General features: G+C 47.5%; 1 protein-coding gene across 6 annotated transcripts; it reads left to right on the top strand.

Moving 5' to 3' along the window:
* The first annotated feature begins 24,567 nt into the window (after window positions 1–24,567).
* Window positions 24,568–55,581, top strand: INCENP (inner centromere protein). 6 transcript variants are annotated; one of them, XM_046644873.1, is made up of 19 exons: window positions 24,568–24,694; window positions 28,083–28,229; window positions 28,655–28,768; window positions 29,638–30,443; window positions 36,118–36,169; window positions 37,036–37,093; window positions 37,183–37,300; window positions 38,329–38,380; window positions 38,805–38,922; window positions 38,995–39,129; window positions 39,652–39,663; window positions 47,990–48,099; window positions 48,175–48,295; window positions 48,699–48,821; window positions 49,743–49,981; window positions 51,605–51,683; window positions 51,845–51,952; window positions 53,376–53,526; window positions 55,054–55,581. In XM_046644873.1, the coding sequence occupies exons 2-19, from the start codon at window positions 28,090–28,092 to the stop codon at window positions 55,266–55,268; spliced, it is 2,751 nt and encodes a 916-aa protein (XP_046500829.1). In that variant the 5' UTR covers window positions 24,568–24,694; window positions 28,083–28,089; the 3' UTR covers window positions 55,269–55,581. The 6 variants fall into 6 exon arrangements, with proteins under 6 accessions (XP_046500829.1, XP_046500830.1, XP_046500833.1 ...); XM_046644874.1 differs by having other exon boundaries at window positions 24,586–24,694; window positions 28,079–28,229; window positions 29,641–30,443; XM_046644877.1 differs by having other exon boundaries at window positions 24,586–24,694; window positions 28,079–28,229; window positions 37,213–37,300.
* Window positions 55,582–70,869: the final 15,288 nt, after the last annotated feature.

Below are 70,869 nucleotides of genomic sequence, written 5' to 3'. Positions count from 1 at the left end.
TCAAATCCCTGCTGCTCCTCAGGCACCTGCTGTGGGTCCAGAGCAAGCTGGCTCGTCTCTTTGAGACCCCGTGCCCACATTTGTACAATGGGGATCCTAGTACCCACCACACAGGTTGTCGTAAAGATTAAGTGAGTAATGCCTAAAAAGTGCTTAGCCCTGTGCCGGGCGCAGGCAGTACTCAAAAGACGTTAGTTACTAATATAAAACGAATAGAAATGACCTCAAAAAGAATTTATGGTGCCGATTAACTGAAAAGGTATAAAGAAATGAGACAATGTGGCAAAATAGTGAAGACAGAAATCTGATGGTAAAACCAGTCAGACAGCCTTCAAACTATTTCAACAGTAGTAGAAAAGGACCTAAAATTATACTTTTGGAATCTTTGAGTATGTGAATCCTTTATTCTAAGGGGCCCTCAATTAATAATCTTGTACATGGCGCTCGCCCAGCAGTTAAGTTCACGCGTTCCGCTTCAGCGGCCCAGGGTTCGCGGGTTTGGATCCCGAGCACGGATCTAGCACACTGCTCATCAAGCCATGCTGTGGCAGCATCTCACATACAAATAGAGGAAGATTGCCACAGATGTTAGCTCAGGGATGATCTTCCCCAAGCAAAAAGAGGAAGATTGGTAACAGATGTTGGCCGGGGGCCAATCTTCCTCCCCACCCAAAACAATAAAAAATAATCTTGTACATAACTGTTTTCTCTTCTTCACTGACCATTGGAAGAATGAGACAAAAAACTGGCCAGTTCAACTCACATGTAGGTGTGTTGAAAGTCAAATATATGTGTTGGACCAAATTAAAACTACTTTGAGGATGAAGAGCGAAAAGAGTTCTAGTCTTTCATTTTGAATAACATTTCATCTATGTATAATTATATTTAAGATTGTATATTTGATCACTGCAATTAAGTGGTTTAGACCCCTCACACCCATTCTCTACGGAACGCTCCCCCTTTGAACACTTACTGCTGATCATTCCAGTTGGTTCTGCCTGAACGACTTAACCAGGACGTCACCCAAATAGAAGGTGCAAACAAAAGAACACGGAATAGTGTCCACCTTTGCTGGTAATCAAAGAAATATATTAAACATGAGCTACTATTTTTATTTATTCGATTAATAAAGATTTTGAAATATAACAGTGGCTAACACAGGCAAGGGCTTGGCAAAATGAACTCTTTCGTAGTTTTCCAGGGGACAACAACAGCAAAAACAAAAAGCTTATTGTCAGCTCAACAAGAGAATATTTAACTAAAATGTGCCACCCACAAGAAGGAATTTCAGAGCCAGTAAAAGTGAGGCTCATGAGGTGGTGACGTGGTAAAATGCACACACGCACAAAAGTAACAAAAGAATACAAGGTTACTAGGATACCATGATTACAGCTGTGCCTAAAAAAATACAAAAGAAGAAGAATAGGAAGAAATATAGCATTGGTGCGATCAGGTGGTAAGATTATGGCAATAACTTTCATTTCTGTATTTCCCAAACTTTCTATAATGAGGATAAATTATTTTAATATTTTCTTTTACTTTCTATTTTATTTTAAAAGTTATTTTAATTACGTAAAAATATGGTGGTCAAACATCACAGCTCTTAAGGTGACAAGAGCCTAAGTTGCAGGGACAATAGAACCATCCATAACAGTCTCCTGAAGGATTCTAGAACATTCCTAATAGCCTCAGAGCCTACCCTAGTGAAAAAAGCTTTGCCAATAATCTATACTTATCTTTGGGGAAAACTGAGCTTAATATAATAGCAGAGACTTTATCATCCTAAACAATTTTTCTTCTTATTTCAACTTTTCCCCCTGTTTCAGCCCACCGAGAATGTTTTCTTTCAGCTTTTCTGAGGAAATGAGATCTTTCAAGAGAGAGATGAGATCTGAACTTCAAGTTCAGGAGAGATGTCATGGTAAGAACCCGTCTACCTTCCAAGCAGTTATGTTTTCCTATAGGTGGACGTCCCCCTGAGCTTGTAGTTTTCTCAGAAGCACCCAACGCCTGGGGATAGAAAGTCCCTACTATCCAGGAAGAGTCCTAGATCGATTCTTACCTGTTAGAAGGAGAGAGCAGAGTACAGTAAGAGATAGCAAAATGCGACATTACTGATAGAACAGAACATGGCGCAGTCTTATGACCAAAAGCAATTGTAGGAATTATACCCTGACCTGTGCATACCTACTAAATCCCACAAAAGGATGAAGACTTTTTAAATATATCTTTTCTCAGACAATATAGTTTGAGAGACAAAGTGAAGGGCACAATTGCCGTGAGGAACACGTGGCTTGTCAAAACTGGAACACTGTTTTAGAAGAAGTTCCAGAAAAGATATGTGCACCGCTATGTTCCTCGGAGCATTATTCACAATAGCCAAGACTTGGAAGCAACCCACGTGCCCATCAATGGATGAATGGATAAAGAAGATGTAGTGTGTATATATACACACACACATATATACGCATACAATGGAATACTAGTCAGCCATAGAAAAGAAGAAATCTTGCCATTTGTGACAACATGGATGGACCTTGAGGGTATTACGCTAAGCAAAATAAATCAGACAGAGAAAGACAAATACCATATGATTTCACTCAAATGTGGAAGATAAACAAACAAACACATAGGGGCCGGCTCGGTGGCCAAGTGGTTAAGTTCGCGCACTCCGCTGCGGCGGCCCAGGGTTCGGATCCTGGGCGCGGACATGGCTCCGCTCGTCAGGCCACTTTGAGGCGGTGTCCCACACCCCACAACTAGAAGGACCTGAAACTGAGATATACAACTGTGTACAGGGGAGGTTTGGGGAGATAAAGCAGAAAAAAAAAAAAAAGATTGGCAACAGTTGTTAGCCCAGGTGCCAATCTTTAAAAAACAAAACAAAACAAAACAAAACAAAAAAACACATAGCTACAGAGAACAGATTGGTGGTTACCAGAGGAAAAGGGGGATGGGGGAAGGGCGAAAGGGGTAAAGGGTGATGCACAGTGCAATCTATACAGAAGTTGAAATATAATGATGTATACCTGAAATTTATAGTGTTCTAAAGCAATGTGACCTCAATACAAATTAAATAAATAAATAAATAAATAAATAAAAGAAGTTCCAGCATTATCTGAGTGAGTATTGCTAATAATTGTATGGTGTTCTTTAAAACTGTGGACTGGGATTAGGCTCTTTGCCAAAAAAGCCATTGAGCAAATAAAAGCAGGAATTCTGGTTTCTCGATTTCTCTTTGGGATTGTTACCCTCCTCCTTCACCGCCTGCTCTGCATTTGCAGAATGTGAGTGTGAAGGGTCCACACAGCGGCAGTCTACACCATGGTTCTAGGATTTAACCCACATCTTACTGGTCTAGCATATTTGCATCCACAGAAGGAACCCTTTTCTTTTTTTCTCCACTTTTTGTTTTACGTTTAGTGCATTTTAGATACTAGAGAGTGAGTGTTTTATCATATAGAAGTAGAAGTCACAATCTGCTCCCAGGCAGTCCTCTGGAGGTTCAGCTTTAGAAGACAGACCTTCCACTCTCTTTGTTTTCTCCTACCAGTTTGGCCTCTTGAAGGGAGCCATTCATAGGCAGAAGAACTCTTCTGTAGAGGAACTTCTGTCACACTGGCTAGTTCCTTAAAGCAGTGGTTCCCAGGGCTGACGGGTAGGCTGGGTTTGGTGGGTGACAGGATTTTACTGATTTGTGTCATATGAGGAAAACAAGAAAAATGCAAGAGTTTTTCAGAAAGGAATTTATTTATCTCACTGTGTTGTATGCTGAGATTGTGTACCCTCTACTTTTTGAGTTAAAATCTCTTTTATGATAGTAGGATCATAATAAGTGATAGATTTAAAATAAAAAAAACTCAATAAAAATAACCCGTTGTAGATGCCCAAACATTTTCTGCTGATTTTATTGCTTTGTGAAGTCCAAAAGTCCAGCGAACCACCATTTTAATGGATTTAGTTGGAGATAATGGATTTAATGAGATTTAATTGAGCCTCATTCTGATGAGGAAGGTTTTGAATAGTCCATCTCTGCACATTTTCAAAAAGCCAACCTACTTGGAGGCAACCAAGATGTCCTTCAGTAGGTGAATGGGTAAACTGAGGTACACCCGGACAACAGAATATTATTCAGCACTAAAAATAAATGAGCTATCAAGCCACTTGAGGACTTGGAGGAACCTTAAATGCATATTACTAAGTGAAAGAAGCCAATGTGAAAAGGCTGCATGCTGTAGGATTCCAACTATATGACATTCTGGAAAAGGCAACACTATGGAGACAATAAAAAGATGAGTGGTTGCCAGAGGTTGGGAGGAGGCAGGGAAGGAGGAATAGGCGGAGCCCAGAGGATTCTTAGGGCAGTGAAACTGCTACTGTGTACGATACCATCATAGCAGATACATGCCATTATAAATTTATCTAAATCCACAGGAAGTACAACGCCAAGGGTGCACCCTCGTGTAAGCTCTAGACTCAGGGTGGTGATGATGTGACAGGGTAGGTTCATCAGTTGTAACAAATATACCACTCGGGTGGGGGATGTTGAGAACAGGCAAGGCTATGCATGTGTGGGAGTAGGAGGTACATGGGAAATCTCCGTACCTTCTACTCACTTTTGCTGTGCATCTGGAAAAATGCTCTAAAAAATAAAATCTATAAAAAAAAAAGTCAACCTGCCAAGCAAAATATAATGCTTAGTTAGAACCAACATGGAGGAGCAGAGATCACTGGCCAGATAAACAAGGCCAGAACGTCAGACTCTCAGGGCTAAAGGAACCTCAGAGATCACCTCTCGTTACAGAGCTGAGAGATTGACTTTGCTGGTTTCTAACCCTGGACCTGCCACTCACTTGCCATGTGACCTTGAGCTAGCCACTCGTACTCTGGTCTGTTTCTTCAACTGCAAAGAGCCCTTCCAGGTCTGAAAATCTGTGACTTAATAAATTAATGATCTTCAAGTTTGACATATTAGGAAAAAAGTGATGCTTCCTCAAGGATAAGGGGTCAAGTCCGGGGAAACCAGACTGATGCAGAAAGTCACAAAACACTCAGTTTTTCTTATTGCCCTAAATGGCCGTGACTTATAAGTCTTTATTTTAGAGTAACTTGGTATTGAGGGAAAAACTAAAAAGAGATTTCTTATCCCACCTCCTCCTCTATTTTTTTTTCCCCAAACTGACATCTAAGGTGAGGCATCCTGTTCAAAGGGCAGTGAATCCAAACGCAAACAATTACTGCCTCCTAGTGGACACACAGCATGGGGCTCGTCTCTAAATTCCATAAAATAAAATATAATTTGATTTCTGAGCTGCTTCAAGAATTTGTCGTTAGAGCTGGAGCGACCTTAAGAAGCGACTTGTTTCACTTCCTTCATTTTGCAGATGGGGATGTTGATACTCAGAGTTACCCACTGGGGCCCAGGGGTTTCGACCCCAGTCCAGGGCTCATCCCACTACATTGCACTACAACTTTGTCAGGCTGCACAGACTCCACCTACTTCTGTAAACTTCCTGAGTGCTGGGGAACTACCATCAGCTGTGGCAGGGAAAGAAGGATACCACCTCCTGTCAGTTTGCCTCCCACTGGAACTTCAGCTGTGGGAGGACCCCTCAGACACAGCCACGTGACCTAATAACACAAGCACACAGGGAGAACGCCATGGAACATGAAGGCAGAGATTGGGGTATGCCAAGCTTGCCAGCAAACCATCAGAAGCTAGGGGAGCAGCATAGAACAGACTCTCCCTCACAGCCCTTTGGAGGGACCAACCGTGCCGACACCTTGATCTCGGACTTCTGGCCTCAAGAACGGTGAGACAATAAATTTCCGTCATTTAAGCCACTCAGTTTATGGTACTCCGATTTTGCAGGACCAAATTAAGTTGCCTTTTCTCGAAGGCAGCTGATGACTGTGAAATTTCAAAATGTGAAAAGAACACGTGAACTTAGTCTCTCAGAATCATTAGATGGAAGCAACAGAGTCCAACTACTCATTCTGAGTGGGAACTCCTTATTCAGCGTCTCCTTCAGCTGCGGACAGAAAAGAGTGCTGTACCCTTAGGGCACAAAGAAGGCAGGACAGCCCAGAGCCAGACAAGATATTCTGTAATAGAGATGCAGACTTAGAATACAGCAAAGGATTAATGTGCTTGACTACCTTCAGTACTTGGAGCTACAGAAAGTGCTTCCTACAAATCTTGAAATGAGGAAAATGGGGTTGCCATCTGTGAGCTCAATTCTAAGATCATGCGTAAGGGATCAGAGCCGAGATATGCAAAGTCACCCAAGCAAGGCAAAAGAAAGTCACAGCAACACATGCTTCCTATCCAAGGGTTGTATGGGGAGAATGAGTTTTAGTCACCAAATTTCAAGTATTTCCTGTTGCAAAGGAAAGGTTCTCTCTTAGGTGGAGATGGATGCAGGAGGTATGACAGACCTTATGTATATCTGATCCCACTGGCCAGGCTCCCTGTTCGTTATACGCTGGACGCATCAGGCCGTCACAGCTTGCTGCTATTAACCATTCATCTAAGTCCATGCTGATTCCATTAGCTGGACAACCTTCAGATGACATGTGGCTTCCATCGTGCCTTAGAGAGAGACCGTACTTGGTGACATCCAGGCTGATTCTGGCTACCCGAGACAGTGACTACTCATACTAAATCCTCAGTAAAAGAGCTTCCGATTATGATTTCCCTCGGTGCCCTGCTTATGAAGGAGACTGCACAGATAACACTTACACAGGAATTTTAGTTTGGTGAGTTTTATTCCCTGGTTGATAAACCAGGCCTTTTAAAAATAACCTTCCTTCTGCACATTTTTATTTAATATAGATGAGTCTTTCAGCCATTCTTATCACGGGGCATCAACAAAAAAGATTGATTCTTTGAGACTTCAACACGTAGCCCCCAAATGAAACACAGAGCGTGGAGGACTTCCACTACCAGCTATGATGTAGTAACTAGTACAGAATAAGCTCTCTTCTTGTAAACGACAGTAAAACTGGACCAAAAAAAAGGAGACAACTCTTTTTAGGCAGTAGACCCCAGGAAGACCGTAATTGGACCACAGGCTGTAATCCCTGAGGGAAGGGAACCTCTGGGGGTTGAGCCCCTCGAGGCTTAGTCTCTATCTCCTTTTGGTGCAGCGAGCTGGAGCCCCGTGAGATGAGGAGGTGGATATCAGACTTATGGGAAACCGAAGTGACTGGAGTCTCCGGGTCAGGGGCAGAAATCCGTGGGTCCTCTACCAAGTAGGGATAATGTGGAGCAAGTAGAACTTTCATTAACTGCTTGTGGAAGTGTGAAATGGTACAACCACTTTGGAAAACTGTCCAACATTATCTTATAAAGTTAATACACTGGCTATATGCCTCCGCAATTCCACTCCTAGCTATCTTCCCAAGAGAAATGAAAACATATATCCACAAAAAACTTGTCTATAAGTGTTCATAGCAGCGCTATTCAAAATAGCCTCAAACTGGAAACAACCCAGATGGTGAATGAATTAACAAATTGTGGTATATTTATACCATTTAATGCTATTCAGCAATAAAAAAGGAACCAACTACTGAGATGATTCCATTTGTATGGAATGTGGGAGGTTTGACCGCAAAGCTGCAAGAGGAAAATTCCTGAGCTGAATAGAAATGTGCTGTATCTTGATCATAGGTGCACACATTTGCCCAAACTCACTGAACTGTACATTTAAAATATAGTCTTATAGGGGCTGGCTCTGTGGCACAGTGGTGAAGCTTGCGCACTCCACTTTGGTGGCCGGAGGGTTGCAGGTTCGGATCCTGGGCAAGGACCTACACACTGCTTATCAAGCCATGCTGTGGCAGGTGTCACACATATAAAGTAGAAGAAGATGGGCACAGATGTTAGCTCAGGGCCAATCTTCCTCAACAAAAGGAGGATTAGCAGCAGATGTCAGCTCAGGGCTAATCTTCCCCCCCCCCCCCCCCCCCCCCCTAAAAAAGAAAAAAATATACAGTCGTATATAATTATATCTCAATAATGTTGAGAAAAAACAAAGAGGGTCAGCCCTGGCATATGGCTAATGAGAGGTACTCCACATGAGGTCCTGCTAACTTCAGCGCTCCCCTTATTGATTTCTTCACAGGAAGATTCCGAAACCCTCTCAGGAGGCAGAGTCTGCAGCTAGAATCTGCCTCCCCCACTTACTAGCGTCATTGCCTCGAGGAAACGACTTAACCTTTCTGAGATGCTTTTCCTCATCCCTAAAAAGAGATAATGCTTTTTTTCAAGAGCTATTGAAAGGATTAAAAGATCCATGACAGCATTATTCACAACAGCAACAATTGGGGGAAAAAATCCATATCCCAAATGCTCATCAACAGTAGAATGAATAAAACTGCAAAATATTCATAAATTGGACTGTTATACAGAAGCAATAAGAATGAAGGAATGACAGCCACGCACAACAGCAAGGATGACTCTCGCAAACCTAACATTGAGCAGAAGATGCCAGACACAAGCAGACTGGATAATGCTAATAATGTATTTTAAAAAAATTTAAGGCAAACTAAAGTATAATATTGAGGGAGGCATGCTTGAGTGGTAAAACTATATAAGCAATAAAATGATGGCCATGCTTGTTTTAAGGGCGTTGCTTTGGAGGAGGCGGTGATTGGAGAGAGGAGGAGGGGCTTCTGGAGGCTGGCGAAGCTTGCTTTCTTTGGGAGGTGTTTCTTAAAGAATGATTTTGATAAACTAATAAGCTGTATATCTTTTTGTGCACTTTTACAGAAGTGTGCTATATTTCACAATAAAAATGTTTGGAAAAGAAAAAGCAAACGATAACCTCATCCAGGATAAACTGAGGTGGCCGAGAAGCCAGGACAGGATTTGTGCCCTGGCCCATCCATCACCCGCAGCCTACACCCCCAGCCCCGGGAGCCTGGCCTCCGCTGAGCAACAGACCCGCCGGCGAGGCCACACACTCCAGAAGCGACAACTCCAGCCCCCAAGACCCAGGGCAGTGGGTACAAAACCCTGCGGCACAATCCGCCTAGAACACGCACCGCACAGCACAGAATCCACCCGCAAAAGCGATCAGCAGCCTCTAACCGTCTGCGCCTGCGCAGAAGCGCCCACGAGAGACTCGATTGCTCATGCGCTCTGTGCCCCGCGTGTCTAACGCCGGTAGGGAGCAGCTAGAGCAAGGGAGGAGCTGCACAGCTACCTTGGGGGCGGCGGAGGAGCTGACAGCTGCCCTGTGGGCGAGCGCCTTGGCTCGGGGCCTGCAGTCACGTGTTTCTTGGGCTGAGTTGCAGATTTCTGAAGGAGCACCCATGTTTAGTTCCAGAATGTTGTTCCAGCGCAGAACTCAGCAAACTTCTATAAAGCCTAGACAGTGCATAGTTTAGACTTTGAGGGCCAAGAGGCAAAATTGAGGATCTTACGTAGGTACTTACATAACAAGAGAGGAAACAAATATCTTCAATTTTTAACTGAAGAAATTCAAAATACAATAGTAATAATTGAGTACAGTTTTTTTTTAAGTTGAGGCTTACTAATAGCAATGGAATTCTATTTTAGGGGTGAAGGTGGAGTGTGGAGGATAACATTTCTCTCATGGTGGCTCAGAGTTGGTGTTCTCTATCATCTAAAATTGATTGCAAGTTTCATCTGTTGATGCAGACCTACAATGAGATTTTTACCCACTTCATTTTTGAAATGTTTTTTCACACAGGTGAGTACTGCCAAATATTGATATCAGCCCTGAGCATATGATCTCAATTGATCGTATGCATCACCAGAAGGCATTTATAGAATTCTGTTAGATTCCCTCTTGATATTTGCCCTTTAGCAAGTCATTACGTTGTAGATTAATCGCTTCTGATGGAAGATTAGGTGGAAGCTCCTGGATCATGCAGTTAAATGGATTTTGAAATAATGGAAATTTCCTTTGCATTTGCATCAAGGTCTGAAAACCCACGCTAGAACTGTAATTTGAGCTTGAAAAATCCATCTGCAGCACATTTGTGTGGGAATGGAGGCCTCGAATCTTATTTGAACTTTTGACAGCACTCGAAGCATATAAAGCAACTCGGCTTTAGTTGTGGCTCAGATGCTGTTAATTGTTATCAAAATGACTTCACTGCATTCTAAGTTTTGCATGTTAATGCTGTTTTGCCTTGTAATGTTAAGTTGAAATCATTAAGTATCCTTATCAAGTCTATAGCAAAAGCTGAGTTTCAAAGCCGTGCAATGTTCTATGATATGAGTTAAGGGCAGTTCTTCTCGTTCAGAAAAACTTCAGGTTTAGCCCTAAGCTTACAAAATCGCAATAAATCTTTACCGCTGATAATCCATTGAACTGTCGTATAGTAGAGCTAGTCAAGATATTCAGCTTCTATTTTTTTTTCTTTTTGTGCCTTGAGGAAGATTAGACCTGAGCTAACCTCTGCTGCCAATCCTCTTCTTTTTGCTGAGGAAGACTGGCCCTGACCTAACATCTATGTCCATCTTCCTCTATTTTATATGTGGGATACCTGCCACAGCATGGCTTGATAAGTGGTGCATAGGTCTACACCCTGGGTCTGAACCAATGAACCCTGTGCCGCCGAAGCAGAACATGTGAACTTAACTATTATTCTGCTGGGCCAGCCCCTTAGCTTCTATTTTTGACAAAAATCCATGGATCTGAAGATGGTTAAGGTTATGAGGGTGAACGAAGTTTGCTGTTGACACTATAGGTCAATAACACATGATAGATTAAATTTTTTTTAATTTAGTTTTTTTTTGTTTGGTGAGGAAGATGGGCCTTGAGCTAACATCTATTGCCTATCTTCCTCTTTTTCCTGAGGAAGATTGTCCCTGAACTAACATGTGTGCCAGCCTTCCTCTATTTTGTATGTGGGACACTGCCACAGCATGGCTTGATGAGTAGTGTGTAGGTCCGCGCCTGGGATCCGAACCTACGAACCCTGGACCGCCGAAGCAGAGTGTGCAAACTTAATCGCTACACCATCTGGCAGCCCCGAGATTAAAATATCTTTAGGAAAATAAGTATAGTTTTTTAATGCCATACATTTTCACAAGGTTTGTAAATTTGTCCAATAAACCCATTTTCTGCCCTACATGTGTTTTTGCCCCAGTCAATTGTAACACATCTTAGCAGATTCCACTTCAGCTTGCGCTGCATTGGTGTTTCCTCAACTTCTTTGAAAACATTCTTACCTATAGTTGTTCCATGCAGACTATTCATAGAGGCTAACTCCTCAGTCACATCAGCCTCAGCCTTGACTCCTCAAATAAACAACAGCTAGCAGTATTTGTCAAATCTGTCAATTCATCAAGAGCCAATGAAAACCACTCAAAATCGTTTGACTTATTTTTTAATTGACTACTATATAAGTTTCCTGTGGCTGCTATAGCAAATTACACAAAGTTCGTGGCTTAAAATGGCAGAAATGTGTTTCCTCATCGTTCTGGAGGCCAGAAATCAGAAAGCAAGGCATCAGCAGGGCCAGACTCCTCCTGGAGGCCCTGGGGGAGAATCTGGTCTTTGCCTCGTCCAGCATCTGGTGGTCACTGTCTTCCTTGGCTTGCGGCCATGTCGCTCCAACCTCTGCCTCCATCTTCACATCCTCCTCTCTTCTTTCTGTATGTGTCTCCTCTGTCTTTCTTTTATAAGACACATGTCATTGGATTTAGGACCCACTCAGGTAATCCAGGATGATCACATCTCAAGATTCTTGAATTAATTATATCTGCAAAGACCCTTCTTCCAATATTTTCACATTCATGGATTCCAAGGATTTGATGTGGATGGATTTGACACGGATCTATCTTTTTGAGGGCCATTCTTTGGCCTCCCAAAACTACTAATATTGTGTCCAATATCCTCAACTCTTTAAGCAACTGTTCTTGCCAACAGGCTAATAGTTTTAAACAAGTTTATTTTCTCTGGGCTTATTTTTTTTTTGGCTGCTACAATCAAGCAATTTCACTAACTCATTCATAGCAAACAGTTTTCCTTGCTTGGTTAACAAATGAGACACTGGCTGCAGACTAATTTTCACTTTTTATTTTTGTGAAGAAATTCTGCTGTGATGAGATATAATGTCTTAAATGTTCTAACTTTTCTGATCGTGGCTGGTCTTTGGGAATATTTATTCTGATCATTGGGAATATTATGATGAATGCTTAGTCTGAAATAATGCCAATGGGTCTTGCATTCTTTTAGCCCAGCTTAGTGTCATTGCATAATAAACACAATGCTTTGCCATCTAATTGCATAACAAAATAATCCACGCTCCACTCTGCCTTAAAAGCACAACATTCTAAATCCACTTTTCTTGTTTTGGAATGAGGGGCATGCATTGGCAATTTTTTTTTAAATGTGGTACGGTTACATGCATGACACTCTAAATGATATTGAGTTATAACTTTATCACTGTGACTTGCAGTGTGCCAAGCAACAGTGGAAAGTGACGGGTGTCACAAATGGTCTCTACTGCAGATACCCCAAAGCAGCCCTAGACAGTCCTGTCTAACATTGGCTGTGTTCCAAGAACACTTTCTTTATGGATGCCGAGCTTACAATTTCCTATAGTTTTCTTGCGTCACAAAATATTTTTCTTTTGATTTTTTTCAACAATTGAAAAATGAGAAAACCATTCTGAGCTCATGGGCCATACAAAAGCATGCGGTGGGTCAGTTTCAGCCTGTGAGCTGTAGTTTGCTGATCCCTGGTCAAAATCTACACTACGAAAAGAAATATTCAGGTATGCAACTAGACCCAAAAAGGCCCAGAGAGAGGAAGGCATTTCCGTTTTCTGTCCCAGCATCATGCTCATCCAGAATGACTGACTTTGTGACTTGCTTGTGGTGGCGGGGAGAAACCTATTGCAAGGATGTGGATGTACTTCTAAACCTCCGTAACCCAACTTTATTACTGTACAACAGTTCAACATTGCAAGGAAAGTATTCCAAGGATGTAGCTGTGCCCTTAAGCCCTTGTAACCCAACTTTATCATTGTACAACAGTCCAACATCAAGGCAAAGAGTAATAGACACAATTGAGAGTGGGTGGAGACAGTCAGAGAACTTTTCTTTTACTGTTCAAAGACAAACTGTAGCATTTGACCCTGGATTGCATGAGAGAAGCAAGCGAAAGAAGAGAGTTTAGCCCAGTTTAATGCAGTTGGATGGCAAACTTACCGATAGTTGCTGTAGATTATATCTTAAGAGTTTTGTGGTGCTTTCGTTGTGCATCAAAAAAGGTGATTCAGGAGTGAGTGTGTTTTTTAAAATATTCAATTTATTAAAGTTAGATGTTAAAACCCTGATTCTTCCTGAAGCTTTTAAAGTTCATTTTACATGTATAAGCTAGCAAATTTTAATAATTACCTTTAAGATCTCATTTACAAACTTAGTTAAACTTTAAATGTTTTAGGTTGTATTTAAAATTTTACACATTTAATTTTCTTTTGGTGAGGAAGATTGGGCCTGAGCTAACATCCATACATCCATTGCCAATCTTCCTATTTTTGCTTGAGGGAGATTGTTACTGGGCTAACATCTGTGCCAATCTTCCTCTACTTTGTATGTGGGATGCCACCACAGGATGGCTTGATGAGAAGTGTGTAGGTCCGTGCCTGGGATCCAAACCACTAAAGCCTAGGCTGCCGAAGTGGAGTGCACAAACTTAACCACTATGCCACTGGGCTGGCCCCACACATTTAATTTTTTTTCGGGACTCCAGTAGTCTGATTTAACAAACCATCCTAGGCGTTAGGTTGAACCATATGAAATTGCGTTTTCTTAGGTAAAAAAATAGTCGAATACTGGCAATTTTATGTGATTCAATCCAGTACTTACATCATTCTACATATAATAAGTGAAATTTATAAATATGGTGTGAAAGTAAAAATTGGACAAAGTTGCACAGGCAAGGAAGACTTTATTTAAGGCTACAGCAAGGAGGGAAAGAATACACTGCAGCCTGAGCTCCGCTATGCTAAACGCAAGGGGGCGGAGTTTCAGTGCTGGGGTGGGCTAGTGGGAAAGTACTGGAGGACTGGAGGTTGATCAGCTGGAGGGTGACCAGCGGGATGTGGGTATCACATTGAGTTATTCTTGAGTTTGCAGAGGTTTATCTCTTGTGGCTAGGCCACCTGTGTTTGCTAATTGGCACCCACTGAAGTTAGACACCTGCCCTTCCACAGAGCCTGGGAGACAGGGGTGCTTTCTTTCTTGATGCTTACGTTTCAAAGAGATGGCTCCCAGGTCCTTGAGAAAGACATTCCTGGGTTGTAAAACTGGCAAGAGGCTTTTAAAAAATTTACATATAGTTCAAAGAGGCAGAGAAAGAATTTACAACTCCAAGTTTTCTAAAGAAAATGTTCTAAGAAAAGGGAGGTCAGGACATAAACTCAGGAAGAAACCTAAATTTTAGTCAAACTGAGGGAAATATTAAGCGCATCTTGGTCAATGATGAATCTTAAACTCTCTTAATCCAATTCTGTATATAAATTATGTAGGATTCCAGCATAAAAATACAAGTCTAAATTAATTAGTCAATTATGCATTTTATAATTTATATATATTTATGAAAGGATTTATAAGTTATAATTTTATAATACATATAATAAATAAATATAAAATAATTATAATTTTGTAACTTTATAAATTTATAATTTTTAAAAGGATCACAAGGCTAAACTGTTACTGATACAGGCCAATTTCTCTTAAACATTTCAAATTCTCCCACTAATTTATGCACAGCTTATTCTTAAAAAACAGCACTAATAATACTTAGGGATGCTGGCAGGATTCCTGCCTGTGACATTGATGAGCTACTCCAGGTCCATAGGCTGTGCCAAGGACTCTCTAACTTAAAAACGAGACCAGCCACGTAGCCCACATTCCTGAGAATCTGGTTACACGTTACCCAATTATTATTTCTGGTCCTGGAAGTCTGAAATCCTCTGGCCAAGCACCACGGTTAAACCAAGGCCAGATGGAAGTGGACACAATTCTAATGTTACCATCTTGCTTCACCCAACATGCTAGCCCAGGGCTGCTCTTTGCTCAGAACTCAGAGAAAACAGTTTTGATTTAGGCAGTCTTTCAGAGCTCAAGTTGTATCTTTTTTTTTTTTGTTTTTTGAGGAAGATTAGCCCTGAGCTAACTGCTGCCAATCCTCCTCTTTTTGCTGGGGAAGACTGGTCCTGAGCTAACATCTGTGCCCATCTTCCTCTACTTTTTATGTGGGGCACCTGCCACAGCATGGCTTGACAAGTGGTGCCATGTCTGCACCCTGGATCCAAACCGGCAAACCCCGGGCCACCAAAGCGGAACATGCGCACTTAACCGCTGCACCACCAGGCCAGCCCCCAAGTTGTACCTTTGACTATAGCATTGACCCAAGAGGCCTTCAATGTAGGGAGGAAGCTGCATGTAGCGCAGTGGTCTTCAAATTGGGGAACACCTCCCCCATTGAGGGTAACAACAAAAAAAGACATTCTGAGAATTTTAAGGGAGTCAATTTAATATTCTCTTAGATTTGTCCTGAATATACATTTCTTAAATTTGATCTGCTTGAGTATGTACCTGCCATCAGCTAGTTCTCCACTCCTTCCAACCCCCACCCCTTTCACAATGTCCTTCTCTCTTCTACCCAAGAAGGGCAGACTTTCATCCTTTTGGAAACTTACTAAAGTTGACAGTCAAAGAAACAGTTGAAGTATTGATGCTGGTATTGATAAAGTGAATGACTAAAGATTGGGTAACACACCTTCTTACTATTTGGTTAATTTCCAATTGTTTGCTTTTATGAAAGAATAATTCAGAAACGTTTAATTATTTTGCTCACAAATTATTTACTCACATGTGAGGGGATGAGTTGGTAGACTGAGTGAAACAGGAAAAGGAAAAACAGGATTGATAAAAAGAGGGGGCAGAGGGAAGAGGAAAAATGCTTGAGACAACCTGGAAACAGTGAATCTTGTTTGCAAAATTTTGGGGTAAATGATTAGCTGGTAGATAGCAGAGAGGTCAGTTCTTGGATGCACTGACTGGAGGTATCAAAGAAAACACTTTCAGTTATTTTTGTATTCTCTACAGAGTTCTTGAGAATTCAGTTGTGGACCATAATACCAGGCTCTGGGTAATGCCTGCCAATGTTTTTCCATTAGCAGCTCCACCTTAGTAAGGCTGGTTCTGCACCATTTCTCTCCTTAGAACTTCTCACAAATATTCATAAAGTTTATGGCATTATCAGCTGATCAGTTATTAAAAATAATTCTGGGGGCTGGCACGTTGGCGTAGTGGTTAAGTTTGTGTGCTCTGCTTTGGCGGCCTGGGGTTCATGGGTTCAGATCCCGGGCATGGACCTACATACCATTCATCAAGCCATGCTGTGGTGGTGTCCCACACACAAACTAGAGGAAGATTTGCAACAGATATTAGCTCAGGGCCAATCTTCCTCACACACACACAAAATTTTGGTTTGTATATCACCATGACATTTTTGGTTTATATCTCAAAAGGAGTTCAAAGGATTGAGTGATAATGCTATAACCAAATCTCCATTTCCATTTATGTGATTAAGTTATCAAGAGTTTATATGCATTAAAAAAAAAAACAGAAAAAATAGGAATATATTTTATACTGAAGCCTGTTTCATTATAGCAGTAAGCAATATTAATAGATACATTAATATACCATTAATCCAAATACAGATACATATATGTTTTTAAAAAGCCACATCCAGGGGCTGGCCTGGTGGCACGCAGGTTAAGTTCACACGTTCCGATTCCCGGCAGCCCAGGGTTCGCCGGTTCGGATCCCAGGTGGGGACATGGCACTGCTTGGCATGCCATGCTGTGGTAGGCGTCCCACATATAAAGTAGAGGAAGATGGGCATGTTGTTAGCTCAGGGCCAGTTTTCCTCAGTAAAAAAGAGGAGGACTGGCAGTAGTTAGCTCAGGGCTAATCTTCCTCAAAACAAACAAAAAAGTCCCCATCCAGATAATCAATTCACTTCCAATTTTTTTTACATTTTAAAATATATTTTATATTTTTAACATTTAAAAATATTTATTATTTATCAAAATATGTAACTATGTTTATGTCATTTTGATCAATTACATAAAAATAATAATTGGAATGATGACTCAGTCCAGAAGAAAAAAGTTTTTTTGAGGAAGATTAGCCCTGAGCTAACATCTGCTGCCAATCCTCCTCTTTTTGCTGAGGAAGACTGGCCCTGAGCTAACATTCGTGCCCATCTTCCTCTACTTTATATGTGGGATGCCTACCACAGCATGGCTTGACAAGCAGTGCATAGGTCCACACCTGGCATCCGAACCAGCAAACTTCGGGCAACTGAAGCAGAATGTGCGAACTTAACCACTGCACCACTGGGCTGGCCCCCAGAAGAAAAATTTTAACACATAGAGCTTTATGGTCACAAGAAAAATAAGTTCAATTTTTATATATATGTTTTTTTGTCTCAGAGAATTATGCTAGGTTAATCAATTACAGTTAGACAAAATTATGTGGCAAAGTGCCATATATATGAGTTCAAGAAGAAAAAGGAATAATGTAAGTTTATTTTTATTGTTAAAGAAGAACTCATTCATGCATTTTTAAAACGGATCATGATGGATTTTGCTGGAGACATGATGTCAGCAACATGGATGACTAGGAGGTCCCAACCCTTGTCCCTCCACAAAAATAACAATTTAAAAACTACCCATTGACAAAAATAGCTCTGGGAAAGCTCCAGCGTACAACACAGAAGCTTCAGCAACACAGTAGAGCACAAAAACTGAGGATGGCTGCACAGGAAAGTGTAGAAAGCATCTTATCTGCAACCCCATCCCCCCACCTGGCACAGCTGAGTGCCAAGAGAGATACCCTAGGCCACCATGGGGGAAAAGGAGAGCAAGAGGGCTCCAGGAGCCTTTTCCAGGGAGGACCCCAGCAGCCCTCACCACCCTTGCAGACACCCTTAGCCTTTGCTGCCAAAGGACCCTGCAGTCTTTGCTGATGCTGACCTCAGCTGATAGACCTTTCCAGAAGCCACGCCACTGCATTCCCTCAGAGCCATAGCTGCCACTGTGCTACCCTAGAGCTGGATCTGCCACACTCCATCCAGCTAGCACCCTCACATCCACCTGTAGGTGAAGGTTTTTCTCCACCATAGCCAGTGCAAAGAAGTCTAGAAGAGGTGATTTCTCCTTTAAATGCACAGAGATCAATGCAAGGCTACAAGAAGCATGAAAAATCAAGGAAACATGACAGCACCAAAGGAACACAATAAATTTCCAATAACCAGCCCTAAAGAAATGGAGATCTATGAATTGCCTGACAAAGAATTCAAAATAATTGTTTTAAAGAACCTCAGTGAGCTATAAGAGAATACTGATAGACAACTCAACAAAATCAGGAAAAAAACACATGAACAAAATGAGAAGTTCAGAAGAAAGAAATCATAAAAATGAACCAAACAGAAATTCTGGAGCTGAAGAAAAAAATAAGTGAAATTAAAAATTCAATAAAGAGCTTCAAAAATAGACTCAATCAAGTAGAAGAAAGAATCCGTGAAATCAAAGACAAGTCATTTGAAATTAACCAGTCAGAGGAGGAAAAAAGAAAAAAGAAAGAAAAGAATGAAGAAAATGTATGCTATTTATGGAACACCATAAAGAGAATCAATATATGCATTATAGCAGTCTCAGAAAGAGAGGAGAGAAAGGAGCAGAAAGCTTATTTAAAGAAATAATTCCTGAAAGCTTCCCAAATCTTGGGAAGGGAATGGATATCCAGATTCATGAAGCTCAAAGAATCCCAGATAGGATCAGCTCAAAGAAGACTACACTAAGATACATTATAATCACACTGTCAAAAATCAAGGACAAGAAAAGAATTTTGAAAGCAGCAAGAGAAAATTGAGTCATCCCACACAAGGGAATCCCCATAAAGCTATCAGTAGATTTCTCAGCAGAAACTTTGCAGGCCAGGAGAGAGTGGGATAATATATTCAAAGTACTGAAAGAAAAAATGAAAGCCATATATGAAAAGTCTATACCTAACATCATAATCAATGAAAAAAAACTGAAAGCTTTCCCTCTGAGATTCAGTATAAGGCAAGGGTGTCCACTCTTGCCACTTCTTTTCAACGTAATACTGGAGGTCCTATCCAGAGCAATTAGGCAAAAAAAAAAATACAAGGCATCCAAATCAGAAAGGAAGAAGTAAAACTGTCTCTGTTTGCAAGTGACATGATCATATATGTAGAAAACCCTAGAGACTCAACAACAAGAAACTGTTAGAAGTAATAAACAAATTCAGTCAAGTTGCAGGATGCAAAATCAACATACAAATATCAGTCACGTTTTTATACATAAACAATGAACTATCTGAAACGGAAATTGAGAAAACATTATTATTTACAATAGCAACAAAAAGAATAAAATACTTAGGAATAAACTTAACCAAAGAAGTGAAAGACTCGTACACTGGAAATTATAAAACATCGATGACAGGAAATAAAGAATACACAAATAAATGGAAAGACATCCTGTGCTCATGGATTGGAAACTTAATATTGTTAAAATGTCCATACTACCCAAAGTGATCCACAGAGTCAATGCAATCTCTACTAAATCCCAATGGCATTCTCCCCAGAAATAGAAAAAGCAATCCTAAAATTCATATGGAACCACAAAAGACCAAATAGCCAAAAGCAATCTTGAGCAAGAAGAACAAAGCTGGAGGCCTCACCCTTCCTGATTTCAAAATATATTACAGAGCCATAGTAATAAAAAAGTATGGTACTGGCATAAAAACAGACACACAGACCAATGGAACAGAATAGAGAGTCTGGAAATAAAACCACACCTATATGGTCAACCAGTCTTTGACAAGGGCACCAAAAATACACAATGGAGAAAGGCTAATCTCTTCAATAAATGGTCTTGGGAAAACTGGTCAGCCACATGCAAAAGAATGAAACTGGGCCTCTATCTTATGCTACACATAAAAATTAACTCAAAATGGATTAAAGACTTAAATATAAGACTGAAGGTGTAAAACTCCTAGAAGAAAACATAGGAGAAAAGCTGCTTGATGTAGGTCTTGGCAATGATTTCTTGGACATGATACTAAGAGCCCAGAGAACAAAAGAAAAAATAGACAAATGGGACTACCCCAAACTTTAAAAGTTCTACACAGCAAAAGAAACAATCAACAAAATGAAAAGGCAACCTATAGAATGGAAGAAAAGATTTGCAAACCATATACATGATAAAGGGTTATTACCCAAAATGTATAAAGAACTCCTACAACTCAAAAACACCAACAAAATAACCTGATTAAAAAATGGGCAAAGGACTTGAATAGATATTTCTCCAAAGAAGATAACAAATGGCCAACAAGCATATGAGAATATGCTCAACATCGCTCGTTATCAGGAAAATGCAAATCCAAACCATGAGACCTCACGTCACACCTTTAGAACGGCTATCATAAAAAAACACAAAGGATAACAAGTGCTGGTGAGGATGCGAAGAAAAGGGAACCCTGGTGCACTGTTGGTGGGAGTGTAAATTGGTACACTCACTATTGAAAACAGTATGGAGATTCCTCAAAAAATTAAAAATAGGTCTACCTATGACCCAGCCATCCCACTTGTGGGCCTATAGCCAAAGGAAATAAAGTTATTATTTCAGAGATATCTGCACTCCCATGTCCATACTAGCATTATTCATAATAGCCAAGATATGGAAACAACTTAGATGTCTGTTGATGGATGAATGGATAAAGAAAATGTGGTATGCATACAGAATGGAATGTTATTTAGCCTTATAAAGAAAGAAATCCAGACATTGGTGACAACTGAATGAACTTGGAGGACACTATACTAAGTGACACAGAAAGACAAACATTGCATGATCCCACTTGTACACGGAACCTAAAATAGTCAAACTCACAGAAGGAGAGAGTAGAACGGTGGTTTCCAGGAGCTGTGGAGAGGGAAGGGTGAGATGTTGGTCAAGGCGTGCAAAGTTTCCATTATTGAAAATGAGTAAGTTCTGGAGATCTAATGTACAGCCATGTAAATATAGTTAGCAATACTGTATTATATATTTGAAATTTGCTAAGAGGGTAGATCTTAAGTGTCCTCACTATAAAGAAAGAGAGAAAAAAAGAAAATAGTAACTATGTGAGGTGATGCTTATGTTAATTAGCTTGGTTGTGGCAATTATTTAACAATGTGTAAGTATACCAAAACCAATGTGTAAGTATATCATGTCATGCACCTTAAAAATACATTTTTTTTTTTTTGCTGAGGAAGATTCGCCCTGAGCCAACATCTGTGCCAATCTTCCTCTATTTTGTATGTGGGATGCCACTACAGCATGGCCGCTGATGAGTGGTGTAGGTCCCTGCCTGGGAACTGAACCTGGGCTGCCGAAGTGGAGTGTGCTGACGTTAACCCCTAGGCCACAGGGCTAGCCCCCAAAATACAATTTTTATTTCTCAATTATACCTTAATAAAGATGGGAATATAAGATATATGAAAAAAATGGATCATGATGGGTACTAAATTGCTATGGCATTTTCATTTCCTTGGATACATTTAAGAGAGTGATGCAAGACTTTTATCTTAGAATGTCACGATTTACAACACACTGAAAATTACACCCTTTGCAACCATTTAAATGAGGAAAAGAATTTAAAGGTCAATTCAAAAAACATGTACCTAGGTTTTAAAATTTTCTTGCTGGATGCTAGAGCAAAACTATTGGAAGACTATCGCAGACCTCTGGATTTCCTCTCTCTTTGCTCTAGAGACCTAGAGCTGCCAGTTTCTCTTCTTGGGCAGATGTTAAGAGGGTTTCCTAATCTCACAGGGAATCCACATTTCAGACCCCGCTTTTGTCTCCAAAGGACCTGGCACTGGGGGACTGCAGTGCTCATCAGGGAGAGGGCTTCCTCAGTGCTTTCCAGAACATTCCATCATAGGCTTCGTCACGCTAATCTCTACCTATGACTTCTTCTGCTCCATTTTACTGTCAGAAATCCATCTCTAATATCCCAGCATTCTAATAATATAAATATAGTCCACCAGACTGTAAGCTCCATGAGGGCAGGGTCACATCTGCTAGGCTCACCCATGTGTCCTCAGCACAGTGTCTGGAACACACGGACATGCAAAAAGTTATTGAAGTTGAATTAAGTGGGGCAGCTGATCTTGCAGGGGACGTTGTTTTGGACATGAGGGTTGGAGACATGGGCTGAAAATTTGAATAAAACCCAAGAGAAGTCTAATTAATTCATTTTTTTGTGGGATAGCCTTTCTGTTGTTCGAAGGCAGTTAAATCAATCTCTTTTCTCACATCTTCCCTTAAATAATTCTTTGTAAGGAGGAGGCAGGCTCTTCCTGAGCCATGAGATTTGATTCTAGTTCTTTAGCTAAGATATCTTGGCAGGTTACTTGTCCTCTCTTTTCATCAGTTAAAATAGAGACAAACCTTGATAGCTTGCTGCGAGGAGATAATGCATGGGAAAGTGCTCAGAACAAGGACTGTCACAGAGGGGGCCTTCAGGAAGTGGTGGCTTGGAGATAAGGTTCAGCTGCTACTAACCTGGTTGTTCCTTCCCAGGTTTCACTCCACTAAGTCAGTGTTCCAGGGTAGACACAGGCCCAGAGCTGGGCAGAGTAGAGAAAGATTTCTTTCCTCAGTTCATGTGCTTTCCTTCTGTGTTTGAGCTGCTAACTTTGCTTTAACATGATTTGGGGGCTGAAACTGTGGCAGTGCGGGACATCTCTGAAGGAGACTAAAGTAAGACAGACGTGAAGGCAGAAAAACCATCTGGGTGGGGAGAGTAGCTATTGTTCTCTTGAGAAAGGAGACAGTGGAACTAGACCAGAACTGAGTACATTTCATCAAGAGGGGTAGGAGAAGGTTCAGAATAAAGCAATGTCAGAGAAATGTAGGAACTACAAAGATGATCCAGCTTAAGTAGTTTTTTGTGTGTGTGTGTGTGAGGAAGATTGGCCCTGAGCTAACATCTGTTGCCAGTCTTCCTCTTTTTGCTTGAGGAAGACTGTCCACTGAGCTAATATCTCTGCCAATCCTCCTCTGTTTTATCTGGGATGCCGCCAGTGTGGCCTGTGAGCTGTGCTGGGCCTTGCCCAGGATCAGAACCTGCGAAGCAGGGTTAAAACATAACACGTAACATACAATTTACCATCTTAACCATTTTTAAGTACATTGCAGTATGTAACCAGTAAGCACGCTCTTGTGCAATGGATCTCTAGAACTTTTTCCTCTTGCAAAACTGAAACTCTACCTGTTGAACAACTCTCCTTTTCCCTCCTCTCCCCATCCCCTGGCAACCACCACTCTACTTCTTGTCTCTAACAGGTTGACTGCTGTTAGATACCTCATATAAGCAGAACTATGCAGCATCCCTCTTTTTGTGTCTGGTTTATTTCACTTAGCATGACATCCTCAAGGTTCATACATATTGTAGCAGATAGGATTTTTTTTTAGGATTTATTTCTTTTTTAAAGGCTGAATAATAGTCCATTGTACATATATACCACATTTTCTTTATCCATTTATCTACTGATGGACATTCAGGTTGTTTCCACCTCTGGGCTATTGTGAATAATGCTGCAATGAGCACAGATGTAGAAATAGCTCTTGGAGATTCAACGGCCTTATTTTACAGATAGTAGCCCTGACTCACAGAATAAAGCAGAGTTTCTCAACAGTGGCAATACTGGCATCTGGGGCTGGACAATTCTTTGCCGTGGTGGGCTGACCTGTGCACTGCAGAAGCTTAGCAGCATGGCTAGTCTCTACCCGCAGATGCCAGTAGCACCATGCCCCCCCAACCCCCCCAAAAACTAAAACGCATTCATACATTGCCAAGTTGGGGAGGATAGGGCAAAATCACCCCCGATTGAGAACCAGTGCTCCAAAGAATACATTCGGGGCCAGTATAGGCGGGACCCAAGTCGCTGACGCCCAAAAAATGACAGAGGGATCTACCTAAATACAAACTCCGGCGCGATTTACAAAGCGTTTTCTTTTTACTTTTCAAAGATGGCAGAGGTCGGAAAGATGTTATCCTGCATGGAGGAAAGGCTGGTTAGAGAAACTACAAAACGGAAGGTGCCCAGGATGAACACCAGCTCTCGGCCAAGACCCCGGCCCCACGAAGGCCCCCAAACCACCACCCACTCCCCGCGGAGCCTTCGCAGTGCATGCTGGGGCTTGTAGTTCCAGCGTGCGAGACCCTGCGCGCGCATCCCCCCCACCGCGGGCGACTTCCTCTCCTGGCCGCGGGACCGCGGCTCCCGGAAGCTGAGCAGGTTAAAGTTTCAACGCTTCCTTTCCCCGCCTCTTAGTCCCGCAGACTGCCAACCCAAGTAGCCAATAGGTGGCCTGACTGGCGCCTCCTTTTACCTGATTGGTTTTAGAGTTTTGCATCCTCCCAGACAAACTTGCCGGGGATTGGCCGAGCCTTCAGTTTTGAAAATCGTAGGTTTCGCCCGCGCTGCGCCGCCCATTGCTTCCCCGGAGCCTGAGCCCTGGACGCCGGGAGCGGAGGGTCTGGGCCGGCCGGGGGCTGTGCTTAGGGTGGCCGCTGGACTTGGATCGGAGTAGCACTTAGGAGACGCGGTGCAGTCGGGTGAGTGCGCGCGGGCAGCGGGCGGGGGTGGGGGATGGGTAGCGATTTGTTACCCCTCCCGCCAACTCCGGACCGGGGGTGTGCCCCGTTCCCCCCCCCCCCCCCGCTGCCCCTTGCGGCCTGGAAGTGGGCCGGTCACCTCTTGGTCCTGGAGCCTGAGATGACCCCCACCCTCTACCTAGGTCACCAGGATCCGAGAGAATAGCACGGTCGCTTCCCCCTCCCCAGTGCCTAGCACCTTCTGTGCCAAGGAAGCCTTTTGTTGACCTTGACGCGCAGGAACGCACACCGACCGGGTTGTGTGACCGAATTATGCCAGATGGCATATCTGTACAGTTAACCCTCTCTCAACACCTGCCCCTCCAAGTGAGCAGCATTTTAAACGGACCGTTTCCGGAGGCCAATGCTGCCCCTAATCTTGTCACGCCCCAACCACGTTCGCTGTCAGCTTAGTTTCATTCAGCCACCGTAGCCTTCTCTGGGCTTGCCCAGAGCCAAAACTTGGCACCTGCCTTTTGGAGGCTGAAATCGAATAGGCGGCTTAGTGGTGGTTAAGGGCACAGTTTAAAGCCAGGCGTCACCCTTGATTTACTGGGTGACTTTGACTTAACTTCTCTTTGCCTCTGTTTCCTCATCTGCACATGGGTATCCTTGAGGTTGTGGGGAGAATTAAATGAGATGATGGCCGACCTGGGCACGGAGTAGGACTCAGTAAATGGAAGCAGCTGTTATGACCGTCCTTCACCGAGGGGTGGTTGGATGCCACCTTCCTGCACCCTCAAAGGAACAGGCATTGCAAAGGCCGGCGGTGGGGCCTTTAGTCTGGTGTGTGGGGTGAGGGAAGTTTTGGGAGAGAAGGATGAGCTCCCTTCTCCTTGGTGGCACGTTGGGTGCTCTGGGTTTGCGCACAGGTTCTTACACTGGCTGAAGATGAGATTTTTGCTGCTCTTCCCTGGAGCCTCCTTCTTGGTGCGCTGATTCCTCCTTTCTCAGAGTCGTCTCCGTTCTAACGTGCACTGACTCTTTTAAATAGCCAAGCTGAGATCTGCTAAAAACAAACTTCCCCATGGAAGAAGCCCCAAACACTTCTGTGCACTTCATGAAAGAAGCTCTCACCCACTTTGCTATTTTGAACAAATACTTAAAAAAAAAAAAGATGGCAGGTTGTTGCTTTCTGTAGCTTCTCTGAACCTTTGTTGTGGTTTTGGCTTCCTTAAACGATTTTCTCATAACTGGCCTTGAACTGGGGTCCTGCACTTTGCCAGGGCGGAACTCTGGGGCAGAGGGGCTGGGAGGAGCAGCCGGTGGGCACGGGAGAGTCGGAGTCCGTGACTGGCTGGCTGCAGACCTGTCTCAGCCCAGAGCCTCTGCCGTCCATCCTGCCCCTTTGGCCCTGCCCTGTTTAGTGCTGCCTTGGCATCTAGGGCCAGGGGCTTTGGATGAGTATGGCGTGCTCTAACCTGTGTAGAGTGAGCTCATTGGGTGCCCTTTTGTGTGTGTGTGTTCGGGGTGTGGGGGGAGGAAAAACCTGTAGGATGTTTATTTCTAGGTGTACAGTTGCTAATAGATGGATTAATTCATCCAACAAGTGTTTCTTTTGCGCCAGGCACTGAGCCGGATTCTGGGCTTTCAGCTGCGAACAAGACAGATAAGGGCTTGCCCTCGGGGGGCAAATGTTTAGTGAGTAGAGACAAGTAGTAAGAAAGTGCGGTGCAGAGAACTGAAATCAATGGATGGGATCATGGCTGGTGGTCAGGGCCTCCCTGAGTCGCTGAGATCCAAGCGATAAGGAGTGACCTGTACAAAATAGGAGACAGAAGGTTCCAGACAGAGGGCAGAGATTGTTTGAGGAACAAAGGCTAGTTTGCCCTGGAAATCAGGCCCCAGCAAGTCCCGTGAGGCTGCAGCATGACCTGGTGTTAAGCTCTGTAAGCTGTCAAGGGGTCAGTGACTTAGCTCCTCCTGCAGAAGCTTCCATCTTAGGTGGGAGGCTGACCTTTGCGTGGTTCTTGGTTTTGAAGATCCGGGTTGTGGGTCACTGCCATGGTATGAGACACGCATTCTGTCATTATGGCTTACGACCATCACCCATTCATTTGTTCTTTCAATCATTCACTCACTAGTCGGGATATTTACCTAGTCCCCGCTATGACTAATGGAACACTTCTTCCTTGCCTGGGGCTTTGGTGATGATATTATAACCAAGTCTTAAGGAGGATACCTAAGCTGTTGGTTTTTTAAGAAATTAAGAGAAAACTGGTTTTGTGTTTTCCCTTGCCTGATATTTCTAGACAGGTTTTCTTAAAAACAAGACATTGTGGGGCCTGGCCCCGTGGCCTCCTGGTTAAGTTTGGTGCGCTATTTCCAGACAAGTTTTCTTAAAAAGAAGACATTGTCGGGGCTGGCCCCATGGCCTCGTGGTTAAGTTCAGTGAGCTGGACTTCGACGGCCAGGGTTCATGGGTTCAGATCCCAGCCCAGACCTGTGCCACTCATCAGCCATGTTGTAGCGGTGACCCACACACAAACAGAGGAAGATTGGCATGGGTGTTAGCTCAGGGCGAATCTTCCTCATGTAAAGAGGAAGATTGGCAACAGATGTTAGCTCAGGGCAGATCCTCCTCAGCAAAAAAAAAGAAAAACAACCCCCTCTCCCCCCAAAAACACAAGACATTGCTTATCTGCTCCCCTCATGCTCTCTCATCCATTTCTAGGGCATTTCAGCTCAAGGGAGAGAGTGTAGGAACCCCTTGGAGAGGAGCATGCCTCCGGAGCCCTACTTTCTTACCCACTCTTTTGCACCGCAAAACCCCTTCTGTTCATTGGGCTCTTCAAGAGGCAGTTGGATTCCATGTTCTTTGGCCTGATGCGTGGGGTCAGCATGTGTGTAGCTCAGGGTGGCTGTGTCTTAGTTCTTGCTCACCCACAGGTAGTAAGAGGAGAGCCCGCAAGAGAGGAAGAGCAGCCTTGTGTTTGTCAGGCAGAGACGGGGTCCTGTGGTGGCCCCAGTTTCTCCCTCATCCAGGAAGGCAGCTGGCCATGCCTTGTCATTTTGAGCTGCAGAAAAGGCCATTTATAAGAAAGATCATTGATACCAGAATTGGCTGGGAAGTATGGACTTAGGGGGACGGCGTGCTCTGGGTGGGTGGATGGATTGGGGGATGAGTTTGATGAGTGGAAGGAAAAGGGCAAGCTCTTCTTTTGCAAAAAAAAAGCTGTGGATTGACATCTCTGGGGAGTGGCTCTGAGCAGGGAGGGGCCCTGATTTAGGCACTGGGTGTTTTGTGGTGATCAGCGGCAGGCACTGTGGCTGGGCAGGCTCTTCCCCTGGAGAAGGCTTCAGCCCCCAGCCCTGAGCCCTTAGGCCTCTTCTTGCTTTCGCCAGACAGATCCACCATGGGGACGACAGCTCCAGGGCCCATTCACCTGCTGGAGCTGTGTGACCAGAAGCTCCTGGAGTTTGTCTGCAATGTGGACAACAAGGACTTGGTGTGGCTCCAGGAGATTGAGGAGGAGGCCGAGCGCATGTTCACCAGGTGAGGGCAGGGGTGTGCCAGCAGGCGGTGTCAGGGGCTGTGTGGCTGCTATGGCCTTGGGGACACAGCAGCCCACTTCCCCACCTGACAGGGAAGGTAGACAGGCTGCCAGGGGTCCTTCCTGAGTGCAGTGTGCTTGGGGCCCAGCTTAGTATAGTGGGAAGAGGAAGGAGAGATGGTGGGCTGGGCCCGGGGGATGGGCTATGGAGGCTTGCCTGGCAACGTTGTCCTCCTGCCGTGTCTCTGTGAGGAAGCTCCAAGTGCCTGGCAGCAGACCTGCACAGGCCTTGGAGAGCTCGCTTGATGCTTATCACCCCAGCTTGTTCTGTCACTACCAGGAAACAGACGGGGGCTGGACTGGGTCGGGGGGCGGGGCGCAGTGGTTTCCACGCAGCCATGAACATCCCCCTCCTTGTGCCAAACAGAGAATTCAGCAAAGAGCCCGAACTGATGCCCAAAACGCCTTCTCAGAAGAACAGACGTAAGAAGAGACGGATTTCTTATGTCCAGGATGAAAACAGAGACCCCACTCGGAAAAGGTAGGAGGGGCCGGAGGCTGCCCCCAGCCAGAGGAGGGTCGGCTGGGCAGGCGGGGCCTGGAGGCATGGTGCCCACTGAGAGGGTTTGATTTGCAGGTGGTAACTGGGAACAGAGGCTGCAGGAGTGGTGGTGGGTACCAGTGGGCCATGCTAAGGGGCGAAATGTCATGGGGAAACGAAGCATGACCCAAGACCATGGAGTCCAGAGCGTGCACTCATGCATGTTTGTGTGTGTGTGTGTGAGAGAGAGAGAGAGAGAGTGAGAGAGAGAGATCTGGGCCTTGGAAGATGGGAAGGCTTTCCAGAGGTGGGATTTCCAGAAGCAAGTACCTTCTTGGCAGAGAGCAACCAGAGGTGTGGCCCAGGGGGCTGTTCCTGAGCCCCTGTTGCTGTGCTTGTGCCCGTGGAAATGACTGTGGGCTGCAGAGGACGGGGGAAGAGGCTGGTTGTTGGGTCAGGTGGTCCCGGCTGCACAGCCCAGCTCCGCCCCGTAGCCGCGTATGTCCTTGGGTGAATTTTCCACCTCTGAGCTTCAGGTTCCTCATCTCCAAGGTGGGGAGAATGGTCCCTGCCTCTCAGGGCCGTCTTGTGGATTAAGCGACAGCATGAGTAAAGCCTCGGGCCGGGTGCTTGGCACAGTGTGACCTCAGTCAGCAGGAGGTCTGTGTGAATTTAAGCTCAGCAGTTCTGTGAGGACTGGCATTATCCCCAATTTACAGGTAGGGAGGCTGAGGCTCAGAGAGGAACGGCCTGGGGTCTCATGGCTTAGAGACGCCCAGTCTGGACTAGAAAGAACCGCAGTCTTCTGCCTCTAAGCTCTTGGCTTTGTCGTCCGTTCATAGTCCCTGCTTCTGCTCTGCGATCTCCAGCAGGTTGTCCCGCAGAAGGACGCGGAGCAGCCAGCTGGGTTCCCGGCACCTGCGCAGCAAGGACAAGGTGGAGAAGCTGGCCACGGTGGTGGGGGAGAACGGCTCCGTCCTGCGGCGGGTGACGCGTGCTGCAGCTGCGGCAATGGCGGCCACCGCGGCTGCTCCTTCGCCCACCCCTGAGTCTCCCACAGCACTGACCAAGAAGCCCAAAAGTAGCCTCGAGCAGTGCCAGCTGGTGCCAGTGGTGGAGATAGGCGTCTGCGAGCACCAGAGTGCCGAGCAGCATCTCAACCAGCTCCAGTCTGCCCAGGCTCAGTCACGGGCTCCGTCCCCAACCCCGGCTCCAGCCACAGCTCCGGCCTCCCACGTCACCGTGATAACGGATGAAAAATCAACACCCGAGAAGTCAGAGGCCGGGAGACTGGAGTCTGTCACTGTGAGCTCCCTGATGGCTACACCACAGGACCCCAAGGGCCGAGGGGTCAGAGCAGGGCGGTCTGCCTCCAAGCTCAGGATTGCACGGGCCTCCCCGGGCCCGCACGACTCACCTGGCTCTCCGGCCTCCCCGTGGCAGGAGCGGGTGCTGGGTCCCATCTTGCCTGGTAACTTCTCCACGCCCACGGGCGCCCGTGTGGACTCGAGGTCAGTGCGGCGCAGCCTGATTGCCCCGTCCTCCCCAGGGGCCCAGGTCTCACTGGTCCAGAAGTACTCCCTGGTGGCCAAAAAGGAGACCACTGTCCGCAGATCAAGCAGAAGGATTGCCAAGAAGGCCACCGAAGAGCCGGCCGCCTCTGCCCGCATCATCTGTGAGTCTGGGTGTCAGCAGTGGGACGGGGTGCGGTGCGTGATCCTTGGTCCTTGCTCAGCAGGAGGAGCTCTGGGGAACCATCTTGCAAGGAGCTGTCCTTTGAACTTTCTGAGATGATGTAAATGTTCCCCATCTGTGCTGTCCTGTATGGTAGCCACTAGCTAGTCACACATGACAGTTGAGCCCTCACAGTGTGGCTGGTGTGATTTAGGAACTGAATTTTTAGTCTTATTGCATTTTACTCAATTTAGATTTAAAGAGCCAGGCGTGGCTAGTGGCTACCACATTGGACAGCGCTGATCTAGTCCAACCCTCTTGTTTTACCAATGAGTAAACTGAGGTCCGGGGACGGTGGCCACAGTGTCCCTGTGGTTAAAGGCCATACTGAGGCTCAAACCTGGGCCTTTGGCCCAGGGCCACTGTCTTCCCCTTTCCTCCTGCAGAGGTTGGCTGAGATGCACCACATTTGGGGGCTGCCTCCAATTAGCAAAACTCTTTAGTCTGGAGATACTGAGACGAAGAGTTGTGAACTGTCCTCATAGCAGGCTCATTCTAGGAGGGACAGATAAGTGGGTTTGAGTGCCAGCTCAGCCATTTACCCACCTGTGACCTTGGGCAGGTGACGGGAGCTCCTTCATGGGCCTCAGTTTCTCCTTGGTCGGCTGGGGTAATAATGGCGTCACCTCAAAGCATCGTTGTGAGGTTTTCCTTGTTAGCCTGCATGGGGTGCTTAGAACAGTGCCTGCCAGGAAGGAAGGGCTCTGTAATCTTAGCTCTTCTTATCATCATCTGATCCCTGCCCAGGGGACCATTGTCCCAGTGGGAGCAGGTGTTTCGAGCCACTGAGGAGCAACAGGCAGCTCTAAGCGTCCAGGCTGGCTGCGTGGAGGAGGTAGATCTGAGCTGGGAGGGTTCCAAAGGATGCTTGGGCTTCTGCCAGGTGGAAAAATGTGGGGAAAGGTGTCCCTGGCAGAGGGACCAGCTTGTGCAAAGACCCTGAGGCATGAAACAGAAAGTGGTGGGTTATCTGGGGCTCATGTCCCACACAAGGGGCTTAGACTTGTGGCCCCTCAAGCATTGCTGGAAGCTTCCTGGCACTTTGTGAAAAAGGGCCAAGAGGAAGGAAGAGAGGGAGGCAGCGAGACCAGGTAGGAGGCTGCAGCAAGAGTCCAGCCAGAGGATGGTGCAGTGGTGGGATTGATGGAGAGGAGAGGCCAGGTTTTGTATTAATGTGTATTAAAATAGCAGCCACCATCTGCCTGGCCCTTCTAGATTTATAAAACACAAGGTTGTCTCGTTGGTCCCTGCAGCCACACTGTTAGCCTGTTAGGATTTCCGTACTTTATAGAGGGGCAAACTGAAGCTTACGGAGGCCACTGAGTCTGTCAGTTGGGAGGCTGGGGCTTGTGCCCCACTTGTTTCCTCCTTTCTAGGATGGCAGGCCCCTTGCTGAGAAGGCCTTGTGGAAAGCCCTTCACCTTGCCAAGTTTCTTTCCCACCTGGGAAGGGTTTGCTCCAGGCGGTGGGGCTCTGGGTCACGCAGCCTGGGGGATGTGCAGACTTGCATCCTGGCACACTGTCCATTTCTGGATTCTCGGGAGGGCCAAGATGATTCTGACCTGCCTTGGAGATTTCCTCAGTCCTGAAGTCCTAGAAAGGAGCCCAAGAGGGCAGGTGAGCCTGGAGCCTAGAGAGAGGGCTGGGGAGAGACTCCTGAGGCCCTCTTGTGCTTCTGGGTCAGAGATCCAGATCTGAAGCCTTCAGCCATTCCCCTTGCTCCTCCCTCTTGGCCCCCTCCCTATGCATGGTGGTTTCTGATTTGACCTGCGCACTCGATCCAAGCCTGTCTGACTCCAGGCCCAGGACTCATCCTCTTTCTTGAGGTGGAAAGAAGAGGGAAAGGAGGGGGACAGTAAAACATGGCAGTTAAGAGTCACCCCGGAGTCACACAGAGCCAAGGGTGACCTTGGGCACACCCTTCTCTGCACCTCGGTTTCTCTATCTGTTAAATGGTGGCAACACCTGCCTTGAATGTGGGTAGAGAACTCATCTTAGCGCTTGGATATGGTGCAGGCTCAGTCAGTCTTTGTCAAAAGAAAACGATAAAGGCCAAGAGCATCTGTGTCCCTGAAGCTCAGTGTGGGTGTGGCCATGCTGACCTGAAGGATGCTGCGGGCATGCCGAGCAGTGAGGAGCTTCCTGGAAGCCTTCTTGACGCCAGGCTCTGGGGCTTGGCTGGGCGGGCAACTCAGAGATAGGGTCTTAGTTTGGGCTCCCCCAGAAGCATCCTTGATGTAAGGGTTTGATGCAACTTGTTAATTTTGGAGGGGAAGGAAACACCTGCAGCAGGGAGTGGGGAAGTGAGTCAGGGAAAAGAAGGCTGCTGGGAAGGGGGCCTGGTGCCAGGGGAACCTCTGCATGCCCGTGGTGCCCTGGACGAGGGCTGCTGGGTGGAGGCATCAATCCCTTGCACTCCTGGCCTGGTACACAGTTGGCCAGAGAGCCCCTGGGCAGAGAAATGTGGGTGCAGCAGCTGATGGGCAGTTGGGCTTAGGAGTGGTTAGGCAGGGGCCGCTTTAGGGTTTCTGGAGGGTCCTTCTGTAGAGGCCAGGCTCCTCCTCAGGCTTCCCCAGCCACCTCTGGGAACAGAGGAACAGCCGTCCTTCTGCCAGGCCTTAGGCCACCAGACCGGTTCTGAGGCCCGAATGGCATGCGGATGGCACTTAAGGTTCCAGAGGAGTCCTTGCACTGGTGGAATAGTTGTGCGGTCACGTGGGTGTCTTCTCACTCTTCTGCCCCCCTCACCAGTGAGCACTGAGCTGGGATGGAAGGCACGGGAAATGAGGGAAACTGTGTTTTCTGGCCACAGACCCCCTCAGGTGGGAGCAGGCACTACCCGTAACCTCTAGCCTGGCCCTGCAGTGCTCCCTCCCACTCCCCCAGGCTTGGCTACTGCACCCCAGAAAGGTCGCTGCTTCTGGTTCTCTCTTTGTCCCACAGTTTGCTGCTCTGGCTCCTCATTCATCTTCCCTCCTTCCCTTAGTCCCATGGGCACCGCCTGGTCTCACACTGGCTGCCTCTCAGCCTCACCTCTGGCCACATTCCCGTGACTCAGGATGCTGCGGCCCAGCCAGCCTTCTTTCTGTTCCCCAAAAAGCCTGCTCTCTCCTACCTCACGGCCTTTGCACCTGCTTGACCAGCGGCTCTCAGCTTTTGGCCTTAGCACCTGTTGCCAGTCTTAAAAATTCTTGAAGACACAATCAAAGAGCTTTTGATTATGGGGGTTCCATCCATTGATAGTTAATGTATTAGAATTTAAAACTGAAATTTAAAAAAATTTAATATTATTTAGTATTTTGTTTCTTATATTAACATTAGTTAATATTTTAATATTAAAAATTAAAAATATTATTTAATACTTTAATATAAAAAATAAGCCAGTTGCCTGTTGCTGTTAGATTTTTTTTGTGTGTGAATAAATAACTGTTTTCCAGAACAAAAATTTAGTGAGGCGATTGGCATTTTTCTACATTTTGCAGATCTCTTTCATGTGTGGCTTCAAAGAAGATAACTGGATTCTGCATTCAGTCTGTTGCATTGTGTTGTTTCGGTGAAAATATATGAAGAAAATCTGGCCTCACACAGATTATAGTGGGAAAATGGAGGTGTACTTTAAAGCCCTGTTCAGATAATCGTGCATATTCATTTTTTTCAGATAATTTGTGCATACTCAATGCAACATGTTGTCGTTTCTTTCTTTCTTTCTGTTTTCTTTGCAGGGGAAGATTTGCCCTAAGCTAACATCTGTTGCCAATCTTCCTCCTTTTTTCTTCCTCACCCCCTTCCCCCGACAAAGCCCCAGTACATAGTTGTGTATAGTTTTAAGTTCTTCTGGTTCTTCTGTGAGAGCCGCTGCCACAGCGTGGCTACTGACAGATGAGTGCTGTGGTTCCACGACCGGGAACCAAACCCAGGTTGCCGAAGCGGTGTGTGTTGAACTTTAACTGCTAGGCCTTCAGGGCTGGCTCACAAGTGTAGTTTCTTAAAGGCTCGTTGCAGTGTGGACTCTGAAACCATATTGTTGATCCCACATTGATTGGTCTATCCTGCACTTTGAATGGATCTTTTAGCCATGCGTGATTTTGTAACCTCATGCACTGGTCATCTGGAAAACAGTATTTCACTGAGTTAGGCTCATCTTCCAAATGTTGACACACTTCATTACATATTTTTTAAAAGGAGTACATTTGTTTTCTGATCTCATCAGAAAAGCCTTTACGTACTGGGACGCAATGAAGTGCATGGTGGTGGGTGGGTACACGTTTTTCAAAATTCTGTTTTTGGCTCTTTTTTTCTTAGCTCAATCTTTTATTATTGGCAACAAATACTATTCATGACTTTATTTTAAGTGACAGACTCACTTTGTTCCTTTTTAAGAAAATGTCTGCCAAATACCCAAGATCGAATAACCATAGTTTGTCAGTTCTTTCAATTAAAAATAGTGTTCCCTGAGAAAAGCAGCTCTTCAGTGGGGGGCTCAAACCTGAGTGCCCTTCACAGAGACGTGGGTGTGCAGCACGGCATCCTGCATGCTTCGCACCTTGTCACACAGAATATTAGGACACGTACTCATTTAGATTTAATACAATTAGTAGTTTTACTCCTTCATCAAGGACATTCTTAAGTGAAAGTGCACATTTCTGTACTGAGTGTGGGGTCCAATCTGGTTTGCGACCTCATTTGGTGCACAGGCTTCAGCAGTTCTACCTCCCATTGCTTCTGTGCTGTTTGGAAAATCTCAACACACTGAAAAGGGAAAATAACGTTTTGGTATCCTGGTGAAAATAGTTACAACTTCACAGATCCCCCGAAAGCATTGGGGAGCCCCAGAATATGCTTTGAGAACTACTGGCCTGAACATCCTTCTCCCTCCCACCCCTCCTCCTTTGATGTCAACTTCTTATCCTTCACGTCAGAGCATCCAGACAGCTCGGGTCCCTCATTATAGGCTTTTAAAATCCCCTCTTTTCTCTGTCATCATACATATCACATGACGTTTGCAGAATTATTTGATGATTATCTAGACCAGAGAGGGGCTCTGTCTATTGTGCTCACCATTGGGTTCCCAGGCCCAGTACATAGTAGACTGTCAATGGATATTTGTTGAATGAATTAGTGGCTTTGTGTTGGGGCCCATGCTGGAAGTTGGGGGCCTGGAGCTGCATCAGATACTGTCTTATTTTCCCAAGAGACTCCCAGCTCAGTGAAGGAGCCAAGATGTGCCCACAGATGGGCATGTTGCCGTCTAGGGAGTAGCAGGAAACATAAAGCCAGGGCTCCATTGAAGATGCTAGTAGTTCAGGGAGTGCTGAGGGTGAGTGCTTGGGGCACAGCAGAGCCTCTGCCCCCAGTGAGGGGAGGGGTCTCTGAGGTGGAGAGGGTTTGTGTCTGAGGAAGAGGGGTCTCTGAGGTGGAGAGTATCTGTGTCTGAGGAAGAGAGGGGTCTCTGAGGTGGAGAGGGTCTGTGTCTGAGGAAGAGGGGTCTCTGAGGTGGATACGTTCTGGTTGTGAAGGCCGAGTGGCCAAGCCTCCACCAGAACCTGGTTCCCTGGATCTTCGAGGGCCATCTGGCCGGGTTCTGAGGGCGTCTTTTGTTCCTGTTTTCTCCTCAGGTCACAGTTACCTGGAGAGGCTCCTGAATGTTGAGGTGCCCCAGAACGTCAGGTGAGTTCAGTCCCAGGGCTTGGCCCCTTCCCTGGGCTGGGCAGGGCACGCTGGGGGCCGTGTCCGGTGAGTCCCGGGGGTGGAAGCGCATCCTGTGCCCGAGCCTTCCCTCCTCGTGGGGATGCCCACGGGTTGCCCCCTGCTGCGGCTCTGCCTCTGCCCCTGCCCCAGTCTAACCAGGCAGTGAGTGACACGAATGTCATGTGTTCCACGTCGCTCCTCAGCTTCACTCGTTAGTCCTGGCCTGCCCTAGACCCTCCAAGCCTCACCTTGGGGCGTGGGCTCCCTAGGTCATCAAATCCCGAGGCCTGTGGAGGAGCTAGTGCAGTGTGAGGAGCCACATTCTATGTGGGGTGGGGTTTGAGGGTATCCCCTGCTCCAGGGTTACACCCCCGCACTGCTTTGGGCCAGCACTCCTTTTCCTGGAGGCTACGTCCTGCCATCGGTAGAACTCGGCTCCCCCACCCCTGCTTTGGAGCAGAGGGTTAGTGCCTGGGATGGCGTGATGGGGTGACGGGGCAGACCTGCTGGCTTTGCTGGCCCTACGGTGAATGAAGGGCGGGCCTTAAGAGAGACGTGACTCAGTGGGGCCCAAGGGGTTGAGGCGGAGCTGGGAAAGGGTTCACCTCCCAAGTCAAGGCCCTGATGGGGCTGAGTGAAGCCAAATTCAGATGCTGACATCCCTCATCTGCCCAGGCAGCAGAGGCTCCGGGCAACCACTGGCTCTGGCTGTTGTCCTCCCATCCTGCCTGGGGCTGTGGGTTTGTGGCCCAGGCCGGAGTGTCCCATGGGTCTGGGAGAGGCTCCTGTGGGGAGGACTCGGGCTGGCTGAGTGGATCCCACAGTACCTCGTGCTCTGCTTTCAGCCCTGAGCAGAAGGAGCCCAGCAAGAAGGCTGAGCCCGTGGAGGCGGCTGAGCCGGAGGTAAGGTGGGCAGGCCGGGGGCGGGGCGGGCTCGTGCTCTGTGCTGCAAGTCCCAGGTTCAGACCCCAGAGCCTCGGTTCTTGCCCCAGGTGCCCAAGAATGACAGGAATACCTCGCAGTCCCACAGTGCCACCAAGATCGCCATTAGCATGCCTGTCTCACGGCCTGTGGCTGGTGGCCACGAAACGCCCTCTGAAGGCCTGCAAGGTGAGTCTTCCCGACCTGCCATGTGCGGATACCCCGGGCCGTGGGAACCTTGGCGGCCTTGGCCTGACTGTCTCTGGCGGGGAGGAAAGCCCCATCTTCTGGACTCATCGGCTGAAGGTAACCGAGACCCAGGGGTGCGCAGATCTCTTTTGAGTCTGCAGAGTTCATCTCTCACCTTTTGGCTGCAGCTGCTGCCGAGTGCCATGTGAGTGGCCATAGCTGGTTGGTGCAGGAAGCGGGGGAAGGGCCTGAATTGGGGCATTAGCTGTGAACCTGCCAGGTCCAGGCCTTGGCCCCGCTCCAGGGGGCGGTGGGAGGAACCTTGCACTGGGGTGTGAACACCTGGCCTCTTGTTTTGTCTCTGCCGCTGCTCACTTCTCACCTTTGTGGGTCCCCTGTCTAAAGAGGGTGGGAGATCTGTGGGCTCTGGCACCCCCAGACTGCTGGGGTATCCCAGAGTCTGGCTCACATCTCCCGCTGGGAAGAGCACCGTGGCTGTGAGATCTTGAACACTGCTTCCCCAGCTTTATGACGGGGTTAGGGACAATGGCCAGGCCAGCCACAGTCCCCCAGGGGGACTGCAAGGACCCTTTGGAGTGGAGTGTTAAAGGGCCTGGGAGAGCCTGGCGCTTTCTCCTACCAGGGAAACAAAATATTCACCACCCCATGTGGACCCTGCACAGGAACCTGGCCCTCGTCTTGTCCCAGCGGCCCCAGCTAGAAGGGACAGGAGGAGTGGGATTCCAAAACCCCCTTGATGGGATCATCCTGCTGTTCTTGTCACAGAGGCCAGGCATGGGGGTGAGGGGTCTACATAGGGGTGAGGCACTGGGGATAGCATGCTAAGCTCTCAGTGTCCACAGGTTTGTCAAGGCCAGTCAGTGCTAAGGCTGATGCTTCCGCCACTGGCTGCCTTTGGGACTGCCAGGAAGAGAGCCCTGCCCTGGCCATGGCTGCTACCAGTGGCCACCTTCCCCTGACCCCTCCATGCCGTCCCTGCAGCCTCCCTGAAACTGTTCTATTCACAGAGGTTAAGACTGACCAAGCAGACGGCCCCAAGGAGCCACCCCAGAGTGTCAGGTTTGCATCTGGGAAGGGGTGTTGTGAGGGGCCCAGGGGAGCATGCGTGAACCTCGAGTCCTCGTGTGGGCAGTGGGTGTGTGGTCAGGGGCATCTGTTGCCTCTCGGGTGGGGCCTGGTGCTCTGACTTAAGGAGCGAGGTGGCTTGATACCGTGCGATGAGCCTGCCCTGGGAGTGGGCGATCCGGTCATAGACCCCATCCTTCTGTGTCCTCCTGGCTTTGCGACCTTGGACTGGTCACGTCCCTACCTCTGACTAGGCAGCAGAGGGTCGGTCAGGAAGACCCTACCTCTTTCAGTCTGGTGTCCTGTGAACTGGGCCCAGTTTTGCTCACAGGGGTGATCTTTTATGGGGCGTGGCTGGGGCTCTGGGGAGGGTACCAGGGTCAGCCTTGTGACACTGCTGCCACCTGCACCTCGGCAGGAGGAAGCGCAGCTACAAGCAGGCGGTGAGCGAGCTGGATGAGGACCAGCAGCTGGAGGATGAGGAGCTGCAGCCCCCCAGGAGCAAGACCCCTTCCCCGCCCTGTCCAGCTAACAAGGTGAGCAGACATCCGCCCTCCTTCCGTGCTCCTGCCCCATCCTTGAGTCCTGACTCTGGTCCTTGTCTGCAGGTGGTGCGGCCCCTCCGGACCTTCCTGCACACCGTGCAGAGGAACCAGATGCTCATGACGCCCACCTCAGCCTCCCGCAGCAGCGTCATGAAATCCTTCATTAAGCGCAACACTCCCCTGCGTGTGGACCCTAAGGTGAGGGAGCCTGTGCCAAGCTTTGCTAGAGCTGGGGCAGCATCACTGAAGGCTCCAGTCTGTCCCCTAGGCTACTGAGAGCAGTGTGGGTCTGGGCCAAGGCAGGTGTGGCTTGGCACTGGTTAAAGGCCAGCTCAAGCCTTTGTGGCCAGGGGCTGCCTTGGTTTTTGGGGACTGTCCGGACCTCTTGGCCTCTATGCTGCAGCCTAGAGGCTTGACTGGCGCAGTGTGACCGCTAGGTCGTGGACCTTGGGCACACCCAGGAGGTTGGTCTAGCTGGCCACCGCCCTGCCCATCCATCCCCGTAGCCCCAGTGATTTGAGTGGTTAAGGTGAGGGAGATGTGGATGCGTTCACTCGTTGAGGTAGAGGGCTGGGTGAGCTGCGAGGAGGTGGTGGTGCTGCTGGCGAGAGGGTGCAGGCCCCGAGCAGACTGGCACAGCCAGGAGCCTGGCCTGCTTCCCTGGACGGCCCCCAGCCTGGCATTAACTCTCGGCTTTTCCTTGTCTCCTCTCCTCCACAGTGCAGCTTCGTTGTAAGTAAAGCCTTTCCTGTGCTTGTAACCTAGCTCCACCCAGCACTTACCCGCTGTCGCCCTGTCCTTGTGGAACTGACACCTGTAGAAGCACTAACCTCGGCAGCAGGAGTGTTAAGGGAGATGGGAGGTGGAGGTGAACCAGAGGCGCTGGGTGGCTGGCTGGAGGCGTCCAGCAGTTCTGGAGCTGGCCTCCTCCCTCTGCACAGCCTGCGCTCTCTGCCCTTGACTCTGCTTCTCTGAGAATGAGTCTCAGAGCCTCCCTGAGGCAGGAGGGAGCAAAGCAGAGAGGCTGTGACCTACGGCTGCTCCCCAGGGCCACAGCTTGAGGTGTTCCCCACAGCCACCTCCCTCCCTGCTCCCCAGCACTGGGCTCCCCCTCAGGGTCTGGGGCTGCGAAGAGAACAGACGAGTCGCCTCCGGTCCCCAGAGCCACTGAGATTTGTTGTGTCACACACCTGATTACTGCCTTGTGGGGACAGAGCAATGGGGGAAACCGAGGTTGAAGGCCGGGTGACAGTGGAACTGTCAGTGGCGGCGTCTGGAAAGAAGGCCACAGAAGCTGTTCTCTTCTCAGATACCTCAGAGCTGAGCTGGGCCACCGGCCGTGAGCAAGGAGCCACGGAGAGCTGGGACCTGCTGAGCCCGCAGTCCTGGCTCCCTGGGCTCTCCCGAGCTGCGAGGCTGCAGCCCCTTCATTCCTTTAGTTCCCGTTGGCGCTTTGAAGGGGCTCCTACTAGGAGGGCTTCTGCCTCCAGCCAAGGGCCTCGGGGCCTGAGCAGCGCTGCCTGGGGCTTGGCAGGTCCAGGGGCTTCCCAGCAGCTGGACGCTGGCCTCTGAACTTGCCTCTTGTGCAAGGAGGCTGGTCCCCTCTGGGTGGATGAGGTGACAGTGTGCCTTCCAATAGGCCAGCAAGCAGGCTATGTGGCCTTAGGCACCTGTTTTTGTGCCAGGCCCCTGCTGGGCACCTGAGCCCACAGCAGAGAACCAGACTGAGGCTTGTTCCTCCTGCACGGAACTCCCGTGCCCCACCCAGACTGATCAGAGCCTTGCAGGGCTCATGGGGATGACCGAGAGGCCACCAAGCTGCCCTTTCCTGCTTGGGGAGTCCAGACCCTTGTACAGAGCACCTAGCGGGTGTGGGAAAGTCCTCTGTTAGGGCCTAGGTAGGTCGCAGGGGCCTTGGGGCCTCTACTTGTTGCCTAACATTTGGGCCTGAGTTTCTTCAGCTACAAAATGAGGAGACCGAGTTCTCGTCCTGAAGCCTGGATGGACCAGAGAGTAATGCGTGTCAGGCCCCCAGCGCAGGGCTGGGTATGAAGTGGTTGTTTGATAAATGGCAGGACGACTGCTCAGTTGAGACCCCTGGAGGCAGAAGGGGCTGCACAAGCTTTTGGTTTCCTCCCACCCTTTGCGCTGGCCTTGACAGTGGCCTCTGGGGAGCAGGGGCAACCCAGCCCACCTTTGAGGGTGGGGGCAGAGAGGAAACACAGATCCTGTGACATGAACAACTCTTGTGTTCTATAGAATTTACAATGCAGCAGGGTAAGTTCTCTGACTTGTGCTGGGCAATTTTAGCACTCAAGCTTCAGGACAAAACCTGTTTTGCTGAGTCGTGTTGAAAGCAGGGGTCTGGTTGGCTCTTGGGGCAGGAAGAGGGGGTGGTGGCCACTCCAGGTGCCACGTGGCCTTTGCTTCCGAGGTGTTTTCCTTATGGGCAAAGTAAGGGATGGGACCTGGTTGGGGAAGCGGGGTGGAGGTCTGGCCTCCTGCTGATCTTCCCTGGTCTGGGCGGTGGGAGAGTCGGGGGCCTGCCAAAGGCCCCCCACTCCCTCCCCATGGGGGTCTCCCAAAGGCCAGCGTCCTCCTCCAGGCCCTTCCCGCACCCAGCTTCGCTTCTATGGCTCATGGTCATCTCTCCTTCCTTCCATTTCTCTCTCCATCTTTTAAAGAAAACTTTCACTAAAAAAATTATACAGTAAAACTTACGCTAAAAATTATCATCCAGTAAAATCTATGCTTTGTACAAGTGTGGACTAAGTAACCACTACACAATTGGGATCCTGAACAGTTCCATCACCCACAAAGATCCCTGCCCCCACCTGTAACCCCTGTTCTCCATCACCATAGTTTTGTCTTTCGAGAATGTCATATAAATGGAATCAAACAACGTGTGACCTTTTGAGATGAGCTCCTTTCACTCAGCATAATGCTTTTGAACCCGCCTAAATCGTTACATTTGAAGTGAGTGTCTTGTAGTCAGCGTATAGTTGAGCTGGGTTTTGTTTTGTTTTTTAAATCTATTCTGACATTATCTTCTATCATTTTTGGTGATAGGTTTGGATTTCAATTAGTAATTGCTCTAGGCATCACCTAACTTTCACAATCACTTTTGTTTTTTTTATTTTTTCATCTTTTTAAAGATTTTATTTTTCCTTTTTCTCCCCAAAGCCCCCGGTACGTAGTTGTATATTTTAGTTGTGGGTCCTTCTAATTGTGGCATGTGGGATGCTGCCTCAGCATGGCTTGATGAGTGGTGCCATGTCCACGCCCAGGATCCGAACTGGTGAAACCCTGGGCCGTGGAAGCAGAGCGCGTGAACTTAACTACTTGGCCAGGGGCCGGCCCCCACAATCACTTTTAGAATCAGTCTCTTACCAGTTCAGTTGGAATGTAGGCAGCCTACCCTCCCCACCGTATGCTGTCAGTGTCACATATATTACATCTCCATACATTGATCACCCCGTCAGATAGTGTTACAATTTTTGCCTTCAACTGTCAAACATTTTAAAGAACTCAAGAGGAGAAGAATAATGTTGATATTTACCTGGATATTTACCATTCCTCTTGTCCTTCCTTCATTCCTGAGGTCTCACATTTCCTTCTGGTACCATTGCTCTTCTGTCTGGAGAACTTCCTTTGGCAATTCTTTGAGAAGAAGTCTGCTGGCAACACATCCTCTACTTTCCTTCATTTGAGAAAGGCCATTTCCCTTCATTTCTTTCTTTTTTTTTTTTTTTAAAGATTGGCCCTGAGCTAACATCTGTTACCAAACTTCTTTTTCTTTTCTTCTTCCCAAAGTCCCCTATTACGTAGTTGTGTATTCTAGTTGTAGGTCCTTCTAGTTCTGCTTTATGGGATGCTGCCTCAGCGTGGCTTGTTGAGCAGTGCCAAGTCTGTGCCCGGGATCCGAACTGGCGAAACCCTAGGCCACCGAAGCAGAGCATGTGAACTTAACTGCTCCACCATGGGGCTGGCCCTCTCCATTTCTGAAGGATATTTTCACTGATATAGATGGAGTTCTGGATTAGCAGTTCTTTCCCCTCCACACTTTAAAGATGTTGGGCCACTTCCTTCCAGCTCCAGTTTCTGATGAGGGATCTCCAGTCACTCAAATCATTGCTCCCAGTAGATAATGTGTCTTTTTCTGTGGCTGCTTTTGAGATTTTTTTCCCCTTTGTATTAAGGTTTTAGCAGTGTGATTATGATGTGACTGAATATGAGTTTCCTTGGGTTTATCCTGTTTGGGTTTTGATGACCTTCTTGAATCTGTAGATTTATATCTTTTACCAAACTTGGGGTGTTTTCAGCCATTATTTCTTCAATTTTTTTTTCAGTATCTCATTCCTCTCCATTGTGGGATGACAAGGACACGAATGATAGACTTTTTGGTGTCATCTCACTCTTCCCTCAGGCTGTTAATTTTTCTCCAATATCTTTTTCTCTATGTTTAGATTAGATAATTTTATTGACTTATTTTCATGTTTCCTGACATGTGTCTTCTCCATTCTTCTCTTGGACCCAGTCACTGAATTGTTTTTTTAATTGAGATCATGATAGTTTACAAAACTGAAATTTCAGTTGTACATTATTATTTGTCTGTCACCATATAAGTACTCCCCTTCACTCTTTGTGCCCACCCCTCAACCCCCCTTTCCCCTGGTAACCACTGAACTGCTCTCTTTCTCCGTGTATTTGTTTATCTTCCACATATGAGTGAAATCATATGATGTTTGTCTTTCTCTGTCTGGCTAATTTCGATTAACATAATACCCTCAAGGTCCATCCATGTTTTCAAAAATGGGATGATTTTATCTTTTTTTATGCCTAAGTAGTATTCCATTATGTATCTATATATATATCATATCTTCTTTATCCAATCAATCATCAGTTGATGGGTACTTGAGTTGATTCCACGTCTTGGTTATTATGAATCATGCTGCAGTGAACAAAGGGGTGCATAAGTCACTTTGTATTGATTTCAAGTTCTTTGGATAAATACCCAGTAGTGCGATAGCTGGGTCGTATGGTATTTCTATTTTTACTTTTTTGAGGAATCTCCATACTGTTTTCCATAGTGGCTGCACCAGTTTGCATTCTCACCAGCAGTGTATGAAGGTTCCTTTTTCTCCAACATTTGTTATTTTTGTCTTGGTGTTTATACCCGTTCTCACAGGTATAAGGTGATATCTTAGTGTACTTTTGATTTGCGTTTCCCTGATGATTAGTGATGTGGAACATCTTTTCATGTGACTGTTGGCCATCTGTATATCTTCTTTGGAGAAATGTCTGTTCATATCCTCTGCCCACTTTTTTATTTGGTTGTTTGTTTTATTGTTGTTGAGTTATGCGAATTCTTTATATAGTTTGGAGATTAACCCTTTGTTGGCTATATGATTTTCAAAATTTTCTCCTAATTGCTGGGTTGTCTTTTGTTTGGTCCTGGTTTCCTTTGCCTTGCAGAAGCTCTTCAGTCTGATGAAGTCCCACTTGTTTTTCTTTTGTTTCCCTTGTCTGAGTAGATATGGTGTTCAAAAAGATCCTTTTAAGACTGATGTCAAAGAGTGTACTGCCTATATTTTCTCCTAGAAGTTTTATGGTTTCGGGTCTTACCTTCAAGTCTTTGATCTATTTTGAGTTTATTTTTGTGTATGGTGAAAGACAGTAGTCTACTTTCATCCTTTTGCTTGTGGCCGTTCAGTTTTCCTGACACCATTTATTGAAGAGACTTTCCTTTCACCATTGTACATTCTTAGCACCTTTGTTGAAGATTACCTGTCTATAGATGTGTGGTTTTATTTCTGGGCTTTCAATTCTCTTCCTTTGACCTGTGTCTGTTTTTGTACCAGTACCATGCTGTTTTGATTGTTATAGCTTTGTAGTATATTTTGAATTCAGGGGTTGTGATGCCTCCAGCTTTGTTTTTTGTTCTCAGGATTGCTTTGGCTATTCGAGGTCTTTTGTTGCCCCATATGAATTTTAGGATTCTTTGTTCTATTTCTGTAAAGAATGTCATTGGGATTCTGATAGGGATTACATTGAATCTGTAGATTGCTTTAGGTAGTTACGGACATTTTAACTATGTTTATTCTTCCACTCCATGTGCATGGAATGTCTTTCCATTTCTTTCTGTCTTCATCTATTTCTTTCAGTGATGCCTTATAGTTTTCATTGTATAAGTCTTTTACCTCCTTGGTTAAATTTATTCCTAAATATTTTATTTTTTTGTTGCTATTAAAAATGGGATTGTAGCCTTGACTTCTCTTTCTGTTAGTTCCTTATTAGAGTATAGAAATGCAACTGATTTTTGTAAGTTGACTTTGTACTCTGCAACTTTGCCGTAGTTGTTGATTATTTCGAATAGTTTTCTGATGGATTCTTTAGGATTTTCTATATAGAGAGTCATGTTGTCTATAAACAGCGAGTTTCACTTCTTCATTGCCTATTTGGATTCCTTTTCTTTCTTTTTCTTGCCTACTTGCTCTGGCCAAAACCTCCAGTACTATGTTGAATAGGAGTGGTGAGAGTGGGCACGCTTGTCTTGTTCCTGTTCTCTGTGGGGTGGCTTTCAGTTTTTGCCCATTGAATGTGATGTTGGCTGTGGGTGTGTCATATATGGCCTTTATGGTGAGGTATTTTCCTTCTGTACCCATTTTATTGAGAGTTTTTATCATAAATAGATGCTGCGTATTCTCAAGTGCTTTCTCTGCATCTATTGAGATGATCATATGGCTCTTCTTCCTCATTTTGTTAATGTCCACCCACTGAATTTTTAAGTTCAATTATTGTACTTTTAGTTCCAAAATTTCCATTTTATTCTTCTTTAGATCATCTGCTTGCTGAGATTTTCTGTTTTTCCAATTGTCTTAAGAATGTTTGTGAGTACTTGTTGAAGCATTTTTATAACAGCTGCTTTCAAGTCTTTGCCAGCTAATTCCAGCATCTGTCATCTTGGCATTGGTGTCTGTTGACTGTCTTTTCCCACGAGAGTTGAGATTTTCCTGGTTCTCCATATGCTAAGACTTTTGCGTTACATCCTAGGCGTTTCGGATATTACGTTACGAGGTTCTGAGTTTAAATCTGATGGAGGACGTTCATATTTTGCTTCAGCACCACCCCCCCCACCTGGTTTGGTTCAGGCTGCAGGTTCCAACCCACCTTCTGTGACGTGTGGTTCCAAGGTTAGTTCAGATCTCAAAGCCTGTTTTTTTGCAATGCTGTTAGATCTGTCCCAGGTGTGCCAGCCAGTGGTCAATTGTGGGATCTGGCAGCTGGTCTGTGAGTTTAGTTCTCTAAGTTTTCAGCGTGACAGGGTCAGAGCCTTGCATCTCCAGCTTGGGGCTGAGCCCAGGAGTTCATAAATAGCCCTGTGTATCATTTTCTCGATCTTTCCAGTACTTTCCGCTTCTCTGGTGATCCCCCTTTCTGTCCTCCAGCCGGGAAGCTGGGGCTTTGGTTACCCTGTTCTGCTGCATGCTTCCATGACCGCGTCCAGGGCCACCGTGTGGGGAGACAGAGAAAGCAAAGAGCGACAGTGTTTTCCCAGCCTTTTGCAATCACAGCTCCACAGTGTGGAGAACAAGCTTCTCCTTCCTCAGAATTTTGACTCTGCAGGTTCCTGTAACTGCTGCCATCCCGTTGTCACAGGATTGCTTGTAGGCTTGGGCACGAGAGAAAGGAACAAAGGAAAAACCAGAAATGGAGTTTCTGCATTCTCTGAGCATTGGATCTTCCGTTTCCACTCCTTGAGTCAGAACTAGAGGGCTTTTCTCAGACTCCTGCCTGTCTACACCCCAGCGATCCCTGTAGGGTTTCCATTGAGTTCAGGCTGGAGGGAAAAAAACGGTAAACTCACTGCTGCTTCAAGGTCTGATCTTCTTCCCTGATCTGCCTGCTGTCGTTGACTTGGCAGAGGCCTCAACCCGCTGCTCCATGCCTTCTGCTGGGTCTCATAGCCACATTCAGTGGGCGAGACGGAGTGGGGTGAGTCTACGCCATCCTACCCATAACCAGCTCTCTTCTCTCCATCGTTAGGATTGTAATACCTTGGGGCTGGATTTCCCGGTGGGAATAAAAAGGTCAGCGGTCAAGGGGAAATGGACAGTAACTAGTGCAGAGACAGGGGGGCCCATGGGTGGCTGAGCCCAGAGATGGGAGTCTCATGGGAGCCAGGTTGGGGTGGTGGGTGAGGAGCCTCTAGGCCGGGTCCCAGCTTCCACCCTCATCCCCTGACCATTCCGGGGTAAAGCAGTGGTCTCATCCTTGGCCAGGGGGCCTGGATCCCCTGTCTGTTTCGCTGCTTGCCCCCTGCTATTGCCGTGCTCCTGGGGCTTTCTGGGCCTGTGGAGGAGGGGGGTCCCAGCATTGATCTGCACAACCAACTGAAAAAGATTGTTTTTAAAATAAATATGTAGCCCTATCACGGGAAGTTTGGAAAATAAAGGAAAAAATACCATCCCTAGTCTGTCTCGCCAGCCTGTGGTAACCTCTGTTAGCATTTGGCAATATCTTCTTTTATTTTTTTCCCACTCTTGTGAAATAGTTGATATATACAAGAGTGTGTGTGTGTGTATACACACAGTATGAAAGTTATAAAGCATAATAATAATAAACACTGTATACCCACTGCCTCCTTAAATAGAACATTAACCATAATTGTCAGCGCTGTCTTTCTGTCCCTTCCCAATCTCATTCTTCATTTTCTTTTCACATGAACTTTTATGTTGTTATAGTCAGAGCATACATCCAATTTTGAACCTGGTTTTTGTGCTGCCTATGACTTGGCAGGGCTCAGTCAAGTGCACTTGGGACTCAGGCCCTTGGGAGGCCTTTGGGAGGGACTGAAGCCCCAGGCCTCAATCTGAGTGAGGATGGAGCCGTCTTTGGGGCCAGCTCTGCCTCCCAGAAGCTGTCTGATGCTGCTGCCTGTCTGTCTGGGGGCGATGGGGGCCGCTGGGTAGCCTCTGGGGCTGGGAGGTTGTCCTGGGCCAGCCACCTTCCTGGGCCAGCGCCGGGCTGTCCTCGCTCACCCTCCCGCCCTGCCCAGGAGAAGGAGCGGCAGCGCCTGGAGAACCTGCGGCGGAAGGAGGAGGCAGAGCAGCTTCGCCGGCAGAAGGTGGAGGAGGACAAGCGGCGGCGGCTGGAGGAGGTGAAGCTGTAAGTGGCCTGGCTCCCAGTCCCCGGCCTGCCCCGGCCTCGGCTGGGCTCCTCACGACCACCCTGTGCCCACAGGAAGCGTGAGGAGCGCCTGCGCAAGGTGCTGCAAGCTCGGGAGCGGGTGGAGCAGATGCAGGAGGAGAAGAAGAAGCAGATTGAACAGAAGTTTGCTCAGTTCGACGAGAAGTCTGAGAAGGTGCGAGCCTTGGGCTGGCGGGTGGCCAAGCTTCGGAGTGGGCTATACACGCTGGGCCCAAGCGTGTCAGACTTGGTGGCCCCAGGGTTAGGACTGGACCCCTCTGGAAATCCTGGGTTTGCTGTCCTGAACCCCTCTCCTGTCTGTCCCATGGGCCCTGGAGTCTGTTCTGAGCCAGGCGGAGGGTGGACGGCCTCTGCTGTGGGCTGAGTGGCAGCCCTATGCGAGTGGGTGGTCTGACGCTCCTGGGTAGTCTGATGCTCCGGGCAGGACTGGCTTCGGGTACCCCTTCCCCTGGGGTGTGGGGAGCAAGCCTGGTTCGCAGGGGCAGAGTCCTGGGCCTCACTCTGTAGAGTTGAGTAAGGAGGCTGCTCCAGCGGGCACATATGGGTGGGCTCTGCAGGCCAAGGAGGAGCGGCTGGCCGAGGAGAAGGCCAAGAAAAAGGCAGCAGCCAAGAAGATGGAGGAGGTGGAGGCACGCAGGAAGCAGGAGGAGGAGGCGCGGAGGCTGAGGTGGCTGCAACAGGTATGAGTGCAGGTGGGCAGAGGGGCTTGGGCATCAAGGAAGAGCAGGAGAAGGACAGACACTCCCTCGGCCCCCTGAGGACCGCTGGGCACGCCCACTCTGTGGGGTTGATCCTGGTGGATCTTGTTGCTTCAGGCCCAGGGGAGGTTCAGTGCACGCCTTGGAGATGGGGTTGGAGACAGTAACCCGCCCCCTGTTTTCTGTAGAGGTGGCAGTTTGAGGGTTAAATGCGTGGTCTCTGGAACCAGACTTCCAGTCTCATTCTACCATTTATTAGCTGTGTGACTCTGGGCAGGTTACTTGACCTCTCTGTGCTTTGGTTCCTCCAGGTAGCCCTGGTATATACTTGATAGGGTTGTTGTGAGGGTTGAATGTTCTGCCTATTAGAGTCGGGACCTACCTCTTCCTGGGAATTGTCAGTCTTAGGACCGTAGGGGACACAAATCTGGCATTAGGGGTTATCATACTAATGGCTAAGATTTATTGAGTTTTTACTACATGCCAGGCACTGTTCTAAGTGTTATTTGTATAAACTCAACAACTTCATGAAGGGTAGGTATTACTCTTGTTCTCGTTTTATCGATGGGGAAACCGGGGCCAGAGACCTTAAGCAGCTTGCCCAGTGTCACACAGCTTGTGAGTCTGGCTTGAGAGTCTATACCCATAAACACTAAATATGGTGCAGCAAAATAAGTTGTCAGAAGATGCCTTCTTGGGCCGGTGGTGGTGATTCTGTTTGGAGCCTCACTGGGGGGAGTCCCTCAGCTCAGCCCCTGCCGTTCTCGGATGCCAGAGGAGTCTGGGCTGCCGGGTGGAAGCAGGCCCTCCGGCCAGCCTCGCCTCCCTCCCTCCCCGACCTCCCTCCTTCCTCTCTCGCCCACGCCTGGCCTGAGGGCCCTGCCCTTTGCTCTCGGTTTGCAGGAGGAGGAAGAGCGGCGGCACCAGGAGCTGCTGCAGAAGAAGAAGGAGGAGGAGCAGGAGCGGCTGCGGAAGGCGGCCGAGGCCAAGAGGCTGGCGGAGCAGCGCGAGCAGGAGCGGCAGAGGGAGCTGGAGCGGCAGAGGGAGCTGGAGCGGCAGAGGGAGCTGGAGCGGCAGAGGGAGCTGGAGCGGCAGAGGGAGCAGGAGCGGCAGAAGGAGCAGGAGCGGCTCCAGGCCGAGAGGTGAGGGAGCCCTGGCTGGCCAGGCTGGTGGGCCAACCCGCTATCATCCCACCTGTCCTCCTGCGCCTGGATGAGAGACAGGTGTGGCCGTCACCTTCGCTTGGGGGTTTGTAAAAGAAGAACAGACTTTTTTCTTGGCTCCAAGCCCAGAGGCCCACAGCAGGCAGACCATCCAAATAAGGCGCGTAGGCTACTGGAGATGCATGGAGTGGTCCGTGGGGTCTCTCGGGGCTTTGTTGGTTCTGCCTCCAGCCAGGTGTGTGACCCCTTTGGTTCACTTTTCCTCAGCTGACACAAGGGGGGCTCCTAGGCTCCATATTTCTCTCCGTGATCCCTGTGGGCGTCTGGCAGGGAGTTCTTCGTGGCCATACGCTGTGGTGCAGTGCAGGGCCTCCAGCATCCACGGCCCCGCCCACTAAACATGCCTCCTCTGGTGGTGACGACTCGGGTTGCCCCCCACCAACATTTCCTGACTGTCCCCTGTTGGGAACCACGGCAGATGAGCCCTGAGGCTTCCAGCTCTTGGATGCAGTGGTCTCTGCGCAATAGGCAAGAATTCCCCATCTAGTTCCACAGGCATTTCTCCGGGGGCTCCTGTGTGACTGGTTGTGCTGGCGTCTGGGGATGCCATCGAGGCTGAGCCACAGTCACTGTTGGCCGGGAGACACGTGGGATGATGCGCCTGTGTTGACATGTGGATGTACCCAAACCCCCGCCCAGCGGCTGCCTCTCTCCTGCCTCCACCTCCTGGAAAGCACTAGGCAGCACTTTTCCCTGTGTCCATCTTTGTGGTGGTTGCGGGCCCAATGGAGAAGTGGGGAGTCACAGCCAGAGGGCTGGGCTGCATCAGGGCTGTCTCCTGGTGCTCATTGATTGACGCAAAGGGGTCCTTGGGCCTGTGGGCAGGGTCGGAGAGAGGAGCCTGGGAGATGGACAGAGTGTGGGTAGGTGGCAGCTGATGTGGTTTTAGAATTGGATGTGTGCTGGGCAGTGCCAGAGGCCTCAAGGGGTGACGATGTGATGGTCATAATAGTTGGCAGCTTTGGCGGGTACTGAGCTACACGCTTTGCACACATTTCCTTGTTTAATCCTCGCTTGACGGCTCCTGTGGTATAGGAACCAGCAGCTCCACTTCCCAAAGGGGACAATAGGTTCAGAGAGGTTGAATGACCTGTTTAAAGTCACGAGCTAGTCAGTGGAGGTGGCTCCAGAGCCCATGAACAGCCCTCCCCTGCTTCACGCCAGGCTTGGAGCTGAGCGTCTGCCCTGCGGGTTGGGACGATTGGCGGTGACTCCGTGAACTCATGTAATTCTCACGGTGACTCTGGGGGAAGGCATCGTGATCTCCATTGTACAGATCAGACTGAGGCTCAGAGACCTCAGTTGTGTGGAAGAGTGGGGGCCAAATTTGGTGGACTCCAAAGCTGAGTGCTCCTTACACCCTCGGGTGTGCCCTCTCCCAGCCCTTCGGGCACAAGTGCAGCGGCTGGCTCTTAGCTGGTGTGCCCATTTCTGCCGTCCCGTCTTCTACAGAATGTGCTGGTGGGCCTGGCTTCCCTGGCAGGGATGGGAATAGGGCCAGGGCTCGCTCCCTGCCCTGACAGGCTCTTGCTCCGTCCTCAGGGAGCTGCAGGAGAGGGAGAAGGCCCTGCGACTCCAGAAGGAGCGGCTGCAGAGGGAACTGGAGGAAAAGAAGAAAAAGGTAAAGGGAGCCGGGCCGGGGGCTCGCACGGGGTCTGCGCTGAGCTTCGAGCTGGGGAGGCCTGACCTGGTGCAGGAGCTGCCTTGATGCGTGGGGTTGGCGTGGGGGAAGGGAGAGCACACACAGGCTTGCTAACACCCCTGCTGGCCTCTGGGTCCCAGGAGGAGCAGCAGCGCCTGGCTGAGCAGCGGCTGCAGGAGGAGCAGCAGAAGAAAGCCAGGGAGGCTGCGGCGGCCAGCAAAAGCCTGAACGTGACCGTGGACGTGCAGGTGAGACGCGGGCACTGGAGCCGGGAGGCCGCCCAGTACCGATTGTTCTCTTCCCAGTAGCTGGAGGCACAGGGTGTGTGTGTGTGTATACATATGACTATATATGTTATAAGAAAAGAAAGGATTCAGTTGGCCCAGTTGTTTTTACTATTTTTGATACATATATTCTTTCTTATCCTAAAAGTAGAATTTGTTTAAAAAACAAACCTAAACTTTATAAGAGTGTAGAGTAATAGAAAGTTACTCTCAGAGGAAAACTCTAAATCTGGTGTATATCTTTCTATATTTTTACACATGTAAACATTTTATACACACACCTAGTTTTAAATGGGCACAGACTACACATACAGTCTTGATCTGTTTGGGCTGCTGTAACAAACTACCCTGGGCTGGGTGGCTTACACAACGTTTGTCAATCACATTTCTGGAGGCTGGAAGTCAAGGTTAAGGTGCTGGCATATTCAGTGTCTGTTGAGAGCCCTCCTCCTGGACATAGATGTCCATGTGTCCTCACATGTCGGAACAGGAGAGGGAGCTCCTGGGGTCTCTTTTTCTGAGGCCACTAATTCTGTTCACGAGGGCTCCACCCCCATGACCTAAGCACCTCCCAAAGGCTTCACCTCCACGTTTTGGTGGGATTCAAACATTTAGTGCATAATACATACGATTTGGCAGCTTGGTTTTTTTCTTCCCTTTTTTTTCTTTCATTTAGTATATTGTAGACATCTGTCTATTTCAGCACTTGTAAATCTCTTATTTTTGATGGCTGTGTACCAGCTAGTTGCACCAGAATTCCTTTAGCCAGCCCCTGTCGGTGAGCATTTAGACTATTTCCATTTTAATGCTGCTACAGAGTGTAGCACAGTCACGTGCTGCTCAACGACGGGGCACGTTCTGAGAAATGGTGGTCAGGCGATTTCGTCGTTGTGCGAACATCCTACAGTGCACTGACACAAACCTGGGTGGTGTAGCCTACTACACACCTCGGCTGTGTGGTGCTCGTCTTATGGGACCACCATCACATATGTGGTCTGTCATTGACCGAAGTGTTATGCAGTGCATGGCTGCGTGAGGAAGGGTTTTCTTTGCAGCATAGCTTAAGATGTTGAAAGCGTCGGGGTGAGCTGAATGTTCCTCTATAATGGATGTTTACAATTACAATCATGGAGTACCCACAGGGAAACCCGGGAGCTGTTCAAGAGTGACACACTGACCTAGAAGAAGGTTTGCAACTTACTTTAAGATGAAAAAGGAAGATACAGAGTTGCGTATGTGGTGTGACTTTTTTAAATTAAAAAGTGACCCATGAGCTGTTTTGTTTTTCCTTTGAAATGAGGGAGGCGACCAGAGCCCCAGCGTCTTCAGTGGTGAGAGATGGGGAGTGCAGGGAAGGGGGAGCTGACAGCCATGTCATCTTTTCCAGTCTCCAGCTTGCACCTCATATCAAATGACTCCACAAGGGCACAGGGCTCCCCCCAAGATCAACCCGGATAACTACGGGATGGATCTGAATAGTGATGACTCCACTGATGACGAGGCTCATCCCCGGAAGCCTATCCCCACCTGGGCCAGAGGTAAGCAGGGCCCAGAGCTCCCCAGGACACCTGGGTCCTCACTTGTGACTTCTTGGGCCTTGGAGGGAGTGGCCCAGCTGCTGCAGGTCTCAGGGGCTGTCGTGCCTGTGGGCTGGCAGCTTGATGCGCTGGCTCAAGAAAGCAGCATCGTGCCTCGGGATGCGCCCAGGGAAGGATGGGCACCCTGTGGCCAGGGAGCTCGTCTGAAGACCAGATCTATAAGGTTGGGCACCTTTGTTCAATACAACAAATGTATTAATTTTCAGCTGGCCACGGGCGGGCATGGTGTTGGGTGTCACGGCTGGGGCTCTGGGCCCCTCCTTGGAGTCCTGCCCAGCAGGACCCAAATAAGCAGCCTAGGGTGGGAACAGAGCCAAGAGTGGTAACAGGGTTCAGGCAGCCATTAAGAGCTGGAGCTGGGGATTCCAGCCAGTGGGGAGGCAGGAAAGTCTGGGGCCTGGGTGGGGGCACTTGAGCAGGATTTGTCCCTGGAGTTTACCATTCGAACAGGAGTATTGGGTAGGCATGACCGAGCTGCCTCAGGCCTGGGTGCAAGGCCTGCCGGAGTGGAGTGGGGGCCAGTGCATACAGTGGGTGCTTCACAGAGTTTACTGAGCTGGGGGCCAGGGTGGGGTGCAAGCTCACTCCCCAGAGGGAAGGGCCCAGAACCCCACAGGGGCTCAGCTCTCCACAGAAGACAACTTGCTTTCGTGAGTTTCTCTTCATTTGAACCCCACAGTAACTGGAATCTGAATTAGTCTCCTTAACTGCAGTCATCAAGTCATTCGGGAGGTGGCAGCCGGCAGGGGTCAGCATGGCCAGGGAGCCCCGTGGCCGGCAAAGCCACCTAATCATAGTCGACCTTTGCCAGCCTGCTTAAACTCTGTTTTCTCATCTGTGAAATGGGGTGATAATAGGACCCAGCTGAGAAGGGTTATTGAGGAGGAAGTGAGTTAGTGTAGGAAGGCTTGGTGCAGAACAAGTGCTGGGTACTCCTTCTGCCTCCTGATCCCCCAGGGTCCTCCTCAGCCTCACTGGCAGAGCTTCCCCCCCCCCCCCCCCACAGCCCAGAATCCCCCTCAGCCTGCTCCCTGGTCTGTGGGCTGATGAGGTAAATAGCTCACCAAGCAGTTGAAGCTTCAGTTCTCAAGCTAGACTTGTCTTCACACCCCAGCTCTGCCAGTTACTAGCTTTATAAAGTGGGGAGAATAAAGGACGTGCCTCCCAGGTGGTTGTGGTGATGAGGTCCTGTGGCGAGGGCTCAGCCGAGTGCCTGGCCCATTTGAGCTCCTGATGACCTGTGTTCAGGCTGTGCTGCCAAAGGATGGCAGTAGGAACGTGCAGTAAGAGCACTGTCAGTGTTTGGTGCTGGGCTGGGAGGTGGAGGGCTCTGAGAGGGGCTGATATGGCAGGAGGTGGAGTATGCTGGGGTAGAGAGGGTGGTAAGGGCTCCGTGGGTGGTGCTGGCGGATGGGGAGGCTCATGGAGAGCCCCAAGGCCATGACCGGGCCCTCTGTTCCCCTCCAGGCACCCAGCTCAGCCAGGCCATCATCCACCAGTACTACAACCCCCCGAACCTTCTGGAGCTCTTTGGAACCATTCTCCCGCTGGACTTGGAAGACATCTTCAAGAAGAGCAAGCCCCGCTACCACAAGCGCACCAGCTCCGCCGTCTGGAACTCACCGCCCCTGCATGGCAGCAGGGGCCCCAGCAGCCTGGCCTACAGCCTGAAGAGGCACTGAGGCGGGCCCATGAGCCTTCTTGGCAGTCTCAGCCCCTGTCTGTCTGTCTGTCCGTCTCTCTGTTGGTCTGGTGTCCTCCTGCCTGGTCTTCTATCTCCAAGGGTTTGGTCATGTGTATATAAATATCCTCTGTGTGCTGCAGTGGGTAGTGGCCCAGGCCTGTTTGGAGGCTGCGTTTGGTGGGGTTTTGGGGAAGAACCAGGCCCAGCCCCGTCTGGCCCACAGGTGGCACTCTGTAAATAGATTGTTATAATTCAGCTGAATTTTAGCCTCTAGTGTTTGAGAGCTAGGTTAATAAAGTCTATTCCTTCAAGCCTGCTGTGGGTATCGTGAAGTCTGGGGCCTCAGCAGAATGCCGCGGACCCTGGCCCTGCAGCCGTGTGTCTCCGGCCCCTGCGTGGGCTGGAGGACCAAGGCACTGTTCCGTCTCTTGGATGTGCTTCAAGGTCACCTGGGTTCCACCGCCAGAGATGATGTCGTGGTGATTCTGATGCCATCCCTGGACAGCCCTGAGAAACACGTCAGTTCCTTTCCCGATGGGGCAGGTGAAGATACTTCCTTTCCTCCGGGAGCTCCCTGTTTGTAAAGGGGGCTTGTTCAGTGGGAAAGACCTGGGGTTGAGGTCAGGAGAACTGGGCTCTTGGCACAGCTCTGCCACTTAAGACAGTCCCTCAGTCCCTCCGAGCCTCAGGCTCCGCCTTTGCTGCACGGATCGTGAAAGGACTTGGAAACGAGTATGTGCTGCTGAAGGGGGAGGTCTGATTAGAAAGGAGATGTCTCTAGAAACTACCTTGGGACCAGTGCTTGCAAGCAGTCGAGTTATTTCTCCAACAAAACCAGGCAGCTGCTAATTAAATGCTTAGTGCCAGTGGAAGCTGGCCCTGGCCCTGGTCATGCCTGATAGCTGCCAGCTGTGTTGTAAATCTGTGATGGCCCTCTCCTTCTCATTTGCTGCTCCAGCCCCTGAAACAGGGGTTGGCAAACTGTGGCCTGTGGACCAAATCAAGCCACAGTCAGTTTTTGTCAAGTTTTATTGGAACCCACCCAATAGAAACAAATGCCTGTTGTCTCTGGCTGCTCTGCTGAGGGCAAAGCTAAGTAGTTGCAACAGAGGCCTCATGGCCCACCAAGCTGAAAATACTTACTATGACCCTTTACAGAAAGTTTAGTGACCCCTGCTTTAGGACTGAATAAAGGCTAAATACAACAGTGTTTTAAAAAATGGGGAAACAGTGACACACACAACAGGCTGAAATCTAGAGGATTTCACCCATGCAAAGAAAAGTGTTTTACGGTTCATTCAACTGTGGAGCACAATTCAAATTTATCCCATACGTTCTCTGACGGGAAACTATTGTGTTGAGTCAACTGGTGAGTGTCTTTGCCTAAAGCCACAATGTCAAGATATTACCTGTAAGCATATTTATGTAGTGTGTTGGAGAAGAAGTTGTTATTCAGCAACAGGTAGTCAGAGTTGTTCTGCATCTTCATCAGCACTTGGTATTGTCAGCATTTCTAATTTTAGCCATTCTAATTGATGTGTCGTGAAATCTCATTGTGTTTTTTTTTTTGAAGATTTTATTTTTTCCTTTTTTCTCCCCAAAGCCCCCCAGTACATAGTTGTATATTCTTCGTTGTGGGTCCTTCTAGTTGTGGCATGTGGGACGCTGCCTCAGCGTGGTTTGATGAGCGGTGCCATGTCCACGCCCAGGATTCGAACCAACGAAACACTGGGCCGCCTGCAGCAGAGCGCGAACTTCACCACTCAGCCACGGGGCCAGCCCCAGTCTCATTGTGATTTTAATTTACGTTTCCCTAATGGTGGAGGACGGTGAACATCTGTTTGTGTACTCATTTGCCATCTCTGTGTCTTTGGTGAAGTGTCTGTTCAAGTCTTTTGTTTATTTTTAAATCGGCTTGTTTGTTTTCCTACTGTTTGATGGATACAAATCCCTTGTCAGACATGTACTTTGCAATATTTTCTCCTGGTTTGCAGCTTGCCTCTTCATTCACTTAACAGTGTTTTTCTTAGAGCAAAAATTTTAATTTTGGTGAAGTCCAGTTTATCAATTCTTTTCTTTTATGGATCATGCTTTTTGGTGTCATGTCTAAGAAATCTTTGTCTAGCCTTGGGTCTTGAAGATGTTTTTCCTATATTTTCTTCTAAATATTTTACAGTTTTACAAATTACAGTTAGATTTATGATCTATTTTGAGTTAATTTTGTTTAAAGTGTGAGGTTTATATTTTTTGTTTACTTGTTTTTGGGGGCAATATGGATGGATGTCCAGTTGTTCCAGGACCATTTTCACAGTCAGAAATTGAAATTAAGAAACAATGCAATTTATTATAATGTCCAAAATTATCACAGTCCTAGGAATAAATTTGACAAAAGACGTGAAGGCGCTGTACAGCAAAATCTGTACAACATTGCTGAGAGAAATGAAGTTAATGAAGACGCGGATGGGATATGTGCAGTGTTCCTGGAGTGGAAACTTAATTTTCTTAAGATGTCTGTTTCCTCCCAATGGATCTATATGCAATGCAATTGCAACCAATGTCCAAATAGACTTTTTTGGGTAGAAGTGTGTGAAAAATCTGGTTTCAAAGTTTAACTGCAAAGGATCTACAGTAGCTAAAACAACTTTGAAAAATAAGAATAAATTTGGAGCGGCTACTCTACGTAACTCCAAGACTTATTACAGAGCTACAGCAGTGAGGACAGTCTGGTATTGGAGTTGAGACAGACAGACAGACCCATGGAACCATATAGAGTCCAGAAACGGAGCTGTGTCTACACGGCCACTTGGTTTTTGACACAGATGGAAAGGCAATTCAGTGCAGGAAGGGTAATTTTTTTGATAAATCGTCTTGGAACAAGTGGATATATTAAAAACTCTCTGATCCTTCCTCACACCATACATCAGATTCATTCACGGTGGATCATAATCCTAAAAAAAAAAGCTGAAAATATAAAACGCTTAGAAGAAAACAGGACAAAATCTTAGAGTCTCTGTGTTTGGCACAGATTTCTCACACACGACACAAAAAGTAGGAATTATAAAAGAAAAAGTCAATCAAAATTTAAAATGTTTTGCTCTTTAAAGTCACTGTTACTCAGCATCTTCCGCCTTTTCTCCCGGCCGAGAGTGGGGTGGTACAGATAACCTATCCTCCCCTATTCCCGGGAAGAGAACTGGGAATGACCTGCACCACCTGGTTGGCGTGAAGATGAAGGAAACAGGCTCGTCTAGGCTCTCTCTCTCTTTGGTGGGACCCATCCATGAATGCCAACCCCACCTCCTTGCCTACCTGACACTCTTCCTCTTTTCAGGCCTCAGCTAGTTACCTGCCCCACAAGGCTTCCCTGTCTCCCTCAGGGAGACTAAGGCATGGCTTCTTTCAGGTGCCATCTGGGCTTGTGCTGCAGTGAGCCGGGGGCCAAGGGCATTGCCTTCAACTTAGTCTGCTGAGCAACAGTGCATGCTGGGTAAGCTCAGCTTGGGCAAGACCCATGCCGCCTCTGCTCCATCTGGGCTTCCATGATGCACTTTCCTCCAGAAGGTTTAGGAAAGAAGGGGGAGCAGGTGTGAGAAGGGAAGCCGGCTGTAACCTGTATTTTCAAAAGTTTGTAAATTCTACCCAGATCTCAGGTTACTGTCCTGTCTGAGCCACTTGGAGCTCAACTCTGAGGTTCCCTTAGACATCTGTAGCACCGGGCAGCAGCACCTAGAACATAGAAGCTGAGTTCTCCGAGGCCTGAGGCACCTGCTTTGTATTCCCTACTGAGGAATACAATCTTAGTTGCCTCCAACCAGCAAAGTAGAAAATAACTTAACGTGGCCAATCCCAACCAAATCCCAACTTTCTCAATCAAGGCAATCTGCCCTGCATGCAAAAAGGAGGACGGGAAGTCATTTTCTTGTAATGTGGAGTTTTTAAAATACTCACACCTTCCTTGATTTTGTGCTTGCCTTGATTGCAATTTACTAAGCCTGAAAAAGCAGACATGAAGGCTGACACTTTCATTCAGATTTACTTGCCTAAGTCCGTCAGCCTTTAATCTCATTTGCCCACAGACACACACACACCTGCCTACATTGCTTTGCTCTTTAAATATACCCCATTCCTCTGCTCTTAAGATACAGGAAAGTTATTATATCATAATGATTTCAGGATAACAATTCTAGGATCACATGTCAAGGAGGAGAAGGCGATAGCCCAGGGGTGTGATGACAGTTCTTTGCATCTGTGTGCTGTCCCTGCGGCTCTGCCTCTGGCCTGGAGGGACCAGAGGGGCTGGGGAGCCTGTCCCAGAGCATCAGAGCAGGGGAACTTGAGCATATTTGTGTCTGAACTGTGATTTGAGACTAACAGAGGCAGGGCCCTCTGAGGGCTCCTGTCACGCTTGCCCCTGGATTCTGCAACAGAACGAGTACGAGCTTATCTCCTGTGGGGCTCCTGTAACTGCTTGAACTCAGAAACCTCACGGAGGTGCTGGGAGGGGCAGAAAGGACCGGAAGGGTGCCGTCGGCACCATAGGAATGGCAGGGAAACACACCAGCTTAGAAGCTCCTGCCCCAGGTCGCTTGTCCTGATGTTGTTTGCATGTTTACGATCCCACTGGACTAAATTGAGAGCAGGCTGTGTGGCTGAGAGAGAGAGGCTGAGACTGAGAGATTTGAGATGATTGATGCAGGCAATTTATAAGCTCAGGGAGTGATGGTAGCTTCATCTGGTCAGCGTCTTATCACAGATCCCCTAAGGGCTAGAAAGGACCCGACTTAATAGCCTCTTGGGCAGCCCTGGCTTGATCTGGGTGACCACCACATTCCCTGGAGGGACAACTTGTGTGGCCCCCAAACCTCTCCCTCTTACCCAATGCCTCTTATTATCCTCAACCACCATGCCACCCTCTTCCACCCACAGCCCCCTGCCCTCGCTGGGTCCACCTCTACAGCATCCATCTCTAGGAGACCCCAGTAGGGAGGAGCCTCACCATGAAGGAAATTGCAGTGTTTGTACTGAGAGGAGCCAAGAAAAGGTAGCGGTGAGGTGGGTCCAGATGAAGATGGTGGCGCTCCTGGGAGCAGGAGTGTGTTCCCGCTTGGGGGACCCGAGGGGCTCTGGTGGGAAGAGCATTCCCTGTTGCCCTGCCATCCTCAGGACCAGGTGCCGCTGGCCCTTTAACAGTTTTGCGTCATGTTTTGCTGAAACAGATTGAGAAGAGCGACTCAGGCAGAGAACACCGCACAGCAAAAAAACTCTATGTCAGGGCCAAGGACGTGGGGTTTGTCATCCAGCCCCATCTAACTGCTTCCTGGGGAACGGTTTGGGAGTATGGATAATAACTGTCAATTACAAAGCACCTACTGTGTGTGCGGCGCTGTGCAAGCTGTTTGTTCCTCAATCACATCTGCTCTCCGAGTGGAGGGGACGGGTATTATTTTCATCTTCATTTCAAGCTTATGGAAAGTGAGACTCAAAAAGTTAAAGTCAACTGCCCAAGGTCATGAAGAGCGTATAATCAGGTAGGAATCTCTGACTCCAGAGGTCTTGCTCTAAGTCACTCTGCTGCAACGCCTGTCCAGACATGAGGAATGTCAGAGGATTCCGTCCATTGCCTCTTGTTGGCTGAAGGTACCCAGACTTTTCTGACATCACCGGGGACCACCCACTCCTTGCTTTGGCCATGTTGGGCCCTCGCCCCAGGCTGCTGTGGCTCACCCAGAGTTTCCGACTCCCCCTGGCTGCAGGGCACGGCGTCTGGTATCACTGATGGAGCTGGATGGATGACAAATCCTAGAAGTGCGGGAAGACTTCCTGGGCTGAATTTTGACTAATGGGAACCTGGAGGTAGGAGGGAGCTGGGCAGATGAATTCTGCCACCTTCCTCTCTCCCGCTGGGGACTCTGAGGCATAGTTTCTCCTCACAACCCATCTGGAGAAGTTCCACTTGCCGAGCAAACTGCTAAGTCTCTTCGTGGTTCCTTGTGGATTTGGGGCCAGTGCAGTACCTACCACTGCACATTTGCCTCTTATCTTTGGCTCACTCCCATATTTCATGGTTCCTAGTAGGCCAGGGGAGATCTAGTGGTGAGGTTGGGGCAAGCAGGTGTATATGGCATGGATGCTCTAGGATTTGGTAGAGAGAGAGTGACAAAAGAAGTTGCAGAGTCTATCAGGGCCAAATACAGATTTATATTATTTTAACTTTTTTTCTAAGTGACTTCATGCCACCAGAGGACATCTGGGGGCTCCTGTGACTTTGGTGGTTGGGATCTCCATTGGTCAGGGGAAGAAGCTAATGGTCAGATTCTCACACCTGAGCACCAGTTGCATGTTGATGATGTGTGGTGAAGATGACGTGTTCATCTTTGGTTCTCTGGACCAGTCCCCTCTGGGGTTGTCCTGCCCAGCCCTGAGCCCTGAGTCAAGATGTTGCTGTGAGAAAGGAGAGGAGAGGGGTAGGGAGAGATGGCTTACCACCATGTCGGCTAGCTCTACATTCTGCTCAGCCGGAGGGCATCCACCTCGTCTTTGAACATCTTCAGGAGCCACAAAATTATTGAGGACTCAAAAGAGTCAGCAAATGAGCTCTCAAAGAAAGCTTTTATATACTCACCCAACTCTGCACACAGAGGCTGGAGGAAAAGAGTTAGGCCCATTCATCATGATGGCAACAGGGCCATCACACCTTGTTAAGGGAACAGCGCACACATGGCATGACCCCACCTGTGCAGCAAGATGCCAGTGTACGGATGCCGTGTGTGGATGGATGGGAAAAAACTCAATGTTATGAGTCTGGCAAGTCAACTCTGACTATGTCTGGGTGACTTCCATTGTCTTCCATAGGCTTTTCCTTATTTTTCAAAATTTCTAAAGAATGGTATCTCCGTGACACAGTGCCTTGCCTAACCCCTTTAATTTGTCCCTAAAAACCCTGCCCATTAAGTGAAATGTTACATGAAAAACCATCTCCATTACTTTTAATGGGAAAACTTATGATGCATTTCATTACAATTCAACATTCCTGAATTATTTTCACAGATAGAAAAATAGTGAATGGAACAATGAAAAGAAGTTTATATATGTAATACATGACAGTTTGAAAGCGAAAATACAGTTTATACATAAAGGTATTATAATAAAGGCATGTTGTACTCATTTTTGTTGTTATTTCCACAAAATTTTCTTCACCAACTTCACAGTCCTTTTGAGGCTGTCAACAAAAATCTCTGGAATACAAGAACTTAGGAATTTGGGAAAGCTTTAGTGCTCATACAGTTTGCAAACTGGAGACATGCAGCCCTTGGCAGCAAACCAAACTACCTCGGGGAGAACAAAGGAATGGGGCTGTCTTTATAGAAAAAATTCCCTCCCAGGTTCCCACTCAGGTCCACTTATGCAAATGAGAGATGCGAGCCTGGTTAGCCCTGATTGGTTGGCACATCACAGTTTTATTGGTTAGGTCCAGGTGCTGGTGGGGACTTTGGTAAAATCAGGAGCTTTGGCAGAATCAAAAGCTTAAGAGTGTGTTCTGTGGGTTTTTGGAGATCAGAGTATGTGATTGCATCGTGGTCTCATCATGGCCGCTTGACTCCATTTTGTTTGTAGGTCTTGGTTAGCCACACACAGTCCATCTTGTTCTTAGGGGTCTTTTTGTAAATTTCATTTTATGCCACAGGGCTCGTGATTATCTTGTACCCAAATGAGACTTAAAAATTATAGTACCTTAACGATAAAGATATGTATCTATTTTTATATCTACTACGTCTGTATCTGTATCTGTGTCTGTGCCTGCCTCTACCTCAGTATCTACATACAGTTGCTCTGACATACCTATTTCTCTAGGGCCATATCCCTGTACTGAGGCATCTGAGGAGTTTTGTGTGGTCTCCGGGCCTTCTGGACAGACATTGTCCTACTGGCCACTGGTCACTGGACCTATGACATCAGGAGGCTGGTGGTCACTCCTCTTTCCTCTGTGGAAGCCTTTCTGGGAGGGAAGATCCTGTTCAGAGGGACGTTGGCCGAGTGCGGAAGCCTGATGCACATCCAAGGCTCAGAGCAGAGCTCATCCATGCAGGAACGTGTCCACGGTGTGCTCAGAGGGCCTGTCCTGCCTCAGCCTGGCTGTCAACCTGCAGGATGGCATTTCCCTCTTTGACCCCTGGGTTCCTCATTTGCTATGTTGTTGTGAGCACACTCATCCTGCCAACCTTATAGGAGAACCAGGCCAGATGCTATATGCCAGTGGTTCCCAAACTCTGCTGCCCAGTGGCACCCCAGAATACCTGGGGGTGCAGCCTGGGCCTAGGAGCTTTAAAAGCTTCCCAGGGGATTCTAGTTTGGAAACCACCAATGTATGTAGAAGCAAGCGTGTTTTAATTATAAAGCATGACAAAAATCATCAAGAATAATATTATTAACAGCTCCATTTACTAAAAATTTAAGATGTGCTGGGCAATTATGATGAACACTTCACCTGCATGATTCACATTCACCCTCTCCCAGCCGTGCAGGGCAGTCTTCTCCATTTTACAGAGCAGGAACTGGAGGCTTAGGGACAAAAATCACACAGCAAATAGAGGGTGTATTCATGTTCCAGTTCTGGTCTCTGTCCCCAGAGCCCAGACACAGGGTTACTGTTTGGTCTTCTGACCCCTTCTATAATGATATTGGGGATTTCTTTTATTGAATAGAGACAGGCCTCATCAGGATGCCTCAAGAATTTGTTTGAGAGGTCAGATGGAGCTGTGAAAGTCCAAGTGACCGCGTTCCAGCTGCAGCAGACGTCTGACCGTGGAGGACACTCCGCAGAGGTGAAGAGTCCCAGCACAAGGATCAGGAAAGCCAAGGTTACCTTCACAGCTGAGCTGGTGGTGGGCAGTGTTAAAGGCCAGAGCAGGGAGTCCCCGGTGCCTGCTGCTTGTATCCCGGCAGCCCCGCCTGCCGGGATCTCACCTGACACAACCCTCCCTGGTCCTGCTGGGAGCCAGGGCATGCCCTGGGGACAGGGAGCACAAAGGCAAGTTCCAGGGTGCCAGGGGGTGCTCCATCCTGCCGCAGGTTTCAGTGGGGATACAGAGGTGGGGCTGGCCAGTCCTACCCCGGGTCAAGGCCGGCTCTGGGGAGCTACTTGAAGGATGCACGGGAGTTTGTCAGGTGGGTGAGGTGGGGAGCAGCATGTGTGTACACAGGGGCTCCAGCCTGCACGGTGAGGAGGAGGAATGGCTGGGAAACTTGTTTAGGTGAAGGATACAGGAATGGTTCTTTGCCCCTGAAGCAACCCCTGCGGGCTTGATCTGTAGAATGGGGATAAGAATTGATCCCTCCCAGTGAGAAATAAGTGAGATCCCAAGTCACCATGCTTCGTACAGAGCTCGGCGTCAAGGAGTCTGCCCATTGAATGCTTGTGGGTGTGTAACTGTGACGATCTGAGGAGCAGGGGCTCAGGCTTTCTGGGGTTTGGGCACCTCCAGGTTCTCAGGAGGGCTGTCCACACATAGTGGACAATTGTCAATTTTGGCTGCTCAGCATCTGGACCCTTCCTGTTTGGTGGGAGTCTGAAGACAGGGGGGAGGCAGGGCCCCACCTCCCATTGTGGAGCTGAGAGGGGCCAGAGTCACCCTTCCAGCTCTCTGGCATAGAGCACTTGGACATGTGGTACGCCAGGTTTGCCAATGGCGTGCTCTTGTCCAAGACTTTCAATTTTGAGGGAATGACAAGAACATTCCAGAGCAGTCATGAGTAGTGAACGTGGGGACAGGGAGCACAAAGGCAACTTCCAGGGTGCCAGGGGGTGCTGTGGGAATCCAGTGCCCGTGGACTCCAGTGGTGTGGCCGTGAGCATCTGATGGTGCCAGCACCAGGGGCACATCCTAAGAGGACGGCTCCTGTGCCGGATCCCAGCTTTCCCAGCCTTGCGTGTTCTGGGTGTTGTAAAGCGAGTGCTCCCTCCTCTTCATGATTTCCCTCTTTCTTTCTTTTTTTTTGCTGAGGAAGTTTCCCCCGGAGCTAACATCTGTTTCCAACATTCCTCCTTTTATTGCTTGAGGAAGATTCGCCCTGAGCGAACATCTGTGCCAATCTTCCTCTATTTTATGTGTGGTGGCTGCCACAGCACGGCCCTGACGAGTGGTGCACATCCCTGTCCAGGAACTGAACCCAGGCTGCTGAACTGAACTTAACCACCAGGCAACACGGCTGGCCCCTCTTTCTATTTAAACAGATTTTTGGGGATACAAATCACATACCACACAATTCACCCGTTTAAATTGTGCAATTCAGTGGCTTTTAGTCTATACACGATATTGTGCAACCATCACCACTATCTAGTTTTAGAACATTTTCATCACCCCACAAAGCTATCTCACACCCATGAAGCAGTCACTCTCAATTTCTCTCTCTCATCAGGCTCTGGAAACCACGAATTTGCCTTCTGGCTGTATGAATTTGCCTATTCTAAACATTTCATATAAGTAGAATCATACAATAAGTGGCCTCTTGGGTCCAACTTCTTTCACTTAGCATGATGTTTTCAAGGTTCATGCATGACATAGCATGTATCAGTATTTCAGTTTTTTAGTGGACAAATAATATTCCATTGTATGGATATACCATATTTTTAATCTGTTCATCAGTTGATGGACAGTTGGGTTGTTTCCACTTTGGGGCTGTTATGAATAGTGCTGCTATGAAGGTTCATGTACAAGTTTTTGTGTGGACATGTGTTTTCAATTCTCTTCTGTTCAATTCATATGTCTTCAATTCAAATCCAGGAGTGGAATTGCTGGGTTGTAATGGTCACTCTATTTTTAACCTTTTGGGGAACTACCAGACTTTCCCAAAGTGGTTGCACCATCTTACATTCCAGCCAGCAATGTATGAGGGTTCCCGTTTCTCCATATCCTGAGCAATGCTTGATATTTTCTGTCTCTTTGATTAGAGCCATCCTAAGTTTTGTGAGCGGAATCTCATTGTGGTTTTGATTTGCATTTCCTTGATGACTAATGATGTTGATCATCTTTTCACGAGTTTTTTTTCCATTAGCATGTCAACTTTGGAGAAATGTCTGTTCAGATATTTTGCTCATTTTCTAGTTGGGATATTTGCCTTTTTATTATTGCGTTGGAACAGTTCCTTACATCATCGTGATGTCTTGAACACTCTCCTATCCTTCCAATTTCTCTCTTTTTGGTCTACATTAGCTAGAGTTGATTTCTCTTCTGTGTAATCAAGTCTCCTGACCAGTATATCAGGTATGAAGAAAGGTCTGTAAATATCACGTAATCCCCTTGAGGGATATTAAGGTTATTTCTGGCTGTCAACAAACACCTACCTCCTGTGCACAGAGCAGTCTGGTTTGGTTCTGCCGCCAGGGCATCAAGGATAGGATTCTGGCCTCACCTTTCCTTGCTATAAAATATTGCTTCCCCTGGCATCACAAGTTCAGTGTGTGAGACTAGGAAACACTTTAGAATGGAGCCTTTATCTTTGGTTACTGTCTGAAGCTGGTGGTGGTGGAAGCTCCCCTGACTATCGAGGGCACTGGCTGTCCTAGCATCTCGGGCCTGCAGACTTGCTGACGGTGACAATTTATGTCCACTTCCCAGCAAGTCTCATCCTTCTCCCTTTGACTAGGGGGAAACTGAATCCAAACACTGTCTCATATCAGGCTCATCAGAGAGAAAACTTGAGGGCCTGATGTAGGCGGGGGATGCCTCTGCCCACCCACAGGAGGACCACGGACTTGGGAACAGATGAGGCTCAGGAATGGAGGGATGGCATCAGGATGCACCCCTTCTTTGAAATGCTGCCATCCTGTGAGGGGCACAAAATGAGAGGAACGCAGGTGAGCCCTGACAAGAGGAAATGTGCTGTGAATCAGCCTGAGCTCCTCAAGGCAAAAAGACCTCCTGAGGATGCTGGGGAACATTGACCAACCTGGGCCCAGAATGCACAGAAGTCCAGTCTACCAGGAATGGAGACCAGGAGCTCCAGGTGGTCAACATCCATGACAGCGCTGGGTGTTAAGGCTGAACCGATGATGGGGATGGAGGCTGCAGGTCAAATTCCCGCCCTGGGAGAGAGCAGCCCAGGGTGTGAGATGGATTGAACTTGCAGTCAGCTGGGAGTTACTATCAGCTGTTCTGGATGGAAAGCTGGGATGGCAGAGGCAGGGAAATGAAGATGGACTGGCAGGAGCCAATGTGTCTGGAGATGGATCTTTCTGGAGAGGTCCTTGAGTCTGGCAGACCTGGTTAGTCACATGACTCCAAACCATCTTGTGCAACCTTGACGTGAAGGTCCCAGGACTGGTGTCAGGATTCCACAGATTGTGGGCTGCACGTATGGACTTGTGTCCCTCTGGGCTTCAATTTCTCCATCTGAAAGACAAGTAACTTACGGTGAGGTGTCGGATTCTAACTTGCTAATTCTCAAACATTTGGTCTCAGGACTCGGTTTATATTCTTAAAATTTATTGTGGACCCCAAGGGTTTTTACGTGGATTATGGTTATCAATATTTACCACATTAGAGATTAAACTATTTACTTATTAGTTCACTAAAAAGCAAGTTAACCATTATATGTTAACATAGAAACATCTTTATGAAAACTAATATATTTTCCAAAAAAAATAGTAAGAAAGATGACATTGCTTTATACTTTTTCAAATCTTTTAAATTTCTGACTTCATGATGGACAGCTGGATGCTTAGGTTTTTAGCTGTTTAGTTGATGATTTTCTTGGCTTTAAACAAAATGTTAATGTTTATTTGGAGAACTGAACGAGGTTTCACTGCACTTCAGAGCCTGATTATAGAAACAATGGCTTAGAGGTTAGATAAAAAAACTGACACGCGTTTGAGAGGATGACAACCACAACCTGGAAAAAAATTACGGTCTTCACTTTGGGTGTCCAAAAAATTGATTGTCCCTAGGACATTTTTATCAGTGGATAGTTCAGAGCTTTCTGTTAGAATCCAACCATTTATTAAAGTTAAGTTTATCATGTGAGAAGGCATTCACATTGTCCATAAGGTATCTAGAGATATTCATTATTTCTGCAATTAGCTACAGCCAAAATCTGCTGTCTTACTAACTACCATGCCTGCTTCCAGATGCTTACCTTTTGGTCTTTTGACCACTCAACAGGTGGGTAGGTGTTTACCTTTAAAGATGAGAAAAATGGAGGAACAGCACACTGACAAGTCAGACAAACAAACAAAAAAAGACCAACCCATCTTTTCTATTAGGATTGGTGATTAATAGTGTATGGAATTGAATGAAACTTGACTATATTCTGCTGCAGAGGAAGCAGATGATCTGTTCCAAGACTGGTCATGAGCAAATGCAGAAAGGGTGTAGAATCAATGAATCTTCAAGCAAAAGCCAACACGATTTTATTAATAAGGTGTCAGCGTAGATCTCCCTAAACTTTTTAACTCACCACACAAGTTTGATCCTGTCAATCCACTCAGTGGAAATCACCAGTGTCGCCTCTGCCTTCAAAGTGGCTTTCCTCAACCCATGTTGCTTGGCTTTGCAACATCCTGTCCCATGTCTTCCTGGGAACTGGCAAAAGCTCGAAGGGGAAGATGCTGCAGAATGTTATGCTCGTTTCTCTGAAGCTCCTCTTTTTCTAGAATCTTAACCCTTCAAGTTCATACTGCCACAGGTTTAAAACATCTGATTTTTAATTTTATCTAGATTTTCTCCTTGTCCTTGGAGGAAATGTTGGTCTCATACAAGCTATATCATCATAAACAGAAGTTTGTAGGACTTTTTTAATCTGACGCTTGATGTCTGTCATAATTTTGGAATTTTCTCATGGATTATCACTTTGAATATTTATTATCCCATTATTTCACTTATTTCATTAGTGGATTCTAATTATTCATATTTAGATCTTTTAAATTTATCATACCGCAAGGAGTGGCACAATCAGATCAACCCATGGGACTGGCATATGATAGGAAATGTCCAGTGAGATTTTCTTAAACTGAGCACAACAAGGTTTGAGCCCCCAGGTGACACCATTTCACGTAGAATCTGGGATCTCCCTGAACACTAGCAATATAACATTGGCCACTAGGAGGAGCCTTTAAGTTCCATTCCTGGATGCAATGATCAATGACTGAAAGGAAATGAAAGTTTCACTTGGATTTCTTAGTTCAAAACAAGTGACCAGCTCTTCTCTTCTTGGCAAAAGAGGGCTCTGTATGATCATGCGAGGTGTATTCAATGACTGTCTCTTCAGATTTCACACCCATGGAGCAGGAGATGAGAAACTGAGGGCAACATGGCTGATGAAATTATGAAATTATGAAAAGATGAAATTATGAAAAATGAAAATTAGTTAAGGGTTGACTATTGAGGGTGGAGGTAATGGAGGGGACAGATAAATGATCCTGTTGGTGGTGTGTGGTAGGAAAAGGAAGGAAGATTTGGAGGGTGAAGCTAGAGAGGAAGTGAAGATGGCTCAGAAGGGCTTAATCCGGAGAGGAATGAGACTGTCTGGATTTATGGTTTCTGTTAAAGGGATAGCCTGAATCAGGCACAGGGCTGTCTTACGTATTATTTAGTTCCTGTAATTTTCTTGTAAAGAAAGAGTAGTCTCTGTTTCCTGAAACTTAGAAAGATTACATTAATCTCCCAAGCTGACACAGTCCATATAGCCCAGAGTTGGAAGATGAGCTCCACCTCTCAAATCCTTGATGGTGCTGATCGGTCTCCCTGCCTCTCCCCCATCAATTCTGGGAAGGCATCCGGATACCCAAGTAGTGGTGTCATACAGACGACAAATTCAAATCTAGAGTATGCAATGCTGGGCTCGTGTTCTCCCTTAACGGATACTGGGACTATTTCCTTGCTGTCCCTACCCCTCCTTTCCCTGGAATTACCTTTATCTTTCCCTCTATCATAAAATATGGGAAATTAGGGTTTCTCAGTGCAGAAACAAATGTCAAAAGGAGTTTTAGAGGGAGTTATATTTGATTAAAAAAAAAAACACTTCCGTTCACCACCACAAGTCCATGATCATCCCGGTTATCTGTCAGTTAAAGCACTTGACCACAATGGAGATGGAACACGTCACCTGAGATTGGATCTCTGCCCACCTTCTTTTGAAATCTCCACAAATAACAAAAAAGATATTCAAATAATAACAAAAGAACAAAGCAGTAAACTTAACAACATGGTGAGAGAAAGAAAGTGACCACCTTTAATTAGAAGTGATGAAGATCATCTGGTAGATAGGGGGCAGATAGAATGAAATCGACTGAGAAATAAATCCAGAGGAAATTGCAGTCCAAGCCTGTGCTGGAGAAAACTCCTTCAGAGCGAGGAGCGTTTTGTACAAACGAGGAATCGAGGTTTAGGGCAGGACTTGAATAATTATTAAAGCTGAAAATAGGAAAAGGTGAGAATAGACACACATAACCAGACTGGACAGCTACCTCACCCCGATTCCCTGTCTTTGCTCAACATGTGGTGTTTCCCCATAGAAGACAGAAGTAAAAAGTTCTACAACTCATTTTCTTTAGGTACATTAAGTGCAAGGTCAGCTGATGAGGCTCAAATGATACCTCACAAAAT

The sequence above is a fragment of the Equus quagga genome, chromosome 17 (genome assembly GCF_021613505.1).
Source record: "Equus quagga isolate Etosha38 chromosome 17, UCLA_HA_Equagga_1.0, whole genome shotgun sequence".
In the NCBI taxonomy this organism is placed as follows: Eukaryota; Metazoa; Chordata; class Mammalia; order Perissodactyla; family Equidae; genus Equus; species Equus quagga.
Note: the sequence above shows the minus strand (reverse complement) of the source record. Positions and strands in the feature narration are given on the sequence as shown.

What these genes read in the sequence shown, in the direction of transcription:
- INCENP (XM_046644873.1), top strand. Translation starts at nt 28,090, where the DNA reads ATGGGGACGACAGCTCCAGGGCCCATTCACCTGCTGGAGCTGTGTGAC. An exon ending in GAGGTGCCCCAGAACGTCAG is followed by an intron (nt 36,170 to 37,035) that starts GTGAGTTCAGTC and finishes CTCTGCTTTCAG; the next exon opens with CCCTGAGCAGAAGGAGCCCA. An exon ending in ACGTGACCGTGGACGTGCAG is followed by an intron (nt 51,953 to 53,375) that starts GTGAGACGCGGG and finishes CATCTTTTCCAG; the next exon opens with TCTCCAGCTTGCACCTCATA.